Raw genomic sequence first — 72,089 nt, 5'->3', positions numbered from 1 at the left:
AATCCCAAGAACAAAGTTACAGTGAAGGGAAAAAGCAACGTAACAAAGTTTTATGTGTAAACTGCTTAAAGTAAATGAAAGATAGATAAAAAGATCCTAATAACCTAGTTAACATAGGTTTAAATAGGAAAAGTAATTAAGTTTGTGGAATAAAACAACACACGGACTGATTAAAGCCCATAAATAGCGAAACCACTCGATCGAGTGAAATAAAACCACTCGATCGAGCAAACCTTCAGCATAATCTACTCGATCGGGTAGATAGTTACTCGATCGAGTAACCTGTCTTTCAGCAGCTTAAGGATCGAGTAGAGAGTGCTCGATCGACCACCCATGGACGTAAAAACCACTCGATCGAGTGGTAAAACTGCTCGATCGAGTTCTTTGACTTCAAATCAGCTCAAGTCCGCGCCCGAATGCCTCGTAATCCGTGCTATGATGCTTCCAAACACAGTATCTCACTCTGGAAAATCCCGTCTCCTCTAAATGCATGCAAAAAGGGCGAAAAAGAGTACGATTCCACTACTTTCGCGTTCATTTCTACAAATTGACAAAACGAACCAAAGTAGCCAATTCGAGGCAAAATACCATAAAAACAGTATAAAAATGCATGGAAATACGTGCTGAAATAGGCTAAAAAGACTATATATTATGCACGTATCAAGTAGCTAAACCCTTCGTGCTAAGATGTAGGGGACCTGTATTGTAGGCGGCGTAGAATTCATAATCCTGAGTCGCGTCATGGTCGATCGACTGGCTTAGATGGTCGATCGACCGGCTCACGTAAGATCAGCTCCGTTTTAATTGATTAAATTGCTTAATTTGACGAATCGAGTGCACGCGACTAGTTGAAAACTTAGTAATTGACCGACCCATTAGATCGAAAGATAGGGGAGGGAATTAGACTACCAATTGAAACGGCTAAATTATACTGAGATCGAAAGATAGGTAGAATTTAGGCTTTTAAGAATCACTTTTCAGGGCGAGAGTCAGTACTAGTGATACTTAGGGACCCGTAGCTAGATCGAAAGATGCTACCTGTTAAGAATGGACCGAAAGGACTTCTCATTTTCCCGTCTTACGTGATTATTTCGGACTTACCTTGGATACCGCCGTCGAAACTACAGTGAACCGACCATCTTAGCATCCTTTTTATATTTGATTTCATCTATTTTCATCTACTGCTCATTTATTTGCTTTAGTTTAGTTTTGATTTTATTACCTTTAGTTACAGAGTCATTCAAATCAACCCCCCCCCCCCCTCTCCAAAACTGTTACTTTAGACTTAAATTAGACAACTTTAAATTGCTTGCCTCCTTGTGGTTCGACCCTAACTGCCACTATCTATAGTAGTAGTTTGGATTATAAATTTTATTTTTGATACTCTACGATGGTATCAAATTTTGGCGCCGTTGCCGGGGAGGCAATTGTTTAATTTTTAGTTGTTTTTATTTTAGTCTTTCTCTTAGTTTAAGGGACATCTCTTCCTTAACCTATTCTCATATTCTACTTGTAGTTTCCTCTTATGTGCAGGTCACAGGGTGGTGAATTACGACCGTTAGATCCTGAGATCGAGAGGACTTTGCGTGAGTTGAGACGATCATCTAGAGTATTGCCGACAGAGGAAGAGCTAAGTACTCTGTCCAGTTATTACGAGAACGAGTTATTTGAGGAGGATCCACCTTCGTCTCCTATTTCTACTTCTTCAGCTGAGACCGTTACATCTCCAGATATGGCTGAAGAAGCAAGTATAGCCAGTCATTCCGAGCCAAAAGCTGAGAATCTCTATAAGGGATTCGCGTTGCCGGCTGGGACGGATAGAAAATTCGAAGCGAAACCGTCCTACATTAACTTGGTTGAGAGACCAATTTGGGGGAGCTGCAAATGAAGATGCAGCTAAGCATATGGAGATATTCATTGACTACTATTGTTCCATACCCCCACCGGCAGGTGTGACCCAGGACCATATAAAATAGACAATGTTCATATTCTCGTTCCGTGATGCTGCTAGGGAGTGGTACCGAGATCTGGATCGAGCTGCTAATGGGATTACTGATTGGAATTCGCTGGCCCTAGCATTTTATAAAAAATATTTCTCTGCATCGAAGACCAATGCGATTAGAGCTCGGATCACTATCTTTAAACAGGGTTCTGATGAGGATTTTCATGAGGCATGGGTCCGTTTCAAGAGACTGGTGCGATCTATTCCGCACCATGGGTTCGAGCAATGGTTCCTGTGTAATCAATTCTATAATGGGCTTTATGATGATCAGAGGGCTATCCTAGATGCTGCAGCTAATGGCAGATTCCTGGAGAATAGTGGAGAGACTAAGGGGTGGAAGATCATTGAAGATATGGCCACCCATAAAGCTGAGCATGGGAATTCTAGAGGAAATCAGAGAAGAGCAGCTGAATCTCCTACTACAGCTGCAATATAAGCCCTTACTGCGAGATTTGACAAGCTAGATTTTGGGGGATCCCAAAAAGGTGGGATATATAAAGTTAATGCAGTTTCAGACGACCCCTTTACATGCAAAAGATGTGGAGGAGAGGGACATGTTTCGGAGTTTTGTACTAGTTTGAATGAAACATGTGCTGCCTTTCAACACTTAAGGCAGACTGGTACTTATCCCGATGCCTCTAATGTCCACCCCAATTTGAGGTGGACTAACCAGAATGTCCTTAATCCGGGTCTACAGCAGCAGCAACAGCAGCAAAACTATGTGCCCCCTCATAAGCAGCAGCAGCAGTATCAAAAGCCTCCCTATGTGCCTCAGCAGCAGCAATTTCAAAGTTCTGATATTTCCGAATTGAAAAACATGGTTCAAAATTTGTCGAGTTTGCTGCAAAAGGAGTCTCTAGCTAGAGAGACCTCTACAAAAATGTTGGAGAGCCAAATTGCCCAATTGGCAAGCAAAAGTGTAACTAGAGCTCCGGGGCATTTACCGTCGCAGCCGGATCAAAAGGAGACTCTGAATGCGATTACTTTGAGGAGTGGGTCTACCCTTGATGGGCCCACTATGGTCTAAGATGTTACTGAAAAAGATGAGGCAGAACCGAGTAAGAAAAAGGCTGGAATGAACAGTAGCAAGAAAAAGACGATCAACAGGTACATCAGTCGATCGACTGAAAAACTGGTCGATCGACCAGCTCGGGTAACAGTGAAGTTTCTAGTCCTGAGGAAGCCAGTCGATCGACTGACCTACAAGGTCGATCGACTGAAGATGCGTCTGATTGTGAACCTTTTCGCCTTCCAATGCCAGATAACTTGAGGGACTACTTATTTCGGGGTACGACGACGCCGAAATTGTCGAGGCAAGATCCAAATGCTGATGGGTCAGTTCCGGTTCCAAAGTATGACCCTACGACGGTTAATGGTTCATTCCTGAGACGGTCTGAAGAAGGTTCGAGCTACAACAAGGACAAAGTAGTGGATTTTCAGCCTAAGTCCACTGATGTCGGTATGAGAGACCTAGAGGAGAGGGCTAAGTTGCTTCTTACAGCACATTATCCAGAGAGATTGGTGCCGACAAAGGAACATGTATCGTTTAACAAGTTTGAAAATGTTATTCGTAGTTTAAATGTGCAAGTTCCTTTCTTAGAATTGGTTAATCAAGTGCCTGCCTATATGAAATTCATGAAGCAGCTGTTGTCTAAAAAGAAGTCACTTGATACTGTGCAATCTGTCGCACTAACTGAGGAGTCATCTTCCTATTTGACTCATACTGTACCTCATAAGCTAGAAGACCCAGGTAGTTTTTCAGTCCCATGTAATATTCGCACCTTTTCTATTGAGAAGGCATTGTGTGACCTAGGGGCCAGTATTAGTGTTATGCCTTTGAGTCTTGCTAAGAAACTGAAATTGAATAGGTTTGCAATTACAAACATGACAGTGCAGATGGCTGATCATTCTGCGGTCCAGCCTATAGGAGTCTTAGAGGACATTCCTGTGCAAATAGGAAAGTTCTTTTTCCCAGTTGACTTCATTGTACTAGATATACCCGAGGATGCTCACATTCCTATCATTTTGGGTAGACCATTTTCGCACACTGCTTTGGTGCGATTATAGATGTTGGCTCAGGGACATTGACCTTTAAGGTAGGAAAACAGTCCATTGTTTTTACCCAGACCTATAAGAAGAAGGATGCTATGTACCCAGTAACTTGCAATATAGTTAAATCTTATGTTGTTTTGCCTGATATGCCTGCCCCTATGCCTAATTCTGTTATAACATCTCCGCCCCAGATTGGGAGCAAATTGGAGGAAGATCCTTCTGTTTTGACTGTTGTAGGAGCTGGTTTGGGGAAGTTAGAGCCGCATGTTGCTCCAGTTGTGAGAGAGCCCATTGTGCAGAGAGGCGGTCTAGGGTGTCTGACCTATGCAACTGATGAGGAGCCTGATGAGGAGCCAGTCAAAGTGACGAAGTCCGATTTGGATTGTGATGAGCCAGACGAGGTCCGTGATTGGGAAGATGTTAGAGATGTTGATCCGTTGAGTTCTGCGGATATTGGAGTTGTTAGGAGTGCAGCTGAGAGGATGAGCTCTATAGAGGCTACTTCTTGTAGCCAGAAGCCGAGCAAGTGGGCCATTCTGTGGCCATTCTTGATCAACTATTAGTTGATCAAATCCGTTTAAAACAATTTATTTATTATTTTTTGTTAAACTATTTATTATTTTGGTGTGCGCGAAACTTCGCTTTAATTTGGTTTGCTTAGGATTTATTTAGGCTATAGACTTTACATTTGGGTTTAGCGCAATTTTGGGCGATGTATTATGTGCATTTGCAGGTTGTTAGACCATATTGACTCACGCTATTTGAGTTAATTCGAAGAAAGCACTGTCCTCGTCAGGTATATCGGTCGATCGACTGGCCTGTGTGGTCGATCGACTGACCACTGCAGCTACAGGAGCTTCTGTTTCAGATGCCCTGGTCGATCAACTGGCCTGTGTGGTCGATCGACCGCTTCCCGCTGCTGTACCTGTTTTCGATCATTCCCCTACTGTGTTTGGTCATTTTGTGGAGCACGAAAGGGAGTTTTAGGGAGTTTTCTCCTTATTTTCTTTCCTTTTCATTCATCTATCGCTTTCTTCAGCTTAATTCTTTGCACATAATTAACGCTTCAACTTTGTTTTTTCTCGGATAATGCACGGTATTTTCTGTCCTTTCAGGTACTTATGGTAGCACTGCTGGCTACTGAAACCTCCTAGCTCACGCTGGTTTGGGGAGGTTTCCTTTTGCGCGCTTAAAGTCTTGTGAGTTTTCGAGTTTAACTTCATGTCTTTTTAGTTAATATTATCGCAAATTCCCATTTGCCTTGATTATTTTCTTATATGATTTTACACAATGAGGGCATTGTGTGATTTGGTTTGGGGAAGGGTTTTACGTTGCATCCATTCTGTTTTGCATTCACGTTTACATTTTTGTCTTGCATTGTTGTTTATTTTCCTCTTATATACAGGAAATCCAAAAATTTTGAAAAACTTCAAAAAAAATTTCACGTTTATTTTAGCATTTAGTCAAGTCGGAACGGTAGTAGTTCAATGATGACATTGCATTTTCATCTGTTTATGCCTAAGCCGTGCTCAATTGACATGTTATTAGTAGAATCACATATGCATATCTACGAGTTTTCGTTAATTTATTCGCTGAATCTTGAGACTTCACTTAGATTTTTGGCAAACTACATTATATTCTGAGTTTTAGAGCCTTTTAACTGGTGTCATCCATGACCGGTTTATTTAGGAATGTGAGTAGTACTCCTTATGAGACATGTTATATCAATATGCATAAATATGAACTTAATCTGCTTAATACTTGTATGCATTCGGGTTTGTGGTCAGTTGACACATGTGGAAGAGGCCACCCCTTTTATTCATTTTTCCCATAAGCCTCACACTGCCAGAAATAGCCTTTTTGTCCTATTAACTACATCCTATATTTAGTATGCCCTTGTCAAGCTAGTAGTTTTAGTTTTTGGGATTGTTACTTCATTTTTGGTTGCATATGCTCTTATTGAGATGATGTTGGAAAAATGAGAAAGGAAAAGTTGAAAGAAAAATGAAGATGAAAAAAAAAAGAAAGGAAAAAAGAAAAAGAATGAGAAAAAAAAAATCACGTGATTGAATCTTCATTAGTTGGTAATTTTGTATTCCCATGTTGCGATTAATATCATTTAGGGAATTAAGTTTGTATGGAGAATGTGAGATTTGTGCTTACTATTACCACCGTTCTATCGTTTAATCTTGAGCAAGAAGTTGGAATGAATTATTAATTTGGTTCCCTTAGTTACTAGCTTGGCTCTCTTCTTACCCATAGCCTCACATATCCAAATTGTATCCTCGACATGTGTCAATGGTCTTTAATGGTTGGAATGCATATGTACGGTTGTAGAGATTATTTTCATATTAGATTGCAGGCATGTTCTTATAGGTCGTAGTTAGGTGAGAGTCATTACAAAATTACTTATTTCTATCTTTTACATATATTCACCTGTATTTATTGAGTGATTTGAGCGACCCGTGAGAGTCCAATATGATAAGTCTCTATAGTCTAAAGTTCGGCAATTTTTAACGACTACATAACTCGTTTGCATGATTCATATTACTAATTGATTGTTGATTTTTGGCATTAAACTGGTTTAGGCTTTGCAGTTTGCATTTAGCTCTGAGAATGACCGTGTTCCATTAGGCTAGGATCGAGTCTAGTTCTTGCTTGGGGACAAGCAAGGGTTTGGTTTGAGGAAGTTTGATGCGTGCCCTAAATACAATGTTTTACACCCTATTTCACACGCATTTCAGAGCTCAATTATGTAGTTTATGCTGCTATTTTCCCTATTTCCGTCTACTTTCGTGTTTTTGTGTAATATTGCAGAAATGTGAAGAATCCAGAGGAAATCGAGCCGAATCCGTCCCCGAGTACTAGGCATAGGACCTGACGTGAAGTAAAGACTCGGGAAGCGAACTTGGTGCGCGTATCAAGGCTTGAAAGATAGATTTGCGAGAGTTTCAGAAGCGGATTACCAGCTGACTTGGTCTATAGACTGACCTACATGGTCTATAGACTGCCAGAATGCTGAACAGTTGACTGCAGGAAGAGCAGTCAGTCGATAGACTGTGTCCCATGGTCGATCGACCACGTGAGCTGACGTGCAAGTTTTATTTTAAGTCAGAAGCTTCTGATATTCTCGGCCTTTGTTCGATCGACTGGTTGATATGGTCGATCGACCACTTATGCAACCTCAAGAGAATTAAAAGACTTTTACCTAAGCCCATTTGTAATTAGGTTTGGAGAAGGGTTTTACGTGACACTTCTATATAACGTAACTCCTTCCTACTGCTTTGGGGAGATCGAATTTTTAGGATTCAATATCAAGTTTTTATTAATAAATATTCAATACAATTAGTTCTATTTTTTTTCGTTAATAAAGTTCGTGCTTTCGGATTCTTCTTCCTGCTTTCATTCGGTAATTTACGTTCCTTGATTTCATTTTGCTTTTATTCATTCATAGATTAGGATTTCATAGAGTAGTTTCCAAAGCCTTATTTCGTTTATGCATCTTATTCGCTTAGTCTAATTAATCATGCATCCAATTTCGTTAATTGTTAATTTCGTTGTTGTCATAAATTCTATCATGAGTTGCTAAACCCTTCGTGCTAAGATGTAGGGGACCTGTAGTGTAGGCGGCGTTGAATTCGTAATCCTGAGTCGCGTCATGGTCGATCGACTGGCTTAGATGGTCGATCGACCGGCTCACGTAAGATCAGCTCCGTTTTAATAGATTAAATTGCTTAATTTGACGAATCGAGTGCACGCGACTAGTTGAAAACTTAGTAATTGACCGACCCATTAGATCGAAAGATAGGGGAGGGAATTAGACTACCAATTGAAACGACTAAATTATAATGAGATCGAAAGATAGGTAGAATTTAGGCTTTTAAGAATCACTTTTCAGGGCGAGAGTCAGTACTAGTGATACTTAGGGACCCGTAGCTAGATCGAAAGATGCTACCTGTTAAGAATGGACCGAAAGGACTTCTCATTTTCCCGTCTTACGTGATTATTTCGGACTTACCTAGGATACCGCCGTCGAAACTACAGTGAACCGACCATCTTAGCATCCTTTTTATATTTGATTTCATCTATTTTCATCTACTGCTCATTTATTTGCTTTAGTTTAGTTTTGATTTTATTACCTTTAGTTATAGAGTCATTCAAATCAAACCTCCCCCCCCCAAAACTGTTACTTTAGACTTAAATTAGACAACTTTAAATTGCTTGCCTCCTTGTGGTTCGACCCTGACTGCCACTATCTATAGTAGTAGTTTGGATTATAAATTTTATTTTTGATACTCTACGACGGTATCATACATCTATCTTTTTTAGAGATAGCTTTGTGAGTTACAAACATATATATGGTGGAGTATTAGGAGTTTGTCTAGATTAACATGTTAGCAAATAAAAGACCAACTTTATCATGGCAGCTTGACTCTTGTCATATGCCAGTCTAATCCATGTCATATGTTAAATAGACTCTCTATTTGAGGTATCTCATGGTTCACCATCCGTTTAGAATTACTTGTCCGTTTTGGATTGCAAATTCCCAAAATTGAGTTTAACAACTCAAACTGACTCATATTAGTTTGATCTTATAGGTAGTGACTCTAGGTCATAATCCATCTTTAATAAATCAAATTTATTACTTAGATCTTTGCTACTACGATCGGATCGTAATGCTTTAGTACTTTGTTCAATTGGTTCTCTACATCATTTAGAAATTTCTCAAATCTCTCAAATGCTTCACTTTATATTTGATTGAGTAAATATGCCCATATCTACTTAAATCATCGGTAAAAGTGACAAACTAGTCATAAATTACCCTTGCGGTGATGCTCATTAGAACACATACATCGGCATGTATTAGTCCCAACAAATCACTTGCTTGTGTCCCTTTACCTCTAAAGGAAGTACAAATCATATTGCAAAGGAGACAAGATTCGCATATTCCATATGATTGAAATCATATGGTTCATTAAATCTAGTCGACACTAGCCTTTAATGCGTTTCTTGTTTATGTAACCTAATTGAAAAAGTCAAATGTATAAATCATTTGGATTACAAGTTATGAGTCTTTTGGATGGTATTATGTAGATATCATTGCTTGAGTTGGAAGTGTCTAAAACATGTATATCATTAAGATAAATGACATGGCTCACAGCCATGTCTATTTTCAACAAAATACAACAATTGTCTTTGATGGCAAAATATAAATCCTTTCATGTCTCACATAGAAATGGAAATAATGTTTTAGACTAAGTGGGTACATACTAAAAATTATGTAAATTACAACTCAAAGCTATTAGCTAAAACAAGTACATAAGTCCCTCTTGAAGTGGCGGCTACCCTAGCTCCATTTCCTTGTCGGAGATTCATATTACTCTTGTTTAGCTTTTCCACATTTCCAAGTCCCACTTGGAGTAATAAGTCCAACTTTGATATCTCCCAAATACTTAGGGCAATTGCGTTTCCAATGGCCCATGACATTACAATAATGACATTCCTCATAGGATTTGGCACCCTTCTTGGTCTTGGTCTTGGTAGTCCCACTATCCATTTCTAATTCATAATCAGGTTTGGGTTTCTCGCCCATTTTTGCCTTCTCTTTATAAATACCAATACTCCTTTTATTTGCAAGGACACTCTTGCTAGAGCTCCCACTGAATTTAATATTTTTCTTTGTTTCTTCAAACAAGGATGTCGTGGGTTTTGTAAGATTTTCTTCACAAGACTTTCTTTCCAAGGTGGTGGGCAATAATATTGGAGTGGGTGGAGTGGAGGTGGTAAAGAAGAAAAAATTTCCATCCTGACCAATGCTAACGCGTAATTCTCTAATCGTATCATTGTCATACTCGGAGCATTTTTCATCAAATGATTGGAGCCATGTTTCAACGGTGATTGGTGTAGGAGTATTAGATGAATTCATTGCGTATTATTTAACTACAAAAACGGAAAATGAAGGAAATAATTAACATCTATCGTTTTAATAATACTCGTATATTTGTAAACAAGTATTGCATCTATGTAGTGACCTCCACCCAACTAACATAAATGATTCCGAGATCCAAAATCATATTAATACGGGTACGGTAAGCCGAGTCATCCCTTATTAATATAACTCGGTGGATTAACCCCTTAATCGATTCTATTTCTAGAACTCTCGGTCGATAAAAATTACTCTAATTTTCATCTTTAGCCCGGAACACATGCGACTACGGTCACGAATACTTCCGTTGAGCTCAATCCAAATTTGGATGTAATAACATTTTACTACCCCACTTCGCCAACGTAACAAGGTTTGTATTACGGTAAAGTCGGCTCAACTCCCTTATGAAATTGGTACTTCATGGATTTCTACTTTTTGGCAAGGCTAATTCTCAATTATTATATGTGAGAGATCTTGTTAATTTATTATCTATCACATTTTAAGTGAACTAAAGCAGTGAACTACGATAATTATAATTGACACGGTCGATGACTCGATATGATATGCATGTGTTGTTATGGTGATTTGGCAATGCATGCAACATATTAAAAGAAATGCAAAGCAATAAATAAAATTTCCTAGTATGGCCTTCCTAAATAGAAAATCTAATAATCTATTACATATTCAGAAACCAACTCCTTTGGTCCCTTGAATCTTCATATGGCACGCTTCTCAAGAACACCGTCTTCGTCGGAACACCTTTCCGAATGGCACCGTCTTTGAAGATGCTCCATAATTAAAAATAATAATAAAAATACAAAGTTATTCCTATTGTACATTTGTAAAATGGAAAAACTAATAAAATAAAATTAAATGTGATTCGAGATCACATTAAATTACAACCGAATCAATATTCCCTTTCATTACGGGTAATATCGATTAAAACTAAGGCCATACTAAGATAAAATTACATAATTAAAAATTATATAAATAAAAGACATTCAACAATTGAAATATACAGCATTATAATATGTACCTATCATACCAAATGATGTGCCAAATCGCCCTATTTAACTTATGTCGTATATATAACCCGGTTTTATGGAAATGCGTGATAATAACCTTTTAAAATCACTAATCAACACTTAAATCACATCTAAGCTCAAGTTAATTATCCTAACACTTTTTAGGACTCAAAAATTAGTCATCACATAATTTTTGACAATAATTCAACTTGATTTAATTTTATGCTCATTTTTGACCTTAAAACCATAATATTTATGAAATAAATCCAAATAAAATTATAAAAATTTCAAAATTTTAATTTTAAATTTTTGAACATTCTGGTATAATTACATGACACTCATAATGTCAAAAATCATGGTTAAAATTTTCGAATTAATTTTGAGAAAATATAGTTGCAATTTATAGATTTTATCTCATAAAACATCTAAAGTATCCAAAAATTACTCCCATTAATTTTAAAATTTTAGATCTGATAAGTGGTATATTTATGCAACCTAAAATAATTTTCTCATGCCATGCAAATCATTTTAGCTATTTATGCTAAAATAGTCACTATTTATGCCATTTTTACTCTAAAAATTCGTAAATCATGCTAAAAGAGATATTTTAATCCCGAAATTTACATACACTCTGTAAATTATGCATGTGACAACATATTAAAATTTCATGGCCTAATTCGAAATTTAACTATTTTTAACCATTTTACGTCTTTTAATCCATTTTTATCTCATAAAAATCATAAATCATGCAATATTAATCCAATTAATACGAGATTTTACACACAACTTGTAAAATATGCATGTGAGGTCATATAAAATTTCCAAGGTCAGAAAGTAAGTTTAACCAATTTTAGTCATTTTAACCTCTATTTATGCCATTTTTACACTAAAAATTCATAAATCATGAAATATTAATCACATTAATATGATATTTTACATGCAATATATAAAATATTCATGTGAGATCATACTAAAATACCACTATCAGTAGTAAAGGTTAACTTATTTTAGTGAATAAAAGTTCATTTTAATCATAAAAATGTAATAAAATACTAAAAATCATTAAAATGAACAATAAATTTCCATAAATTATAAAAATGACCTAAAAACATTTTAGGACCAGAATATATAACATTCATGGTGATTTCGTGGCTTATACTTATAAATCAAAAAATTTTAGTTTTATATGTTAACCTTTTAACTCGGAAAAACAATAACCGATTATGCATGCAACATCCTTATGCTCTGATACCACTTGTTAGGTTTACTTACCTATTATTAGACTCTTCTAATAGTGAACAAATTAACTTGTTAATTATTCTTTCTTTAGATCTAGTGCATGCATAACAAAATAAAAGATTTATAAGAAAACAATGTCCCTTACATTGTAAATTTCGGTTTATGGGCACAAGTAAGGTCTCCTACCTTCACTTGTTCTTGAGCTATGATGAGTAATAGGATGATCCTCCAAAGACTTCAAATATAGAAGTCACTCCTCTTGATTGCACCCAAGATTATCCCTTATCTCCACTAAATAATATTTGCTAGATATTTGTTTAGTAGTTTACCTTAAAATTGATTACTAATACTCATATATTACAATAATAAAATTAGTAATCTTTATGAACAATTTAGATTGAATCTTCTCATATTTTTAGAGAAAGATTAAAGAGTAGAGAGAATAATGCATAAACTTTTGCATGTGATGTGTAAGAATAAAAATAAGAGAACTAATTCTCTTAAATTGAAGGAGGGAACACAGTTGGAGCCTTTACCAAATGCCAAGGATGGCATCTTCCTTTATGCTTTTTCTCTTCACAAGGTAATAGGTTGTGTAAGAGATGTAAGAGTACGTGTGTAAGCTATATGGTGTAGGCATGAATATAATATTCTATCACATTAAATAATTCACCCATAATCCACCATAACTCCCTCTATTTCGGTCCATGTATGTAAAATGGACTACCATTTTATTTTGTCAATTTGTCACTTGTCACACAATATGTCACATGTAGTATGTTACATGTTATTAATTAATTTAATGCATATTTATCACATAAATATCATTTTATAAATTAATTAAATTACATACAATAATTTGACTAGTGATACTTGATCACATAAATAAAATGGGTCATTTAATTATAATTCACAACATCTTGTAATTACAATTAACCATTCATTCTTATCTCTATTGTTTCTCAAACAATAAACAATTTTAGTAATAAAGCATTTTTATTACTAAAATAAATCTTATTTAATCCCATTACAATAAGATAAATATATTCTCTCTTACAAATGAATTGTTCAATTTTAAGGAATTGATTAACTTGTATCGTCATACAATTAATCAACTTTACAGATAAGGGCATCATCCTTTAGGTGTGACCTTAAGGGATCAACTGACCACCACCGTCCCACGATAGTAACGTCAAACTCTAGCAAGCCAATTGTTACCGATTAATGTTGATCAGTTGACTATATAATTGAATCATCCCTTACATAATCTTTATATGAGATTTAATTATGATATTATATCATGTGATCGCACTATTGTTGAGGACACATTTTCCAACATTGTCCACCCACGTTGGGTAACTATATCTCAAGGCCACTCGAAGAGTTAATGACTACAAATGCGTGGCCACGCTCGGAAGTAATCTGTGAGAGATTTTTCCGGTCAGGTAGTCACACTCCCGATCGAGACAACCACTCGCGATATGTTCATGTGCAAGTGCGACCTGAAAGACATCTTGCATTGAGTGGGAGATTAAAACGGACAAGAGAATTGGTAGCGCACACCTTGTGTCGGACAAGTGGGAGATTGTTGGAGTTAGTGTCCTCCACAATAGTGCGTTTAAATAATAAATCTCATTAAAGGAATATCATCAGATATTTAATTATTTGATCCTCGTCAGTTGATTAACGTAAATCGATAACGGTTGGCTGACTAGAGTTTGACGTTATTGTCGTGAGATGGCGGTGATCAACTGACCCCTTTCGATCACAACTAAAGGAACGAACCCCAATTGACAACTAGTTAATTGTATGAGATACAATTTATTTAGTCCCTTGATTTATAGACTAAAAGGTTAGTCGATTATTTTTAGAGAGATTTCGAGTTGCGAACTCGAGGCACGACAGTTGTTATTTAATTATGCGATAATTGAATAATAAATTTTGGGAGACGGGTTTTAGTTAATTAATTGTTAATTCGCTAAAATTGTACTAATTGATTAATGTGATTAATGTTAGTATGTAAATAATATGTGTAGCGGTGCATGTATATTTACGGAGTGATTTGAACGAATTAATTATGGAAGTATTTAAACATGAAACGATGTTTAAAATAAAATTACACATATTTGTGCGACAAATATGAGAACCAATATGGACCCGTAAATGGGCAAGTGGACCGTGTAAAATAGAGTTGTGTGGATGATTAGGAACATAATCATTTCACCTTACTTTATATACTTCCATAAGTTATCTTATTATAATTTTTGCATGTGATGTAAGATTGACAAAAAATAAGAAAATCACTTCCTCACTCAACCTCTCACCTACCCGGCCCCCTTCCCTCCTTATAGACCAATTTTGTTCATTATTGTAGTATGCCTGCTCATTTCATTTTGCATGTGAACAACAATTGGTCTTCCTCTCTCTAAAATTATTATACATCTTTACTAAGAAGTTAGTAATCAAATATTATTACTAAGAGTGTTAGTAATATTACAAATATTATCAAGGGAATATTTTTAACAAGTTTCTAGTAAAATACTTGTTAGATTTTTGGGTTGAGTTCTTGGGTGCACATTGTAAGGAGATATTCTCTTTGAAGATTTGTTAGGAGGATCATCCTTTTATTATAAGCTCAACAACAATCAAGGTAGGAGATCTTGATTGTGCCCATTTTACCATAAAAATCTATGTAAGGAAATTATTTTTCCTTAACTTTCATTTTTATGCTTTTATATTTGCATGCATGTTACATAGATCAATAAAATGATAAATTATGAGAAAATTTAATTTTTATTAGAGAGTCTAATATGGATCTATGATCTTTCACATGGGCACACCTCAAGAACTACACTTGTGGCAAAAACCTCTTTACCTCCCGAATCCCCTGCTACCACAGCCCAAGCCAGATCAGATAAAAATACAATAAACTCAGGCCTCACCCCACCACCTAGTCCAACACAAATCTTGCTCGCTGGCATGGAGAACCTTTAGAGGGTCATGGAAAATGTACGAGAAGACCAGAGGAAAGCTGAAGCAAGGAAAAGAGACAGGGAACTCTGGGCGCAGATAGACATTCTGAAGCAGCAGTCTGTCACACCAGCAAGCAAGGAGGGAGAAGGTCGGGCTCCGGTAGTAAATCTAACACAGAGGGCATCAGGCAGTAGGAATCCGCTTCGACAAATACCAGTCGAGCTGGTGACAAGATTGGACCTGACAGCAGTATCATCAGAGGAAAGGATAACCCCACGAGGGTTGGGATACCTCGCACCAGATAGCTGGCAACCAGCTAGCCATGTGGAGGCACGGTCAGGTAACCTTCCCGTTGGTAACTTCATGGTTACCAATCAGATACTCGGCTCAGGGTCCGCAGGCAGCCCACAGATGAACTAGCATCAGGGAACACTCGTGACTTCAACCCCATTAGCTGCCACGGCACATCGGAACCTTCAAGAGTTTGGACCATGAAGCAACACACTGAATCAGCAGGTAGCAGACAGGCGAGCCCCAAATTCAGGAATCCTAACTAACCAGCAATACCTAGAGTTAAGGGAGATGCTAAGCAGGGTCCCAGGATTGCCACCCCCACTTGAGAAGGCGGCACCTGACAGTTATGCTGACTTACCATTTGTGGACGCCATATCCGTTATAGCCATGCCAAAGGGATTCACAAATCCAAACATGCCTCTCTTTGATGGCACGACAGATCCATTTGACCATATGAGCCAGTACAAGCAGAAAATGATGACAGTGACAGTTGTAGGGCAAGTAAAGGAAGCTTGCACGTGCAAAGGATTTGGATCTACATTATCAGAGCCAACGCTCCGATGGTTTGTGAGCTTGCCCAATAGGTCGATCTCAACATTTGCTGACCTAGTTCACCCAGCAGTTTGCAAGCAGCCGGAAGCCACAGAAGCATGCAGGAGACTTATATAGAATTGTCCAGGGAGCAGGAGAAACCATTGGGGAATAAAATACCAGATTCAACAATGGAAAGGTGGCGGTACGGGAGTGTGATATGTCGACAGTAGTAGAAGCTTTCAGGAGGGGCCTTCACCATGAGTCCGACCTGTATAAGGAGCTAACTATGCACCCTTGTCATAGCTTCGAAGCAGTGCAAGAAAAGGCAGCTGCGACAATCAGATTAAAAGAAGACATCCTAGCGGGAGCCAGCCTACCCAATACACCGAGCGTATCCAGTACCTCGGCCATGAAGAAGTCAGGAAGAAAGCAGTCTACTAATAAAAACGATGAAAGGTATAGGCCATATGGAAGGGGAGTTAACAGAGTCGAATAAAACCAGCAACTCCCTACTCTGGCAGAATACGGGTTCACCACTAGCATCAGAGGAATCCTGAAAGCACTCTGGGAGATGGGAGATGGAGTAAGATGGCCCAAGCCATCAGTAGAAGGACAGGCATGGAGAAAAGATAGCAAGAAAAAGTGTGAGTTCCATCGTGACATTAGGCATAACACTGAAGATTGCTACACACTACGAAGGGAGATCAAGCGTCTGTACGAGCAAGGAGAACTGAGCCACCTATTACCACGTGGGGGCAAGCAGCAGGATAAGGTAGGCACCGCGAAACCTGCAACTCCACCTACATGCACCAAGATAATCAACGTGATAACAGGCGGCTCAGATCTGAGTGGGTTGACATATTCAGCAGCCAAAAGGCATGCCACTGAGACTAAGGAAGATAGGCCAGCAACTTCCTGCAGAATTTCTCACAGTGATCTACCTGCTGTTGCTTTTGATGAAGGAGATATACGTGACGAACGAGAACATCATGATGCACTCATTATCACCATGTCAATGGCTAACTGCACAGTCAGAAAGGTCCTGGTAGATACGGGCAGCTCGGTCAACTTGATCATGTTAAAAACCATAGAAAACATGGGGTTTAGTGAGAAAGATTTGCAGAAGAAAACCATCCCGTTGGTAGGATTCAGTGAGGGGACAGCCAACTCATTGGGCGAGATAGTCATCCCAACCTATGTGGGAGGGGTCAACAAACAGGTCAGGTACCTAGTCATAAATGGACCCTCTACCTACAACGTCATCCTGGGAAGACCATGGCTGCACCCGATGAAGGCAGTCCCCTCAACACATCAATGCATAAAATTCCCCACACCATGGGGGGTGGAGACAATACGAGGAGATCAGGAGGAAGCTAGAGGCTGCTACAAGAAAGCACTAAAGTGCACTGCCAGCCCTCCATCATATCAATTACAGAACCAGCATGCCCAGGACGAATACATTGAGCCCCTAGCCGAGGAGCTAGATCAGATCAACCTGGACAAGCTGCGCCCAGAGAAGACCGTACTAATTGGAGCTGGATGCACAGGAAATCTGAGGCAGCACCTAATCGAATTTTTGCATGCTAACATGGATTGCTTTGCATGGTCACATGACGACATAATAGGGATAGACCCGTCCATCATAACACATAAGCTCAGCGTGGACCCACAATGTAAACCCATCCAGCAGAGACGAAGAAATTTCGCAGCTGAGATAAATAAGGTGATCAATCAGAAAGTAGACAGCCTTCTGGCAGCAAACAAGATAAGAGAGGTAAAATATCCAGAGTGGCTATCCAACGTAGTAGTGGTACCTAAGAAGAATGGAAAATGGATAGTATGCGTGGACTTCACTGACCTTAACAAGGCATGTCCTAAAGACCCCTTCCCGCTACCTCACATTGATGCAATGGTGGATGCGACAGCTGGACATGAAATATTGACATTCTTGGACGCCTGGAGTGGCTACAATCAAATCAAGATGGATCCTGCAGATCAGGAGAAGACATCGTTCATGTCTGAGAGAGGAATATACTGTTACAATGTCATGCCATTCGGCCTAAAGAATGCAGGCTCCAAATATCAAAGGCTGGTCAACCGCATGTTCAAAGAACAGATAGGAAGAACCATGGAGGTGTATATTGACGACATGGTGGTAAAATAAAAAAAAGCTACAGATCACATGCAACATCTGGCAGAAACATTCAAAACCCTCAGTGAATACAAAATGAAGCTAAACCCATCCAAATGCACTTTTGGAGTATCCTCTGGCAAATTCTTAGGCTACATCGTAACCCAGAGGGGGATAAAAGCCAACATCGAGCAGATCAAAACTGTGTTACAGCTGGAGTCACTTGAAAAACCAAAGTACGTTCAGAGACTAGCTGGCAAGGTAGCAGCTTTGAGCAGATTCATCTCAAGGTCCTCAGACAAGTGCAGACTATTCTACGATATACTAAGAAAGAGACAGAAGTTTGAGTGGACTGCAGACCACGAGCAAGCATTCAGAGAGCTGAATCACTACCTTAGTAACCCACCGCTGCTATCAAAGCCGGAACCAGGAGAACCGCTGTTCCTCTACCTAGCTGTCACAGAGGTAGCAGTAAGCGCCGTTCTAGTCTGAGAGTAGGAAAAGGCGCAAAAGCCAGTCTATTATGTAATCAAGTCTCTGCTGCCAACAGAGACTCGGTACGCATCTCTTGAAAAGTTAGTACTAGTTCTGGTAGTGGCATCTTATAAGCTGTGCCTCTATTTTGAGTCCCACACCATATATGTTATGACCAACTATCCGCTGAAATCCGTAATGAGGAAACATGAGCTGTCAGGCAGAATGTCAAAAAGGTCTGTGCACCTTAGTGGGTATGACATCCAATATAACCCCAGGACAGCAATCAAGTCACAAGCATTGACAGACTTTATTTCGGACTTCAGCCCAGCTATCCAAAATCTGGCAGACGAAGAAATCCTGGCCCTAGAGGGGAGCAGGGAGGCAGAGATCTGGCAAATGCACATCGACGGAGCCTCCAACCAGAGGGAGGAAGGTGTAGGATTAATCCTACGATCGCCACAGGGGGATCTGATAACACAGGCAGTAAGGTGTGAATTCAAGGTAACTAATAATGAAACAGAATACGAGGCTTTGATACCAGGAATGCAGCTAGCTCTGGAGTTGGGAGTCGGGAACCTGCAAATATCTAGTGACTCTTTGCTGATAGTTAACCATGTGAATGACGAGTTTATAGCTAGAGACTCAAAAATGATCGCATACTTGAATATAGCAAAGGAGCTGACACAGAAATTCAAAACTTGCAAGCTCAAGCAGATCCCCAGAGATCGGAATGTGGAGGTAGACGCCTTAACAACCCCGGGGGCGACATTCAAACCAACAGAACTGTCCAACATCCCCATCACACACATGCTGGAACCCTCTATCCAGAAAGCAGAAGAAATAGACATAGGAGAATTGGAGGGTCATCAGGATGAGTTGGAGGTTCAGGCAACTACGGAAGCCAGGACAGCTGCCCAGTCAGCTGACCAGACAGCTGACCAAACACCTGATCAGCCAGCCACACAAGCAGGTGACTAGGATTGGCGGGCACCTTACTTAGCCTGGCTGCGACATAACAAACTGCCAGACGACAAGAAGGAGATAAGATGCTTCAAAATGAAAGCCTCCAGATTCATACTAATTGATGATGTACTTTTCAGGAAATCATTGGCAGGTCCCTACTTACGGTGCCTGGATAAGCAGGAAGCACAGACTGTGCTGCATGCCCTCCACAGTGGCGAATGTGGAAACCATGCAGGGGGCAGGAGTCTGTCAAACAAAGCCCTCGGCCAAGGTTGCTTTTGGCCCATGATGAGGGCGGATTCAGTAGAATACGCCCGTAAGTGTGACGCCTGCCAGCGTTCAGCACCGATGATCTACCTGCCAGCAGAGCCCTTACACCCCATTATTTCTCCCTAGCCATTCATGACATGGGGAATGGACATAGCGGGCCCTCTGCCTAGAGCCACAGGAAACAGAATATGGATGTTGGCAATGACTGATTACTTCTCCAAGTCGATAGAAGCAGAAGCATTCACAGAAGTGAAGGACAAACAGGTCATCTCTTTTATAAAACGAAATATCATCTGCAGGTTTGGTATCCCATCAGAAATCATATGTGACAATGGCTCACAATTCATCTCCAACGATGCCGAGGGATACTGTGCCAGATGGAACATTACTCTAAAAAAATTAGCACCCAGGACTTCAAAGTCTAACGGGCAAGCTGAGTCCAGCAACAAAATTATCATGGATAATCTGAGAAGGAGGTTGCAGGAGTTAGGAGGAAAGTGGACAGATGAATTGCCACTAGTGTTATGGTCAGACAGGACGACGCCAAAGATAGGAACATGTCAAACACCCTTCAGCCTGATGTTTGGCGCGAAGCAGTCATTCCATCAGAAGTTCTAGTCCCCACCCACAGGTACGGATGTATGACAGAGGAACTGAACAATGTAGAAATGATCAGGAGTCTGGACACAATAGACGAGCTACGAGTAAGTGCAAAGATACGTCTAGCTGCCTACAAGCAGTCAGTTGCTAGAAGCTACAACAAGAATGTAAAAGTCAGGCTCCTGGAGGTAGGAGACCTGGTTCTCCGTGAAGCAAAACACCAAAAATCGAAAGGCAGGCAAATTCGCCTACAAATGGGAAGGACCATATCAGGTAGAAGGAGTTGTTGGCCATGGCGCATACATATTAATGACTATGGACGGTCAAATCATACAAAGGCCATGGAACATACTTCACCTGAAGAGATATTACTTTTAATAATAAGTAGATTTTAGTATACAGAGTAATGTATTAGGAAAAGCCAAACAAAAAAAAGTCCGGTAGTAGGCATACTACCGATTTCGTGTCATTTTCTTTTTGCTTTTACTTTTTTTCAAACTTTCAAAGCTGCCATTGGAGTTGTGTGGTCTGAAAGCTTCCTGGGACCACAATTGCTCTAGCACTCCATGTGATGGCATCAGGTACTTCACATCGCTCTAACGGAACTTTCTATTTTCAGGCTTCTCTAGGTGCATCACTCTGAACTCAAAACTCTATTGTACGTTGAAAGTATATCAGGCAGGACTGTCAACTGCCAACGCGGGGTGACAAGGCATATGGCACTCCAACATGCCTCACCTACTTTCTCCACTAAGAGCACCATCACCAGGCGGACTTTTGAACATACGAAAGGGAGCCTGGTTCACAGCTGAACGCTTACCCAGCTACCCCTGATATCACCCCCGGGACGTAGCCCGCACTCATCGCAATTAATCAGGGCCCCAGCATGCATGCACACATATATGGAACGCAGGGATCTCTGAGCTACCAGAATCCTGCAATGTCCCATTGGTCCTAGAATGACGATAAACTTGCCTAAGGTACGCCCCTGTTGGCTTAAAACATGATGAACACACCTTGCGTCATGAACAAGGTTAAGTAGTCAAATTGCGGCATACGCCTAAATTAGTCATTGGGCTGACACGGCAGCTAGCTGAGTCTAAATCAGCCTTCTCAGGCTCACACGGCTGGTCTAAATCTGCCTCTAAGGTTAACACGACCACCTTCCCTCCTTCCAACGCGGCATATGCCTATATCAGTCAGCAGACTGACACGGCAGCTAGCTGGGTCTAAATCAGCCTTCTCAGGCTGACACGACTCGCCTAAATCAGCCAGCAGGCTGACACGGCAGCTTCCTATGCTAAGAAATTAAACATAACATACAAGACTTGATGAAAATTAAAACTTGCCATGCAGGGGGAAGGGGCATTTCAAAATTTGGCCAAAACACGGCCCCAAGTTCAAATCGCCACCACGGCGAACTACCAGAAACGCAAATTGTTTAAAAAATTTTACAAGTCTGCCAGCGAAAGGTCAGACTACCACCCAAAAGTTCAAAAAACAAACAAAGAAAACCTTTTAACTTTCGGTCACATGGATGACCTCCACTTCTGGCACCTCCTCTGCCTCCCCTCGCTGAGCACTTGTTTCAGGTACCGGACCAGCTTGTATGCCCTCAGCCACAGCGGCCTCTTGAGCTATGTCAGCTGCAGCGGCCTCCTGAGACAACCCAGCATCCTCAGCAGCAGCCTGCTCAGCCAGCGATGGAGAATTCACTTCGCCAACTTCATGCATCAAAATGCTCAGATCAGGCTGAACCGGGAACAGGGTCTTCAGCTGCCTCCCTTCCTCTTCGATAGCTTGCAGAGTTGGAGGCTCCTCTAGGGCAACACGCATCCCGCTTATCTTTCCCCGCCAGGTAGCATAGGCAACAATGTTGGTGGCCAGGGTGATCAACTCACTGATCCTGTCCTCAGAACGCTTTAAGGAGTCAAAGAATGTGGTGCAGACCTCTTGGGTGCAAGCAAGCTGATCAGCTCCTTCCTTCAGCTTATTCTTGGTACCAGCGAGATCAGCCTTCAGCTCAGCCACCCGTCCTCTTAAGTCAGCACGTTGCCGTTCCAGATCAGCAACAGTCCCAGTCAGCTCTCTGTTCTTGGTACTGGTAGCACGACTGGTGGTCTGCATTATATTGATCATCTTCCTGTTGTAGAGAGCAGACTGGAAGGCCTGGGGGCAGAGAAAGTCGAAATTAGCAAAGGATGAAGATAAGTAATTTGGGACAGGCGAGAAGAGGGGGATACTTACCATGAAAGCATTGTGCACGTCATTCTCGGCCATGTCCTCTGGGGCGAACCCTGAGAAAATATCCACCAAGGAAGGAAAAAGCAGCTGGTTAATCTCATGCTAGTATGGCACCTTGTCAATATTTCCAAAGCCCTCTGGAAAGTGGGCGATGATGCCACCACTGGCAGAGGCACGAGGGCTGGTAGGCGGAGTATGGGGATGTCGAGACAGCGGGCTGACCTCTAAAGGTTCAGTACGAGTAGAGTTGGAATTAGTGGGAGGTGACTGGAAGGAGGCAGCAGGGACAATCCTTTTGGAAGCAGATGCCACGTCAGGACTCGCAGCAGATCTTTTTCTTTTGGCACTCTGGAGGATGGCCTCCAAAGGGTCAACCTTTGAACCTGGAAGCAGCCATAGTTTCAGGTGATAGACGGACATCAAGATTACATGCAATCAAAGATGGCTCTTAGCAGCTTACCATAAGACATGCTGTAAGCTGATTGTAGGGGGTTGGAGGAAGAAGCAGGTGAGTAGCCGGGAAGCAGGTCAGGAAAATTTCTCTCAGACAGAGGAATGTAGAACAGTTTGTTGCGAGCGGAAACTGAGGCACCCAAGCGAGTAAGGTAGCAGGGACCTACACGAAAGCAACAAAGTAAGCCAGTAAGCATTGAGATGAAAAATTCAGGTGTCAGGAAAGCCACTTACTCGAAGTAATAACTCATTTCTCGAAGATGTAGTCGAGAGGCGGATGGATAGAAGCCTTCCTCACATAGTACGGACACGGGCCACGGGGGCGCTTGGGACAAGCGTTTGAATTTGTGGAGTCGCCACCAATTTATTGTGGAAAATTGGAAACCGTTCGAATACTTCGTGTCATGTCAAGACACAGAGTAATGACATGAACACCAAGAACTCGTTACCCTTAGAATTCTATGTCTAGAATGACTCTCGTGGATGCCAATGAACATGGATGTTCACAGAGATCTGGAGTAAGGGGTGAGGGTACGTATTAGGAAGCTCTTTTGATCGAACACCTAATCCCGCCCACCTCGATAGCGGCCTCTACTAATGATTAGGGAAAATCATCTATAGTTGATATGTTGTCGATTATTGTAGATACCTCATTTCTGCACCTCTCGCAAGCCACCCGATGATGATTGGGCCGCTTGTTTGGTACACGGAACGATTATGACAGTTCGTAAGTTTATCGTCAAGTGATAGCTCAAATACTTGTGTCTACCCCTTGGTCCCCATCTACGCACTGTTACGGTTGTTTTGAGAGTAATTAGAGTACATTTGGAGTCTGGGTCAAAAACCGTCTTCATTTTCTAATCACCGTTTAAAATACCGAGTCAGAATATTCTGGAATGTTTGGGATATTTCTATTCCATATTTTAATCTTTTGGTAAAGTATTTTCCGGCATTATACTTTAAATAATAAGGAAATTGAGATCAACCGCAATTCCATAATAGAAACGTGGAAAATCTTTCTTCCGTAGGAGGAAACCCTTGGGGAAAGGACGCAGCACCTGCTGCGCCTCTTCCAAGAGCCGCAGTGGTTGCTGCGCCTCTTCCCCAGCTCCTTTCTGCGTATTTTGAAATCTTTTTGAGATCTTCCTGAGGCTGCCGCAGTTCCTGCTTTCCTTCTTCTTCCTTCGTCTTCTGTCAATTCGTCTATTTACTTCGTCTTTTCTTATTTGCTTTCTTATTTCATTCGTATACTAATTTTAACACATAGGTCATTAATAATTCATCACTTTTAATTCCCGACTTAAATCCCAATAATCAATATTTGCGGGTTTTCGTCATTAAATCAAATCCGGATTTTAGAGATTCGTTTCATCCATATCAAGTCTCTGAAATTCGATCTTTGGTACATGAACATCTGTTTATCGTCATCATCAAAAGTTTGACATTAATAAACCTAGTTAATTTAATAAACTTAATTTGTAATTAGTTTCGTAATTAGTCTTTAATTCATTCTAATTAATTTGAGTCCTTTTTATCGCTTTTATGACCCATTCACATGTAAATAATCTGTTAAATGACTTTCACTCGAGTCAAATATCAATAATCGATCATTAATTCACCAACGAACATTAACAATATGCAGTTTCGGCTTCACAGCCAGAACTCACCTCAGGAACAGACGCATTGATCACTGCGCCTCTTCCGAGGGGACGCAGCATTGTTGCGCCTGTTCCGGGTTGAATTCTGCCTCTGAACTTTCGTTGTTGCTTTGACCTAGTTTATTAGTTTACATATTAATCTACTATTAATCATATTATCACCGCTAATCTGTTCTTTAATTTATTTTCCTTTTCTTTTCTCAAACCATCCGTTTTAAATATATTTTCGACGTAAATCATCAAATCAATGTAATTATTGTAATTTTTATTATTGTATTTTATTGTATTCTTTTTTGTATGTTCTCACATGTAATCAACCTTAAATCCTTACTTCGACCTAATTTCATGAAAAACTATGTGTTTCACCGGCATAGTCTAATTCTCACATGCTAGGATTAGAACGATAGATGTTGCATTGCATGCATATAATCGACAACATATCAAGTGTAGATGATTTTCCCTAATCATTAGTAGAGGCCGATATCGAGGCGGGCGGGATTAGGTGTTTGATGTGACCATAATTAGCGCATATTTAGCCCCCGAATTAGCCTTGTTCCCATGCTTTTTAGTGCATATTTGGGTCATTTCTTATCTTTAGTTCTTTGTTTTGCATATTCTTTGAGATTTTGATCCCTTGGTAGGAAAAGAGTAAGAATCTTGCATTTTCATGGCAAAACGAGACTAAATTGATCGAATTCAATGACCAAGCATCAAGGAGAGACAAGATTAGAAGGCCTTTGTACATATTATAATAGAAGAGAAATGTTGAGAAAGGATCCTTGAGTCCCCAAGGAAAACCCCAAGGAATTTATGAAGAAAAGGGAAGAAAAGAAGAAGATATGTTGCTGAGTGACAATCCGAGCGGATTGTCACCAATCCGTCCGTCCCGCAGCTGCACAATCCGTGCGGCTTTGTTTGAATCCGCTCGGATTCCACCTCCACAATCCGACCGGATTCCCTTGAATCCGCTCGGATTCCAACGCCAGATTCTGCCCGTCCCGACCTTATTCCGCTCGGATTCCAGCACAGCACGATTTCCTCTTCTCCAAGCTACAAAGAAAGAAGCCCTTCTCTCGAAAAATACCGGCTCCTCCTTGCTCAATCTAAAAAGTGTAATTACTAGTTTAGCCCTTAGTTAACCCTAATGCATCCTCCCTAATTTCCACTATAAATACCCTATTAGTCTAATTAGAGGAGCATGTTCTTCTTATCAATAATTAGTGTAGTTAATATCAATCAAATCTCTCTTTAATATTGTAATCAAGTATTAATCAAGTTTTAATCCAAGTTTTAGTTCTTTAATCTCTCTTTTGTTCATCCTTTATTTTGGGTAATTGAAGATTATTTGGGTTATTGTTGAGAGATTGACAACCTCTCAATCAAGCATTCAAGTACTTCTTTTATCTTTGCTTTATTATTGGAATCATTAGTAGGTATAATCTCTTAATCCCTTTTTAATTATTGTTAATTACTTTCATTTATTCATCATGTTTCATATTGTTGGTATGATTGACAACCTTGCTAGCATGATCAACATGATAATGAGTGAGTAGTCTCTTAGCTAGGGTTAATGGGTGATTAGGGGAAACCAACATGGGGAATGATTCATGCTTAAATTAATATGCTTTCATGTTTTATTTGCTTGCTTGTTTTGATCTCAACTCATGCACATGTTATATTTGATGAAATGCTAAGCCTATGAATCCTTGCATTTACTATCATCTTCTATCTTTTCAATGAGACTTGTAAGACATAACCCAACTCGAGTCTCATTAGACCATGCATGTTGTTGAGTAGGGAAGATTAAGTCGACTTGTAGGTGTTGTACAATCTAATCGATTCGGCTCCGGGACCCAAACTTTCCTTGGATTGTAAGATATAACCCAACTCAATCCATCACAACAATAATTGCATGCTTATAATTTGAGAACATGTTTGTATGATCAATTCCCATGATTCCCCTATGATCTCATGACACCCTAGTGCCTTTAATCAATTGTTTACACCCCTTTAATTCATCTTGCTTGTTTATTTTCATTGCTATTTTAGTTTAGTGACCTTCTACATCAACCCAATTTGTGACACCCCTTAGACACCACTAGTTGCAATAGAAATCTCATTTCAATACCCGTCCCTTGGGATCCGACCTTTACTTGCCTCTTTACTAATTGTAGAGTTGTTTGTGAAGCTATAAATTGTGTTTTGATTCGACCGTGACCCAACGACCACATCTTAATTTGTGAACACGAAACGGACTCGCATCAAAAATGGCGCCGTTGCCGGGGACGGTGTTTACTTGATTTAGATTTCTTTTTATTGCTATTAGTTGTGTCTTTCTTCGCCTTGGGGAAGTAAAACTCCTCAAGGTTTGTTCTAATTGTTTTCGAGTTGTTTGATATTTTGCATGTCTAGAAGGTTACAAGGTGATTTGTTACCTTTTTACCGTGAAATCGAAAGAACCATGACGAACAATAGGAGACTTGTTAGGAGGAATTTAAGAGGTATTAGTGAAGTTGTTCAACCCACTAGTGAGTTTGTCAATCCTTTCGCAATAGAAGGAGAAGAGAACCCTTTACACAATACCCCACAAAATCCACCTACAATGCCTAAATTCTCGTCACACTTCATACCCACCGAGGAGAATCTACCAAATGGTACTCCTACACCGCAACATCTAACCGGAAATTTTATTGCCAAGTCCGCCTTCATCCAATTAGTTGAGAGGAGCCAATTTGGGGGGATGCCTAGTGAGGACCCTCATTCTCATATGGAAACCTTTTGCGACTATTGTGATGCAATCTCTCAAACGGGCGTGACTCAAGACCAAATTAGATGGGTCTTATTTCCTTTTTCCTTAATCGGCACCGCGAAGCAATGGTTGAAGGTCCTTGATAAGGCCACCCTCGGAATAGATTCTTGGAAGAAGTTGGCTCTAACTTTCTACAAAAAATTCTACCCACCGGAAAAGACTAACATGCTAAGAGCTCAAATTACGGGTTTTAAGCAAAGGGATGAAGAGTCTTTGTATGAAGCTTGGGAGCGGTTCAAGGGAATTTGTCGCTCATGTCCTCACCATGGACTTAGCGAATGGTTTTTGGTACAACAATTTTGGAATGGTTTATATGAAGATTCTAGGAAAATTCTCAATATGGGATCAAATGGAATGTTCACCGAAGTTGATGACAATCAAACATGGAACAAGATTGAGGAAATGGCGGTCCATAACTCACAATATAGTAGACCTCGCAAGGCTACTAGAGGAGGAAAGCATGAAGTGGACTCCGTTACTCAATTGGGTGCTCAACTTAGTGCTCACATTGACACAATCAACTTGAAGTTTGAACAAGCTATGGCTAGACTTGAGGAAAACTCAAAATCATCAAAGCATCATGTTGATGCCATGACGGCATCCTCATCAATCCCAAGTGGGATATGTGAGAATTGTGGAACTTTGGGACATGACCAAGGTGAATGTAGGGGAACAAATGAACAAGTGAATGCTTTCCAAGCATACAAGAGTGGTACCCCTTATTCCAACTTTTACAATGAAAACACCAAATTCCATCCAAATCTCTCATACAAAAGTCAAAATGTTCAAAACCCTCAAACAACATACACTCCACCACCCATGAGAAACCAAAATCAAAGACCCTTTTACAATCAAAACCAAGGTTACCAAAATCAAAATCCATACAATCACCAAAATGACCAAGGTTTTGATGTCCAAAAAGCGGTCCTCCAAATGCAAAAGAATCAACAAGAATTTTTCACTCAAATGCAAAAAGATAGCCAAGCAAAGGAAACCACCATCAACAACATTCTAGCTCACACCAAGATGTTGGAAACACAATTGACTCAACTAGCATCTTCAAGCTCACAAAGACAAAAGGGGCAATTACCACCTCAAAGTAATCCCCCTAGACATGAAACGGTTAGTGCCATTCACTTGAGAAGTGGTACAAGGTATGAAGCACCGAAGAAGCAAGTTGAGGATGAAGTTGTGGAAGCTAGTGAAAAGGAAGAAATTGTGCAAAACTCCAAAGATAGAGAAACATCAAAAAAATAAAGTTCAAAGAAAAATGAAGACAAGGCCAAGGAGAAGGAGCCCATTGTGATTAGACTTCCTTTTCCAAGTCGTCAAGCCAAGCCCAAATTTGATGATCAACTTGGAAAGTTCATGGAAATTGTGAAGAATTTGGAAGTCTCAATTCCTTTCACGGAATTAATCAATCACGTGCCGGCCTATGCGAAATACATGAAAGATATCCTCACAAAGAAGAAGTCGATCCAGAAGCTTGAGACTATCGCCTTCACTAAGGTGAGTAGTGCAATACTTCAAGGGAGTTCACCTCCAAAGTTAAAGGATCCGGGAAGCTTCTCAATACCGTGTACCATTGGCGACACAACGATCAACAAAGCCTTATGTGATCTAGGGGCTAGTGTGAGTGTCATGCCGTACTCGGTGAGTAAAAGGTTGGGGATGGGAGAGCTTAAATGCACCAACATCACACTCCAAATGGCCGATAGATCGACGAAGACACCATTAGGGATATGGGAAGATGTCCCCGTGCGAATTGGGAAGTTTTTCATCCCGGTGGACTTTGTCATTGTTGATATGGAGGAAGATTCCAACATTCCAATCATCCTAGGAAGACCTTTCCTACACACCGCGGGTGCGGTGATTGATGTGAAACATGGTGAGCTCACTCTAGAAGTGGGAGATGAAAGCATAACTTTTAATCTTGACAAGACTATGAGAGCTCCTCGTTTGCATGAACCATGTTTCATGATTGATCATTATAGCCAAAAGGATGAAAGGAAGAAATCGGAACTCCAATGGAAGAAGAAAATTGAAGATGCTCCATTCAAAGAGCAAGTGAATTGTGACAAGGAGAGCTTGCAAAGCTCATCAAAATCAATCAAGGAAGAAGAGGATGGCCTCATTGGCCAAGAGAAGAAATTGGGAGAGTTGTCTCCATCTAAGCAAGAGATTTTCAATGATCAACTTAATGAAGTTTGTGGTCTTTGGGACGACGAATTTGAAGGGATTTTTAATCCCTACATTGGTAATGCCATCGATCAAGACCAACAACAAAGGCCAAGGTCTATTGAAGACCTCTACCATGATAATGAACAAGCCTTTGATTACTTCTTCAAGGTGTTGAGCAACATCAACAACACCTTGGACATGCCCCCTTGACATCTCATCAAGAATGAGAGTTTGATGGAGTCCTCTCTAAACCACCACTTGTAAATATTTCTAACTCCCTAACTTACATTTCAATTCTTGTATTGCATTTTTGTCATCTTTGGATTTTTATTTACTTTGATCAAAATAATTGTCATGTTTGAGAGAAGTGAGGAAGGGACTAACAATTTCAATTGATGTGTAGTGCTTTTAGCTTAGTGTGGGGATGACAATTGCCTAGGCTATCCATGCCTAGTAGTGCCCCCACAATGAAGAACACAAGACTTGAAGAAAGAATGGAAGAATGGTAAGGGAAATGCATTGTGCACGGATGGAACTGAATCCGTGTACACAGGGGAAGAATCCGAGCGGATTCCAAAGAATCCGCCCGTCTTCAGTAATCCGAGCGTACTGCAGAAAATCCGCCCGTCCTGAACTGAGCTGAATTTTGAAAATTTCTTGACTGTGACTGAATCCGGGCATCCTGAGCAAGAATCCGCCCGTCTTGAAAGGAAGACGTCCGTCTTTGCAGCTGAGGAAAACAAGCAAAATTTTCTGGACTGAAATCCGTCCGTTTTCAAGAAAATCCGCCCGTCCCGTGTCAAGCAAATCCGAGCGTCTTCATCAGAATCCGCCCGTCTTTAGGCGAGTTTTGTAAAGCCCAGAAAGAGCAGAATCCGCACGGATTGGGCAGAATCCGCACATATTGCCCCTGCAGATTCGAAAATTTCGGTCTCTTTAAAACCCCTCCCACCTTCATTCATTCATTCATTCATTCATAAACACTACCCACAACATCAAAACCCTCATCCTCTCCATCACAAAAACAAAAACCCTCAACAACATTCACCAAAATCAAATCAAACCATCCTTCTAACAACAAATCAATCACTCCTTCTTCAATAAAAATCAAAACCAAGCACAAAATCTTCAACCTTTGAGTCGATTTTTTATTTCATAAAGGCAAAGCCTTTCACCTTCAAATCGATTTGGGTATACTACAAATTGAAGATTTTTCATTCTTTTCTTGGTTAGTTCATCAATGGCAAGGACTAAGGGAGCAACAAAGGCAACAAAGGAACCAAAGGCTAAGGCACTCTCACAAAGGCAAAAGGCTCTTCAAACAAAGAAATCATTGGCTATGGTGGTAGCAACACCAAACTTGGAAGTGCAACAACAACAACAACCTTCTATGGGAGCAACAACACCTTCTACTCCGGAAATTGATCAACTTTTGCATAATCCGGAGGTAACTTTTATTTCCGATATCCATAGAAATACCTTTGTCAAGTTTGCTATGAAGTCATTACAATCCACCAAATTTATATGTGAAGATACCTTAGAAAAATTGGGTGTTCTTGAGCAAACTAGAGCCTTTTTCAATGCCATGGGGTTGAAGAAATTGTTTGAAACAAAGGAATTGACATACCCCTCCCTTACCTTGGAATTTTTGAGTTCCTTGAAAGTCACCAAAGTTGAGAATAGGGAGAATCTCGAGTTTCGTCTAGTTAATGTTAGTAGACGCATTACCTTTAGGGAATTGAGTGAAATTTTGGGTCTTAGTGATGAACCGCGTTATTTTAAGAATTATGGAAAGTATGACCCCGAACCTCTTTGGGAGGCGATCTCCGGGAAGAAATTTGAGGACTTTCATGCGAGTCGTGCTCTTTTGGTCCACCATCCGGGCATAAGAGTATGGCACAAGGTCGTGGGAAACACCATAATTGCAAGGAAAGATACCAACCATTTCACCAAACTTGATTTTATTCTCCTTGAATCGGCTTTGAACATTGGAAGAGTACACACCAAGCCTTACAATTCTTTGAGGCTCTTGGTAGATAGATGGCTCAACATTGATTATGGGAAGAAGGGCACAACCGTTATTGTCAATGGCGGCCTAGTCACTATCCTAGCTAAGCACTTTGATCCTAACTTCAATAAGGATAACAAGTACAAAGCAAAGGAGGGTGGCCATCTTGTTGATATGCATACTATGATACACAAGTTCAAGTGGGTTGCCCATAACCCCCTTGACACTAAGTATGGATGGCTCACTAGTGAAGCTAGATCGTTCACCTTGCCTTCGAAGATTTGTCGTCTAAGCGTCCACCGGACCAATTATCTACTTCCCCTTTCTAAAGAGGCCGAGTATATTATTCAACAACAAAAGGGTGATCTTGAAATGCCCTCCTCTTCCATTGTCATACCACCTTACCCATTTGAGTATGAAGAGTTCAAGCCGGAAGGAGTTGAAGCTAGAAAAGATTATGTGACTCTTCTCATGCAAGCAATGCACAAGCAACCCTTTGAAGATCGGAAAAATGCTTACTTGGCTCAATATCCACCCCTCCTACACTTAGCTAGGCAAGGACTACTTGATCCATCTTGTCCTTTGCCTAGTTGGGCGGATAGAGAAGTCCTATTTCCGGGTGCATCTAGGGTCGTTTTGGGTGACAATGAGGTTGTTGGTAATGATGAAGAAGTTGATGATAACATTGAGGAAGAAGCAAGTGAAGGAGAAAAGGATGGTGAAGATGATGATGAGCAAGATGAGGAAGAAAGTGAAGAAGCAAATGACAAAGGAAGTGGCAATGTGGCCACTTCTAATGAGGAAAGTGATGGTGATAGCATGATGGAAGATTAGCAAGCCTTGGAGACTCCTACCCTCTCATGGTTTGTCTATTTCTCTCTTTGTATTTTCATTAATTTTGAGCATTATTGGAGTAGTCCTAACACCATTAGAGGACTCACACCTCGGTACCATTGAGGTGTTCCCATTTTATTGTTCCCATTTTCAAAATCCAAAATGACAAATTAGTTTCATGCATAGTATAGTGTGTGCATGAACTACACCCATCCTTGGACATTAGCAATAGTGTCTCACTCGGTTTGGGGAAGTTAATGCATACACAACGGAAGGTAATCTAAATTATCCTCTCCGTCATAACAAAAACCATGCATCATGTAGTGTAGCTTAGTATAGATTGCATTTAGTATAGAAATCATGCATCATCTTTGCATAATTTCCATCATTTTGGCCATTGAGGACAATGCCCATATTAGTGTGGGGATGGGAATTCTAACATTTAACTCTTATTCAAAAATCCAAAAAAATTGAAAAATTTCAAAAATCATAAAAATTTGAAAATTGAAAACCCAAAAACATGCTTATTTCCTTTTATAATCTTGTATATATTGTCTTGTATATATTGTGTTTGTTCTATCCTTGTTCACATTGATTGACTACGCCACATCCGAGACATGAGGATATGGAAGACCGCATGGTATGATCTTTCCAATCTCCTTTTTCCTCTTTATGTTAATGACTATGTGGCTTTATTTTGATTGATGCGGTATAACAATGTGAACTTAGGACTTGCATTTAGTTTATATGTCATATTAGTTGATAGAATCACTTGCATTAGGATGTTTATATTAGTTGCATCATGGCATGTAGTTGCATGTTAGAAATGTTTTGAAAAATGCCTATTTAGGAACTTTGACAAGAGCAACTAAGCCATTACAAATACTTGTTCAACTTAAGACTTTGCCTACTAGAATGGTTGTAAAACACCCTAGATAGTATCATACTAGTGTCTTTTGACCCATGACCCAAAGCCTAGTCAAGGGTTTGCATGTGAGTCACCTATCCAACCCCGTGATGCGATGTGGACTTGGTTAACTTGTCTAGGTGACCTTGTTTGACCTTGTGGTAAGGCAACCCAAAAATATTTTCTATCAATAAGCTTGAAGTGCTCATTCTAAAGAAATTTTGTCATGTGGAAGTAATGTAATGCCACGGAAACCTCAAATGTTATGAATTGTTGAAAGTTGAGAAATTTAAGTTGTTTTGATGGAGGCGTACCACTTCGATGTGCTTTGGTGCGGGATCCATTGAATTGGGCCCCCATATGGTTGTGAATTCGGCCGCCCAGAGACAGAGTGACTATCACCCCGAAAAGCTATTGTCTAGAGGTTAACCGGTTGCCTAATAAGCGATTGGCGAAAGCAAAGGACACTAGCCCGGAAGGGACAAACCCCATCTTAAATTTTTGAAATGTGAAAGTGAAATGAGGACAATTTTGAATACTAGTCATATCCACCCGTTGTGAATAAAGATTTGAGCATTTCATTCCCAAAAATCCTTTTGTCAAGCCACTTGGTCGAGTTTGGGACGATCCATGACCTTTACTTTTGTAGAGAATTCGAGACTTGTCATGTCATATGCTACTAGCATCATAGGGATCATCATTCCACCACCATCCGATCGCTCTTGACGAAAGCATTTGGAAATTGAGGACAAAAGTAGTCTAGTTTAACACCATTTGGAGGTGATTTAGTGCCATCCTCTTAGACTTAGTAATTTGTTGAACTAGTATTTGTGAAGGATTACATGCTCTTAAATTTGTTCCTCTTTAGTGCTTCCGCCACTTGATGAGGAAGTGGCTATTCTTTTTGTAGATGCATCCATTATGTGATTTTATGTGCTTAATGTTTGGATGTGTCGCCATTTTGGCAAGACCCACCTTGCCTTGCAAGAAGGCATCCTACCTCATGGTTGTCTTGTTGTGAGTTGAAGGGGCGGAGTGAGACCCGCTAATTGTCTCATATCGGCTATATTATTAGGATAGGTTAGTATTGGTCCTAGTCTTTGTCACCTCTTTACTCGGGACGAGCAAAGGTTCGGTTTGGGGATATTTGATGTGACCATAATTAGCGCATATTTAGCCCCCGAATTAGCCTTGTTCCCATGCTTTTTAGTGCATATTTGGGTCATTTCTTATCTTTAGTTCTTTGTTTTGCATATTCTTTGAGATTTTGATCCCTTGGTAGGAAAGGAGTAAGAATCTTGCATTTTCATGGCAAAACGAGACTAAATTGATCGAATTCAATGACCAAGCATCAAGGAGAGACAAGATTAGAAGGCCTTTGTACATATTATAATAGAAGAGCAATGTTGAGAAAGGATCCTTGAGTCCCCAAGGAATTTATGAAGAAAAGGGAAGAAAAGAAGAAGATATGTTGCTGAGTGACAATCCGAGCGGATTGTCACCAATCCGTCCGTCCCTTGTTTTGCACAATCCGTGCGGCTTTGTTTGAATCCGCTCGGATTCCACCTCCACAATCCGACCGGATTCCCTTGAATCCGCTCGGATTCCAACGCCGATTCCGCCCGTCCCGACCTTATTCCGCCCGGATTCCAAAGACAAAGACGATTTCCTCTTCTCCAAGCTACAAAGAAAGAAGCCCTTCTCTCGAAAAATACCGGCTCCTCCTTGCTCAATCTAAAAAGTGTAATTACTAGTTTAGCCCTTAGTTAACCCTAATGCATCCTCCCTAATTTCCACTATAAATACCCCATTAGTCTAATTAGAGGAGCATGTTCTTCTTATCAATAATTAGTGTAGTTAATATCAATCAAATCTCACTTTAATATTGTAATCAAGTATTAATCAAGTTTTAATCCAAGTTTTAGTTCTTTAATCTCTCTTTTGTTCATCCTTTATTTTGGGTAATTGAAGATTATTTGGGTTATTGTTGGGAGATTGACAACCTCTCAATCAAGCATTCAAGTACGTACTTCTTTTATCTTTGCTTTGTTATTGGAATCATTAGTAGGTATAATTTCTTAATCCCTTTTTAATTATTGTTAATTACTTTCATTTATTCATCATGTTTCATATTGTTGGTATGATTGACAACCTTGCTAGCATGATCAACATGATAATGAGTGAGTAGTCTCTTAGCTAGGGTTAATGGGTGATTAGGGGAAACCAACATGGGGAATGATTCATGCTTAAATTAATATGCTTTCATGTTTTATTTGCTTGCTTGTTTTGATCTCAACTCATGCACATGTTATATTTGATGAAATGCTAAGCCTATGAATCCTTGCATTTACTATCATCTTCTATCTTTTCAATGAGACTTGTAAGACATAACCCAACTCGAGTCTCATTAGACCATGCATGTTGTTGAGTAGGGAAGATTAAGTCGACTTGTAGGTGTTGTACAATCGAATCGATTCGGCTCCGGGACCCAAACTTTCCTAGGATTGTAAGATATAACCCAACTCAATCCATCACAACAATAATTGCTTGCTTATAATTTGAGAACATGTTTGTATGATTGTAGATACCCGTATCCGTCGATATTGGAATTTATAGAGAACCCGACAAACACCCGATGATGATAGGACACATGTATTCTTTAGTTGTCATTGTCATTGTTGGGAGCTCGTTTACGAGGTAGAATGGGCGTCGTCGATGAAGTATTCTATTAATTTAAATGATATTTAAATTAATGTTTTTTTAAGTGAATTCATTTTTATTATTTTAAATGATATTTAAATTAATGTTTTTTTAAGTGAGTTCATTTTGTTAATTTAAATGATATTTAAATTATGGTTTTTTAGGTAAATTCAATTTATTTTATTTTATTTTGAATTTATTTTCCCAAGTTTATTTTATTGAAAATAAAATAAATAATTGATTTGAAAAATCATTTTATGAGTATATTTGATTTGAAAAGTCATTTAATTTAATGGGTTAATTGATTTGAAAATCGAAGAAAACTCGTTTTTAAGCACTTGTTTTTGAGCTCGATTTTAGCTCGGTTTTTGAGCCCGTTTCCTTTACGAATTGGCACGAATCTCGAGTACACTAGCCCACCTAAGTCTCTACCCATCCACCCTTGTTCGAACCCCCCAACCATGGCCCAAATTCCATCCCCAAACACCTCCCCAAACAGCCCGCAACAAACGAGCAGCCCCCCTGTTTTGGCAGCTCAATCTCGAGCCCAAAACCCGCTCCAAACACTACCAAGACCCGTACCCATTAACCCTAACCCATACCCTAGTATCCTACCCATATTATCCTAGCTTAATCACCAAGAAAACCCCAAAAACGAACCCTAGAAACCCCCCCAAAAGCTGCTGGACAGCAGCTATGTTCAGCTAGCCCGATTCGCCCTCCCTCTCTTTTAACCTATTTTAACTCCCTATAAATACGACCCCTCCACCATACAATCATTCCTCTAAGTTCTCCATACATCCAAGCATCACATACAAGCTTTAAACCTCAGAAACAAACCCTAAACATCCTCCAAAAACCCTAAACAAAACCGACACACAAACTGAAACTGTTTGTGTGTCCTCTTCGAAAACCCATTCGTTCCTCCATCAAAACTCCATAAAAATTCGAGTTTCTTGTTCCTAATTAACCACATAACATCCATCTACACATTAGACAAAGATTTACGAGCCAAATTGCCCTTGAGAGTACACGAAATCCCTCGAAAAACAGAGTGAAATAACACTCTGTTTTCGCGGTTTCTTCTTGTCTGTCCAGTTCTGTTTGTGCTCGTTTTTCGTGCCCATTAACCCAAAACGAGCAGGGGTTGCTTTAAGATCCTTGTTCTCCTCTCTTTCTAGTTTCCAAAACATCTTTCGGATCGAATTTTCGTCGTGAAACGAGGGAGATATCACTGTTTTAAAATCGCTGTCCAGAAACTTTCCAAAACGCGTGTTTGCTTTATTCTTCGTCGACGACGGCCTCTCGAGATAAAATCTACCATCGATTACGACCCAAGACGGTGTAAACGATACATGTAGGTTGAGGGTGCATCAAATACCCTTCTCTCTCCTTTTTTTATTTCGTTTTTTTTATGCCTTTTTAATAGTTTGTTTTTTGTTTGTTTTCGTTTTGTTTATCGTTTGTTTTAAATTAACTATAAAACTAGTTAGTCCGAGTATGAGTTAAAGTACCACCATGAACACCCGCGTTGACTTGAGATGGGAAAAGAAACCGCTACTTCTGTCGGTCGTACACCCCCGTCTCATTTACATATCCTCGTGTTCAAGGTAGGGCATAAATAAAACGAGTTGTCTAACTTTCATCGCTTTCGACCCTTTATTGTTTCGGCCAAATCGACATACCCTAGGACCCGTTGTATGTTAGTTTAACCTCTGATTGTTAACCTATGACGTATTTAGATGACATTAATTTAATTTAATAATCTAATTAGACACGATAGGTGGCTTCGACGTAAGTTATAAAATCAATCGACGATTCTGTAAATAATTGAATGCATCTCTCTCTTTCACCTAATTTCTCGCTAGTATAAGAGTGCGTGATTAGCACCTTCTTATTGACACTCGATGAGTTAAATTAATTAGCGAATTTGACCTAATTAGACCCTTTAGGCCGTGTAGAATGCACCCTCGCGCGACAATCAATCAACATCGTTTTTTAACTCGTTTTCTAACTTGTTTCCTATCCCTTTTCGCAATCATTCGATCTAACCAATGAATCTAACTTAGGAACTAGGTTGGCCTCGTCTTGGCCGTGAGGGTGGCCGTTGGTTTGGGCCGTGAGGTGGCCGTTTTCTTTACCTTTCTCGTTTTGTTTTTATACCGTTTGTTTTCTCGTTATCTCATTGTTTGTAATTTATCGTTTGTTTATCGAGTTGTAACCTTTCAAGTTGGTTTTCTTTTATTGAGTCAAAACCTTTTCAAAAAACCTTAGTCTTGTTTGGTTAGACGGTTGTTCCCCAATGCTTGTAGGAGCGTAGTAAACCGCATGTTGTCTAAAGCAACATGGCCCGGTTTATGCTAATGCATGCTTTGGTGCGTAGCCTTATGTCTAATTCGATGAGATTAAGCGCGAGCACGCATTACGAGGAGTGACCCAAGGACCGTGGGTCATGTGAGCCGTGGGCCACCCTCTTGTGCACGGTTTTCAAGGCCCAATGGCCGTGTGTTTTGTGTCGTGTTTTGAGTTGTATGTAGCAATTGTAATTAGATCGAGTTGTAATTTATTTATCGTTGTGTCGGCATGAAATGCCTGGTTTGTAATAGGTAGATCCCAACGGCTCCCCCATTCCCCATCAAGCCTTGTGTGTTTCGTTTGAATGTTGCTAGATTAATCAACCCACATGCTAAATTACAACTTGGACAAAGTTAGTTTAGTTGCATCTAAAACGACATAGAAATTGTTGTCACATGTTAGGGTTAAAACAACGTTTGCATATCATACATCGTACGTAGCTATGACCTTGTTTGAAATCCGACACTTGACTTAGTAGAGGCCGTTATTGACGGGCGGGGTTGGGTGTCCTTATGGGCTTCCCAACACGTACCCTCACCCCTTACTCAAGATCTATGGTTTGTGGATCCGTCTAAATACCATTGGATTACGAGAGTCATTCAAATCGAGTGATATAGGGTACAAGTCTTTATCTTTAATCACTCGTAGTCGATGGGCTTTATGCTTTTCGTTGAAAGGTGTAAAGTTGACTTGAACGGTTCCAAGTTCCCAAAAAACTTGGTGGCGACTCTAATATGTCTTAATTCGATTCGAAAGAACCTCGAGTCGATTATGCCGGGTGTGGATCCCTCGGACGCAGTTCCCGAGGGCCTTGTCCACAGTTTGGCGACTCTGCTGGGGAAAAGAGGACTAGTTACACTGTGTTTCTAGGGTCTTTTCCTCCGAGGTGAAACTTGAAAAGAAAGTGTTGGAAAGTAAAACATTACTCATAGTGCTACGATTCATGCATAAACCCTTAAGGACTTTCCCGGGCCGTCCCAGCGTTTCTTCGTGATGCGTGGGGGGCGACGTCCCACTATGCCAGGAAGCTGCATATTGCTCGCTTCCACTCCGCCTCGCGTGGTTCTTGAGGGTGGGGACGATCTTCTAGGTACTTTACCTTAAGACACCTTGCTCTATAAGACCGCAAAAGGATGGAGGGCATAGACCTTCTTATAGAAGACTTGCCGAGACTTAGAGATGTCTAGGAGCATACATCCTTATAACATGAGAATGACAATGTGCAATGTGTTTTCCCGAGTCCTTTTTTTTTCGAAAATTCCAAGTCCTTTTCAAAACCGAACTTTTGAACAACTTACTTTCAAACTAGCATGGTTTTCAAAACGCGGAATGCTGCCCAAATAGGACTAGAATTTTCGGCCAAAATGAGCTTTTATAGCCGGCATGCTGCCCATTTCAAATCTCATTTTCAAATCAATCCTTCGTTTTTTCCAAATTCAATCCAAAATGTTTCTCGAACCTCAACCAAGCATGAAATGCGTCGAGTCGTGTCCGGGTCATGGCCGTGTTAGGCCGGGTTTGTTTCAAGAGTCTAGAACACGACCTTGTTGGGTCACCCAAACTCACCTCTTGGGCTTTGAGTCATGTTGGTCGACCTTTTGGTCTAGAATAGTCCACAAAAAACGTCCAAGCTAGGCCTTATGGACGTTTCACTCGAACCCTGGGCTATGTTAGCCCAATCACGGGTTTAGTCACACCGAGTCCAGTTTAGAATCGAGTTATGACAGTTTGAGTCATGTCGTTTTGTCGAGTCTAAAATGAACCGATGTCTAAATCAAACCGTGAGTCGAACCTTTGGTTAATCAATCTCAAGTCGAGTCTTTGTTTGAGTCAAGTTAGGGTCGTGTCCTTAAGTGTGCAGGGGCTCTTACTTTAAATATTGACTCAGTACGGGGTTTTCTTGTAGAAAGGCCGCCCAAAACCCGACGTCAAGCAATGGAAGATGCTATCAACAAGCTCACGGAGGCCGTGAACCTCATGATGACCCGAATGGATGTGATCGAGTCTAAGTTGGTTGAAGATTCCTCTTCATCTACTCCACCTCGACGATTTGGAGAAACGGTTCAAGTTCATCGAGGACCGTTTGAAGCTCTCCCAAGGGAAGAACATCCACTATGAGAATGCTAGGGCCTATGCCCCGATTCAGACAAGTTGCCCACGAACATGGTACTCACCGACATCCCAAAGTTCAAGGGCATGAAGATCCGATCCACCATGTTAAGGCCTATAAAGGGTACTTGGCACCGAAGGGAGTACCTGCTGATATGCTCTCTCGAAATTTTCGCCCAATCTCTCGGGAGAACACCCAAAGGCTTGGTTATACAATCTTGACCTTAAGAACTTCCCCACTTTCGAAGATATTACGGTGGAGTTCTGTAAGCACTATGCTGACAATGTCGAGATTCAAACCAACATAAGAACTTTGGAGGTTATGACGCAAAAGGAGAAAGAGGGCTTTACTGAATTCCTCGCAAGATGGCGCGCTGAAAGCGTGAAGTTAGCTAAAAAGCCCGATGAAGTTGAAATGGTAGATAAGTTCGTGAAGAATTTACTACCTGTTTACCGTAATGCTCTGAAATACCAGAATTTTGGTTCTTTCAAAGAATTGATAAGGATCGGGATAAAGGTAGAGGACGATGTCCGAATTGCTGAAGCTGAGAAGCCAAAGGGATACCAAGGGGCTTCGTCATCTAAAGCAAAAGCACCCGCGGCGGCCCACTTTGTTGAAACTGTCAATCTCTTAGATGGACAGTCAAAAAGGCCTCCGCGCCAAGCTCCGAGGGTATTCACCGATATCGGGTGCACTTACGCCTATGCCCTCCAAAGGATCATGGCCCAAGGAAAGTTGAAGCCCATTGGTCCAACTCCGGATCCACCTGCTGAACAACAAGGCAAATGGTACAAACCGAATGCCTACTGTGCCTTTCATCAAGGGAAGGGACACGATACTGAAAGGTGCTTTAGACTAAAGCACGAAATTCAAGGTATGATTGAGAACGGAACACTCCCAATCCCAACTGTTAAACCCAATAACATCACCAATCCATTTGCCGATCACGCCAACTTTGTTTCTGTCGAAGACAATGTCGATTATTCTCATCTTATCCGCCCATGTCACTTGAAAGGGGTGTTTATCGGGAAAATATTTGTGGATTGCTTTGAATTCTTGCCAAACCCGAAGAATGAAATTCAAATCGGGAGTCTCGCTCTAGAATGTACTCCTCTTATTAACGAAGTTAATAAAAGACATTTCGATTCACCAACCTTCATCACTGGTGTAGATCCTCAGAGGACTACTTCGGGATAGAGGCAGACCATCAAAGGGATCAAGGATCAGAGCCGAGCATCTAAGCTGACAGCTGAACAAGGGAAAGCTCATGACCAGATTTGAAATTATGAGTCGGGATCTGTTTTCTTATTTTAGTCGAGTCGAGTCTAGGACTTTCTTTTCCTGAAGTTGAGTCGTTTGTTCCGCGATGACCTAGGGTGTGTCCTAGGAATCGTTCCTTCGAGTCTGTTAAGCATTTGTCTTTCCAATAAAAAGTTCCAGTTTCGTTTCCAAATTTGCCTCGTTCCCAATCCTCAATCATTCCGAAACATGATAAAATGCACAACACACTCAAAGGCATCCCTGGGGTAGAAATATGTCTCGTTTCAAAATGTAAGGTACATTAGGATACCGTGTTTGATTCCTTTACCTATTCCATGTCTGGTGGTAGAAAACCTCCATCTGAACCAATGTTTGTGACAAGCTTTTAGATGATTCTATGACAAACCCGGACTAGCTCCTTGTTTCCCCTATCGATGATGGAAGACAAGCCTTTTCCCCATAAAATCATCCCCTCTCGAAGAGAGAAGAGACCAACCCATTCTAACAAGGAATTGTTAGTTCTAACCCAATTTAGTTGGCGAAGCCCAGTTTTCAAGGTGTATCCATTTATGACTAAGAGAATGAATAGAAGATCATTTTCAAAGAGATAAAAAAGATGAAAAAGAATGAAAAGATAAAAAGATGAAAAAAAATGAAAAAATGAAAAAAAAAATGAAAAAATGAAAAAAAGATGAAAGAAAAAGAAAAAAAGAAAAAAAAATGTTGAAGTTATTGCAGAGTGCTTTTGGTTGGATGTCGAAGTTACGGAAGCCAGAAGTCAAGTCAAGTACCCATAGTTGAAGTTCAATGGGCGAAGCCCAAAAGCTTAAGTAGTAACCTCTTTACCCTCTAAGTCCTTCCTGAGACAGTTACAAAGGGATAGTCGGGAATTTTGAGAATTATTCCGCTTGTGTTGTTACACTGACCTTTAGGGTCCGGACATGGAAATTTGAACCCACATCATTTTTCAACCCATTTGCACTCGTGGTTCATCAAACCCGAGACACCCATTCCAACCACATCAGCAGCCATAGCCCTTGGCCTTAGCACCACAAAACAAACCTTCAGAATGATGGTTAACCATTCAAACTTGTTATTACCAAGCTCCACATCCCGAAAGATCCAAGCCTTTTACACCTAACCCCAGACACGGGATTTAACGGTACCTTACAGGCTAGAATGGGATACGACATGATACCTTAGGTGAAACCTTCGAGTGTGTACACACAATCAAAATGCCATGTTTATGCACCATGATCGAACTACGTCGGATTTGATTTCGCTCCACGCGAATACGTAGGCAGTCCTTCAGAATAAGGGATTCAATCCACTCATCAACCAAGTTGTCATCTTGTCGGTTTCTTACGGGTCTTAACCAAGTCCAAATGAAGCCACCTTTGTTTGAGACGGTCTTAGTACTCGATGTAGGCTAGGATAAGGATATAGGTTCAGATGAATAGTATCAAGTCTTAGAATGAGCTTTATCGAACGGTTTAGGCAAAGATGCCGAGTCACATAGATGTGGGTTTTTGTTGGGAACAGAAAATATGAAAAACCCGCTGAAAAGAAAGAAGGCGTGGAAGAAAAAATAGTAAAAGCCCGCTGAAAAGAAAGAAGGCGGTGGCAAGAAATGATGAAACTCGCTGAAAAGAAAAGAGGCGAGGAGAAGAGTGACAGAATGTTCCCAACAAAAGTCATGTGTGATGTCCAACTGTTCTCATAAAATCAGTCTGTGTTTAGTGTCTGGGCGAAGCCAACGTTGTTGCTCCATGAGTTTAATCCACCTTGTCAATGCCAAGTGATCTTGATTCCCATGTGCCCTCGGGAGCACGCCCATGCCATACGAAATCTTCGTCTCAAGTCCGATGGCCTTGTGATTCCCGTTTGTCATCTTTTGGCGTCAGAATGGCCAATTTACATTTCTACCCCCAACAAGTCAATAATTGAATTAAAACTCGTGCACACTTACGGTTTTATTTTCCTTTTTTGTTTTACGGTAGCGGGCTACGCCCACGTTTGTTTACCGGTCGTATAGAATGTCTGAGTCGCATTTCATGCTCACCCATCAAGGTTCGATTTCAAAATTTCAAAATTTCAAAAACTTTTTGGGTCGACGACCCAGCATCCAAGTGATTCATTTCAAATTCAAAATTTGGGTCGATAGCCCAATTATTCAAAATTTTCAACATGTTCAAATTTCGGGTCGATGACCCAGTCTTTCAAACTCAAATTTCGGGTCGATGACCAACATTCCAAGTGATGTCAAATTTAAAATTCGGGTCGATGACCCAATTACTCAAAATTTTCAAATTCTATTTTCGGGTCGATGACCCAATCTTTCAAATGATCTAATTTTAGGAACGATGATCCAAATGTGCTTATGTGATGATTATTGCTAGTACGTTTTTGTGTTTCAAATGCAGCAGGATATGCTTCAACTGGGGGCTCTAAAGTCTTCGACTTTAGAGCCATTGCAAACTGGGGGCTCTGAAGCCGTTGGCTTCAGAGACCATTATCAAGATATAAAGGATGACATCCACCAAGAATTCAATTCAATACAAGAGTATGAAATGGAAGAATTCCGTAGCTGAAAGCAAATGATGAAAGCGGCGGCAACCTCCTCGGAAAGTCCCGTCCCATTCGGACAAGCACCAGCAGATGATAAATTTTGGGCAAACGTCAACAGATGATGAATTTTGGACAAATGCCAGCAGATGATAAACTTTGGGCATGTGTCAGCAGTTGCCGAACTACGACGCGGGTTTGATTCCGTCAGAAACGGATACGTAGGCGCCTAAGGATAAGGCTCAACCCACCATATATGCAATTTTATGGGTCGACGACCAACGATGATAATTTGACACAACAGAAGCAAGAGTCAATCCCCAACGAAGTTTCAGGTATGATCTCTTCTTATGGCTGGCGAGCTTATATACGCAAGTCTAATGGACTATAAACGACCATGAGTAATCCTCGGTCGAGAGGGACCTGGGGTATACTTTGACTTTCGCCTTGTCCAAGCCTCAGTCAAAGTGGGGGCTCTGTAGATACCCGTATCCGTCGATATTGGAATTTATAGAGAACCCGACAAACACCCGATGATGATAGGACACATGTATTCTTTAGTTGTCATTGTCATTGTTGGGAGCTCGTTTACGAGGTAGAATGGGCGTCGTCGATGAAGTATTCTATTAATTTAAATGATATTTAAATTAATGTTTTTTTAAGTGAATTCATTTTTATTATTTTAAATGATATTTAAATTAATGTTTTTTTAAGTGAGTTCATTTTGTTAATTTAAATGATATTTAAATTATGGTTTTTTAGGTAAATTCAATTTATTTTATTTTATTTTGAATTTATTTTCCCAAGTTTATTTTATTGAAAATAAAATAAATAATTGATTTGAAAAATCATTTTATGAGTATATTTGATTTGAAAAGTCATTTAATTTAATGGGTTAATTGATTTGAAAATCGAAGAAAACTCGTTTTTAAGCACTTGTTTTTGAGCTCGATTTTAGCTCGGTTTTTGAGCCCGTTTCCTTTACGAATTGGCACGAATCTCGAGTACACTAGCCCACCTAAGTCTCTACCCATCCACCCTTGTTCGAACCCCCCAACCATGGCCCAAATTCCATCCCCAAACACCTCCCCAAACAGCCCGCAACAAACGAGCAGCCCCCCTGTTTTGGCAGCTCAATCTCGAGCCCAAAACCCGCTCCAAACACTACCAAGACCCGTACCCATTAACCCTAACCCATACCCTAGTATCCTACCCATATTATCCTAGCTTAATCACCAAGAAAACCCCAAAAACGAACCCTAGAAACCCCCCCAAAAGCTGCTGGACAGCAGCTATGTTCAGCTAGCCCGATTCGCCCTCCCTCTCTTTTAACCTATTTTAACTCCCTATAAATACGACCCCTCCACCATACAATCATTCCTCTAAGTTCTCCATACATCCAAGCATCACATACAAGCTTTGAACCTCAGAAACAAACCCTAAACATCCTCCAAAAACCCTAAACAAAACCGACACACAAACTGAAACTGTTTGTGTGTCCTCTTCGAAAACCCATTCGTTCCTCCATCAAAACTCCATAAAAATTCGAGTTTCTTGTTCCTAATTAACCACATAACATCCATCTACACATTAGACAAAGATTTACGAGCCAAATTGCCCTTGAGAGTACACGAAATCCCTCGAAAAACAGAGTGAAATAACACTCTGTTTTCGCGGTTTCTTCTTGTCTGTCCAGTTCTGTTTGTGCTCGTTTTTCGTGCCCATTAACCCAAAACGAGCAGGGGTTGCTTTAAGATCCTTGTTCTCCTCTCTTTCTAGTTTCCAAAACATCTTTCGGATCGAATTTTCGTCGTGAAACGAGGGAGATATCACTGTTTTAAAATCGCTGTCCAGAAACTTTCCAAAACGCGTGTTTGCTTTATTCTTCGTCGACGACGGCCTCTCGAGATAAAATCTACCATCGATTACGACCCAAGACGGTGTAAACGATACATGTAGGTTGAGGGTGCATCAAATACCCTTCTCTCTCCTTTTTTTATTTCGTTTTTTTTATGCCTTTTTAATAGTTTGTTTTTTGTTTGTTTTCGTTTTGTTTATCGTTTGTTTTAAATTAACTATAAAACTAGTTAGTCCGAGTATGAGTTAAAGTACCACCATGAACACCCGCGTTGACTTGAGATGGGAAAAGAAACCGCTACTTCTGTCGGTCGTACACCCCCGTCTCATTTACATATCCTCGTGTTCAAGGTAGGGCATAAATAAAACGAGTTGTCTAACTTTCATCGCTTTCGACCCCTTTACTGTTTCGGCCAAATCGACATACCCTAGGACCCGTTGTATGTTAGTTTAACCTCTGATTGTTAACCTATGACGTATTTAGATGACATTAATTTAATTTAATAATCTAATTAGACACGATAGGTGGCTTCGACGTAAGTTATAAAATCAATCGACGATTCTGTAAATAATTGAATGCATCTCTCTCTTTCACCTAATTTCTCGCTAGTATAAGAGTGCGTGATTAGCACCTTCTTATTGACACTCGATGAGTTAAATTAATTAGCGAATTTGACCTAATTAGACCCTTTAGGCCGTGTAGAATGCACCCTCAGGCGACAATCAATCAACACCGTTTTTTAACTCGTTTTCTAACTTGTTTCCTATCCCTTTTCGCAATCATTCGATCTAACCAATGAATCTAACTTAGGAACTAGGTTGGCCTCGTCTTGGCCGTGAGGGTGGCCGTTGGTTTGGGCCGTGAGGTGGCCGTTTTCTTTACCTTTCTCGTTTTGTTTTTATACCGTTTGTTTTCTCGTTATCTCATTGTTTGTAATTTATCGTTTGTTTATCGAGTTGTAACCTTTCAAGTTGGTTTTCTTTTATTGAGTCAAAACCTTTTCAAAAAACCTTAGTCTTGTTTGGTTAGACGGTTGTTCCCCAATGCTTGTAGGAGCGTAGTAAACCGCATGTTGTCTAAAGCAACATGGCCCGGTTTATGCTAATGCATGCTTTGGTGCGTAGCCTTATGTCTAATTCGATGAGATTAAGCGCGAGCACGCATTACGAGGAGTGACCCAAGGACCGTGGGTCATGTGAGCCGTGGGCCACCCTCTTGTGCACGGTTTTCAAGGCCCAATGGCCGTGTGTTTTGTGTCGTGTTTTGAGTTGTATGTAGCAATTGTAATTAGATCGAGTTGTAATTTATTTATCGTTGTGTCGGCATGAAATGCCTGGTTTGTAATAGGTAGATCCCAACGGCTCCCCCATTCCCCCTAAGCCTTGTGTGTTTCGTTTGAATGTTGCTAGATTAATCAACCCACATGCTAAATTACAACTTGGACAAAGTTAGTTTAGTTGCATCTAAAACGACATAGAAATTGTTGTCACATGTTAGGGTTAAAACAACGTTTGCATATCATACATCGTACGTAGCTATGACCTTGTTTGAAATCCGACACTTGACTTAGTAGAGGCCGTTATTGACGGGCGGGGTTGGGTGTCCTTATGGGCTTCCCAACACGTACCCTCACCCCTTACTCAAGATCTATGGTTTGTGGATCCGTCTAAATACCATTGGATTACGAGAGTCATTCAAATCGAGTGATATAGGGTACAAGTCTTTATCTTTAATCACTCGTAGTCGATGGGCTTTATGCTTTTCGTTGAAAGGTGTAAAGTTGACTTGAACGGTTCCAAGTTCCCAAAAAACTTGGTGGCGACTCTAATATGTCTTAATTCGATTCGAAAGAACCTCGAGTCGATTATGCCTGGTGTGGATCCCGCGGACGCAGTTCCCGAGGGCCTTGTCCACAATGATCAATTCCCATGATTCCCCTATGATCCCATGACACCCTAGTGCCTTTAATCAATTGTTTACACCCCTTTAATTCATCTTGCTTGTTTATTTTCATTGCTATTTTAGTTTAGTGACCTTCTACATCAACCCAATTTGTGACACCCCTTAGACACCACTAGTTGCAATAGAAATCTCATTTCAATACCCGTCCCTTGGGATCCGACCTTTACTTGCCTCTTTACTAATTGTAGAGTTGTTTGTGAAGCTATAAATTGTGTTTTGATTCGACGTGACCCAACGACCACATCTTAATTTGTGAACACGAAACGGACTCGCATCAGTGTTCGATCAAAAGAGCTTCCTAATACGTACCCTCGCCCCTTACTCCAAATCTCTGTGAACATCCGTGTTCATTGGCATCCACGTGAGTCATTCTAGACATAGAATGCTAAGGGTAACGAGTTATTGATGTTCATGTCACTACTTTGTGTCTTGACATGGCACGAGGTATTCGAACGGTTTCCAATTTTCCATAATAAATTGGTGGCGACTCCACAAATGCAAACGCTTGTTTTTCCAAGCAACCCCGTGGGCCCGCGTCCACAGTTTGGCGACTCCGCTGGGGAGTAATATACTTACGTGTTGCCAAGGGTGAAACTTGAATAAGGTTAGGGAATATTTTATATGAGACAATTGTCGGTTTTCATGACTCGGTCTTATTAGATCGTTTTATTCGGCCTTCCTAGGCCCAACCCAACCCATTCGACTAATCGTCCCGTCTGGACGGTCCAAATTCTTATCTGGGCCTAAGGATGGATAAGGATTGACGTCAACCATACCATGATGCTTAATCTTGTTTGTATCAAGGGCTTTCACTACTCGAGGGAATGGACTAGGAATTGGCCTTACTCCTGTTTGGTACGAGCCTCTCCATAGACCTCGGGTTTGATTGCTCGGCATGGCAACCCACCCTTTAAACCAAAACCCTTCTAAATGCACTCAACATACCGTTATAATGCCTGTATGAATACTTGTATCATATGTGATCACCATTTTCTAAACGAAACCCTGACGAATTTTGTAAAGTTCAAAATCTCTTTTAAAATGTAAATATTTTCAAAAGTGGCCTAAACTAGCGCAAAACAAGTCGAAACTCTATCCTAAAATCGAGTCAAAATTCGGGCCTCAAAGCCCATTTCAAAACCTCACTTTGAGTCAACACTCTTACAACTACACTATAGTTGACTAGGACCAACATTTCAAACTTTGCCTTTTTTCAAACCTCACTTGACACAAGTGGCACACTCCCACTTCACGAGTCGAGTCTTTTCTTTGAGTAAGTGTGCTAGAATGGTCAACCATGTTTTGATTCGTTGTCGATCTCTTGTCCAGTTTCCAAGATGTCTGACACTAGCACCACAAGCAACAGTCAACCCCAGAATGGTATTGATCAAATCCTAGCTGCGCTCGTTCGTCGCCAAGCTAGCCAAGACCAAGCGTATAATCGCCTCAACGCAATCGAGGGCCGAATGGTTGCTGTAGAAACTAGGCTACCTCCTGCAGAAATGAAGTGCCTCATGAATTTATGAATGAATTTGTGAATGACAACCCTCCACCTTATGTGGGACAACAAGAAGCCAACCCTCCCGTAGGTCTTACTGAAGCTGAAAAGCGACTCCAATACTTGGAGGAGCAACTAATGTACCTCAAGCGGGATGATATCTATAGGGAAAACAATCGCATGTATGAGGCTGTAAGTGCCAAATTGCCAACCAACTTCAACATGATAGATATCCCAAAATTCAAGGGACATGAAAATCCTTTGAACCATATCCGTGCTTTCAAAGACTTCATGTCTATCAAAGGCATCAAACCCGAGATGTTCTTAGGGATATTTCCTTTATCTCTCGACACCATCCCCAAGCAATAGTTCTATTCCCTAGAGCACAAGAAGATTACCACATGGGATAACGCCGCAATCGAGTTCGCTAAACAATATGCGGATAATGCCGAGATCCAAGTCAATGTGCGCACTCTAGAGGTTCTCACCAAAACTGAGAAAGAAGGATTCACCGACTTCCTAAGTATGTGGATAAAGACTAGTACTCAACTCGTCGAGCGTCCAGATGAAGCTACCCTTGTGGAAAAATTCGTGGACAACTTAAGGCCCATTTATGCACATCACTTGATGTACCAAAACATTAAGACCTTCAAGGATTTAACTGTACTAGGGACAAGAATTGAAGATGACATCCGTAAAGGACTCTTATCCAAAACGGTAGGTCGTGGATATCAAGGCTCAACAAGTCATTCCTACAGCTCTACTAGCAAGACTGATGAGGTTAACCTTCTCGAATCATCAAAGAAGAATAACCCACAAAGAAAATTCACGAACATTGGCGATACCTACTTCAATGCATTGAAGAGGTTGTTGAAACAGGGTAAGATCCAACCCATAGGGCCTACACCTAATCCAGAAAAGAAGTCCAAGTTCTGGGACGAGAATTCATATTGTAAATATCATAGAGGTAAGGGACGTGACACAGAGAAATGTTACAAGTTAAAACATGTACTTCAAGACATGATTGAAGACGGTCGCCTACCAATACCGCCTGGAGGTAAGCCTAACAATACTAAGAATCCACTTGGAGTTCTGATGATCACTAGTGAAGAATCTACCTTAGATTGTTCACACCTGATTTCCCCAGTCGTGCAATAGAAGGTGAGGGGAGTTACTCCACCATTTCCCCTACCATCACCGACTTTATCGCATGGGCAAGAAGTGTGAATAGACAAGTCTCAAAGCTACAAAGTGTAGTCGCATCTCTACGTAATCCAAGAACCATGCCTAAGGAACGTGCGCCACTAAATCTCTCTCAAAATTCTACAATGCAAGAAGTAGTAGCTGATACGTGCATTTTATATAGTCTATTTAGTCTGTTTTTGCACGTATTTCTATTTACTTTTGTACTGTTTTATATTGCATTATACCCCGAAATGGCTACTTTGGTTTGTTCTGTCTATTTTGTAGGAATGAACCTGAAAGTGGTGAAATCGTACCCTATTCGTCCCGTTTTGCCCTAATTTCATTTATGCAATTTAATTACTGTTTCATTATGTTTACTATTAGTTACTTCATCATTATTAATATTGGCAACATTAACGATATGAGTAGCTAAATTCATTCATGTTGGGATTAGGGGATCTATGGTAGAATTGTGACGATGTAGCGAATAGGCTAGATGACTTATTTGTGAGATTCTGTACCCATGGCAATTTAATTATAATATCGACTTAGTTGAGTGCACGCTTCTAAGTTACTCTTTAATCTGGTTAAATTTATTCCTGGATCGGAAGATTGGACTAAATAGACCTGCTATGAACAGTAGACTGCCCTAATGAGGATGGAAGTTAAGTTAGTGGAAGTCTAGGATAGAAAGTGGACCGGAAGGACCTTTCCAGTATCCGTCTCACAGTAAATTATCTAGGTTATATACAGTTGAGTCACTAGACTACCATAGTGAACCGAAATCCTGACATGCTCTCTCTTTATTGATCACTTTTATTACATTTTCTACCTTTAATTGCTCTGTCCTTGATACTCTTTCCTTTAAGCTTATTAGTTTAGAAAACCAAATCAAAACCCCCATTAGTGACTTAAATAGACGGACCTTTAACAGATATCTTGCCTCCCTGTGGAGATCGACCCGACTTCCCTAGCTATATTAGTTAGTGCCAGTTGGTTATTTTTGGTAGGTATACGACTAGCCTGTCAAATTTTGGCGCCGTTGCCGAGGAGGCAATAGCCCTATCTGTACTAGTTTTCGTTTATTTTTATCCGTCTCAGGGAATTTTCATTCCTTGAGACAGTTCTCATTATTCTCTTTCAGTGTTATGTATGCCCAGGTCAATCAGGTCGGAGTTAGTTGCAGCTAATCCTGAGCCAAAGACTCTCATTTTTGTTTGCAGAAGATCAGTCTTTAGAAGAAGCAGTCTCATTTCTGCTAACCAACCAGTAAAGATGCCGAATATCGCAAGTCACTCGGAGCCTAAAGCATCTTCTATTCCTAAGGGTTTCAACCTCCAAACTGAAGACGGCAACACTTTTGATATCCGTCCGTCCTACATTAATCTAGTGGAGAGAAACTTGTATAAGGGTGTGGCAGGTGAAGACCCAATGAACCATATGGAGGTCTTTACTGATTATTGTTTTACTATTCCTGCTATAAAGGGAGTAACTCAAGACAAGATAAAAGAGGTGCTCTTTCCTTTTTCTTTGACTGACTCAGCCTGTGAGTGGCTGACTGATCTTGACCGGGAAGCTGCTGGTATTACCAATTGGGAGACTCCCGCACTTGCCTTCTACAAAAGGTATTTCCCTCCACAACGCACTAATCAGCTGAGGGGAAAGATATCCAGTTTTAAGCAGGCACCTGATGAGACATTCTATGAAGCTTGGTGTCGGTTCAAGAAATTGGTGAGGTCCCTTCCTCATCACGGTTTTGATCAGTGGTTCTTATGCAACCAATTTTATAATAGGTTGTATGATGACCATAGAGCTATTCTGGACGCCTCATCCAATGGAAGATTTCAGAAAAATATTGATGACGATAAGGGATGGGGCATTATTGAGGAGATGGCGACCCATTGTGTTGAATATGGGAACCCACGGGACGGTATTCAAACAGTTCATGCGGTTGATAAGGCAGGTGTGGCTCAGTTGGAAGCCATGAATGCTAGGTTTGATCGATTGGAGCTACAAAATGCTGGAGAACAACAGACAGTTCATCTGTTGACTAGACAGGAAACTGTCACATGTGAGAGATGTAGAAGCAATGACGGTCATACTGCTATTGACTGTCTCACAGAGGAGGAACAAGTCCTTGCTTTCCAACGATACAGGCAAGGAAGAGGTTCTTACTATAATAACCAAGGGGCAGTCTATCCCAACTTGAGGTGGACTAATCAAAATGTTCTTAATCGCACTCCTCCACCAAAGCAGCACCAGCTGTATGTCCCGCCTCACAAAGCTCAACAAGGCTTCCAAAAGCCTCCTTCCTTTCCTCCACCGAATCAAGGCGCATCATCTTCACGTGGGGTAAGTGAGTTAGATGAGTTAAAGACTATGTTGCAGTCGTTAACAAAGCAATGGCAGTTAAGTGACCAAGAGAAAGACGCATCCATCAAGTCACTTGAAACACAAGTTGCTCAGTTAGCCGCGAACCAATCCACGAGGAAACAGGGTCATTTGTCATCTCAATCTGAGAAAAATCCACACGAGACGGTGAATTTAATCAATCTAAGGAGCGGTCGTTCATATGAGGGACCTAAGCTGTCGATTTCAGAACCGAGGAAGGAAGTGAATAACTATGAATAGTCAGCCGTTGCTGAAAAGGAGTTAACCACGAATAAAATACTCGATCGACTGATTTCAGGGGGTCGATCGAGTAGAACTGAGGAAGAAAATTCTCGACCGAAAGGAATTCTTACTCGATCGAGTGAACTGGGAAATCAAGAGTTCGATCGAGTGGTGCAAATCACTCGATCGAGTGAAAAATCTGAAGAAAACGTTCGATCGAGTGGAAATTTTGCTCGATCGAACACTATTGTTAATAAAGACCTCGATCGAGAGCCTGCTAGTGCTCGATCGAGTGATATTTCACTTGGAAGAACTCGATCGAGAGGGAAAAAGTCTCGATCGAGTGATAAGGAGCTTGAACCAGCCGGGACGTTGGAAGAGAGAAAAAAAGGGCTCGAGATACCTATTACCGTGCCCTTCCCGAGACGATTACAGAACACGAAGGCCAATCAACAGTTCGGTAAATTTGCCGAGCTCCTGAAAAGTTTACAGGTTACTGTTCCATTCGCCGAGCTGCTGACACAGGTACCCTCTCATTTAAAGTTTATGAAAGAAATTTTATCACGTAAGAGGCACATTAATGATCATGAGACGGTAGCTTTGACCGAGATAGGGACTGCCTTAGTTCGAAATAAGCTGCCACCCAAACATTCGGACCCGGGTAGTTTCTCGATTCCATGTCACATAGGTACCCATTTAATTGATAAAGCGCTATGCGATCTTGGTGCTAGCGTGAGCGTTTTACCTTTGTCTCTTGCTAAGAGACTTGGTTTGACTAAATTTAATTGCACAAACATGACTTTACAGATGGCCGCCCGTAGTATATCACGGCCGTTAGGTGTCATAGAAGACATACCTGTGAAAATCGGGAGATTCTTTATTCCCGTTAATTTTGTAGTGCTTGATATTCCCGAGGACACTCACACCCCTATTATTTTAGGGAGACCATTTTTATTCACTGCCCGTGCAGTGATAGATGTCGGGGGCAAGACACTAACATTTCAGGTAGGAGACGAGGAATTAATTTTCCATCAGTCTAAGTCTCGAAGGGCTCCCATGCAAGCTAAACCTTGCAATGCCCTTTCTTCTACTGACCCTCATATTGACACTCCAGATGAAAATTTGGAATTTTGTGCTGCTATTGTGACCCCTCCGCCTCAGATTGAGAGCAAAAAGGAGGAGAATTCGTCTGTTTTCCTTGCTGCAGGTACAGATGAATAAGATACAGGAGCTGTCAAAGGTCAATGTGCAATTAAAATCAATCAGATTGGGGATGATAATGTCAAAGCTGGTGAGAAAAAAAAAGGGACGAGAAAAGTTCGTGCATACGTGGATGTCAACTATTCTCCTCCTACTAGTTCAAATTCAAGCTCATGGAGAATGAAGAGGACGGTCAAGGACGCTAAAGGGACCTCCTCCAGTCAGAAGCCCTCCGTTGGGCTACTTAATTGTCTTGGGAATTGAGCGGGGAATGCCCCGTGTAACAATTTGTAAAAACTAATTTCAAGTTTCCATTGAACTTTCTTTATTGCATTTTTAGGACAATTAGAATTTAGACAATTTTTAGCGTAGTTAGAAAGACTATAGACTGTTATTTTTGTGATTTGGTATGTCGGGATATGCTTGCGAGTGTTTTTATGCAGGTTTGGGGAAATTATGACGCAATTGGATGACTTACATGAAGAAAAGCACTCGATCGAGTACTTTTTGTACTCGATCGAGAGGATTTTGCTGGAATTTGTTCGATCGAAGGGTTTGAATGAGCTCGATCGAAACAGCCAAAAGCAGGAGTTCTCGATCGAGTAAAGTTTTACTCGATCGAGAGGATTGAAGAACAGAATCCTCGATCGAGGGGTTTAAAATCACTCGATCAAGTGAAATTGAAAATCCCGCGCAGGAAGTAACTCTTAAACGTCCTATTTTCATTCCTTTATTCACATTTCTTTATTTGTTCATCATTTTGCACGAAAAAACCCCCAAATCCCCTCTAATTTCTTGCCCATTACCAAATCAAACACCTACAATCTTTTCCCTGCTAGTTAATCGTCATTTCCCCCTTATTTCCCCTTTGATTTTTGTTGGTTCTTGCGTTCAATTGCGGGTATTAGGGTTTTGCGGTTTCTTGCTCGAAAATCGCCAAATTTGCATTGTTTTGTCGTTTAATTGCTTCTTTTGTAGGTTTCAATCATCAAGTAAGTATCTCTTCTCCTTTCTTGTTGTTTAATTGCTTTAATTTTATCATTTGAGGCAATTTTGGGAATTAGGGTTTATTAAGTCGAAATTCTCGACTGTTTTGGGGAATTTTTGCTGTTTAATTGTTAATTGATTATCATTTCCACTTCCTTACTTGATTAGGATGGATACTAGCTCAATGCCCTCTTCCAATTCGACTGTTGCTCCATCCGTGACTGAGACGGTGGTCCCTGCTGCCACCACCGTCTCCACACCCGTTAGTACCACAGCTGCTACTCTCTTATTCCTTATTACTGCTGCTGGTACGGTCGTTACTGCTGCTAGCACTGCTGCTAGCTCCGTCTCAGCTTCCACCTCTGTCACAGCATCCGTCTTAGCCAGCACTGCTGTTAGTATTTCTTCTTCTGTTGTGTCGGTTTCTGTTGCTTCTTCTGTTGCTTCTTCTGTTGCAACCACAGCTAGTACCTCAGGTACGGTGACCACCCCTGCTGCGTGGTCACCCGCAGTCACAGCTGCTTACCGGGCGGGTCTAGTACCTCGTTCCGTCGGAGGACGGACTTCTACCTCAGGTACTAGAGGCCGGGGTCGTGCACGAGCTACGCCTGCTGTTGGTCGTTCTGCTGGCCGTGTCACCATCTACGAGGACACTTCTCTTGACTCGCACCCCAAATACCCCCATGTAACCTTTGTTAACGGTATTCATTGCACTAGATTTTATTCTTTTCTTGACTGTGACTTTCTTCCTACTCGTTTTTTGAGCCGTCAGTCACTTGAGAGGCTTGGTATTTACGAGCCGGTTTGTGAGATTTTACGGGGTACGGGGATGTCTGGACTTGTGACCATGAGTGCCTACACCTACACGGAGCTGACCCTTGAGTTTTTCAGCTCCTTTACCTTCTCCTCTGGGGCACACGACGCTGACCCTACTTGTGCTTCCATGTCTTTCCGGTTGTTAAACCGGACTTTTTCGTTGACTTTACAGGAGTTTGGGACTCGACTTGGACTTTCCTTTACGGGCGCCACTGCCGCCCCTAGGAAGGTCATCCGTCAGTTGTGGCGGACTTTGGCACAGACTACCTACGAGGAGCGAAAGCTCGCTCAGGTCCACCTTCCCCCTGCCCGTTACTTCTTCCGTCTGATGGGAAGTTCTATTTTCGGCCGTAAGGAACCAAACAATGTGAACAACATTGAGCTATCTATTCTGGGCGGTTACCTGAACATTGACAGCGAGGGCCCCTTTGTCCTCAACATTGCTTACCTGACCGCCCAGTACTTTCAGTCTGTAGGGGAGAAGACCACAGGCACCATTGTCTGCGGTGGCATAGCCACCTTTCTTGCCCGTTCTCTCTTTCCTGTCTTCCCTCGTGACCTATAGCACATAGTTGGCGATAGGTACCTGGACCTAGCTTCTATGTTATCCATGACTTGGCTCACTTCTAACTCCCAGACTTGGAAGATTTCTGGCTCCTTGTCTGTGGACCTTCCTTGCACTACCTTACCTCGCCTTGTCCCCCTGGCCACTGTTGCACGGGGCACATTACCACCACCGTTACCCACGTTCCACCTATCGCTCCGACCACCTACTACCATCTCCGCTTCTAGGAAGCGGAGGAGACCTGAGACCGGAGACGGATCCATACCTTCTACGAGTGGCCAGACTTCCACGGCCATTCCTACACCGATCCCTACTCCTACTCCTGCGTCCGACCAGACACAGACACAGCCGGTTTTTCCGGCTAATTTTGTACCTCCTCCACCCTTTGAGGCATCTGCGGTCATGGACTAAGGGCGCCGTGACAGTTTGTTGCTTGAGCTTGTAGAGAGACAGGCTCGTATCGAGAGGGACATAGCTCTTGCTATGTTTCCTCTATACGAGTACCACATGAGGCGACGACGTCCCATTCCAGAAGGTTGGCCACACCCGTCCTTCTACCAGTACCCAGCTGAGGGGTACCCTGAGTCAGCTAGTGAGGAAGAGGAGGAGGAGGACCCATCAACGGCGGCAGCGAGAGCTCAGGCTGAGCAGAGGAGGAGGAGAGAGCAGGAGGTGGACCCGGACTTCACAGTGACGGTGGAGGACGTGACAGAAGAGGCTGACGAGTAGCTACTGGTCTACTCACTAACCCAGTTTTCAGGCTGGTTTGGGGAAGTTCGTGTTTTGTATGTCCCGTCTCGATCTTTTATTCTTTTTTTGTCTCCTTTTATTTTTATTTTTATTTTATTGTTTTTCTTTTATCGGTTGTAGTTTCCCGTTTCCTTGTATATATCTGCTGGTGTATGCTGGAGGACAACGTGGGCGTTGTCCGTTTTGGTTTGGGGAGGGTAATGCATCCTTTGAGTCTGTATTTGCATTTGTTTTGCATTCACGTTTCTATTTTCAGCTTGCATTGCTTTTTATTTTATTTCATAAAAATTCACAAAAAAATTAGAAATTTTCAAAAATTCAAAAAAAAAAATTCACGTTTATTTTTGCATATAGGTTGAGTCGGAACGGTTGATTTCCGTGATGATACTGCACTTTAACTTGTCATTTTACTTGAGCCTTGCACTTTAATTGACGGTTACTAGCTAAGTCTTACGCATAATCTACGAGTTTTTGTCCAAATTTAGCTGACCATGTAAACTTGACCTGATAAATTGGCAACCTACTCCATAAATTCTGAGTTTTAGAGCCCAACAACTGGTGACATTCATGACCGGTTTACATAGGAATAGAGAGTAGTACTCCTTTCATAGCATGTTTATCAGTTTTGCACATTTATGACATTCGATTTCTTGCTAAATGCATACATTCGGGTTTGTGGTCGGTGTTACATGCAGGGAGGTGCTTGCATTTTTTCCCTTTTCTTACATTTTTTTCACCCATTTAGCTCCACTTAAGCCAAATTTAGCCTTTTTTGACCCATTAGCTACATCCAAAACTAAGCCTGCCTACTCAAGCTAGTTTAGTATGTCTTTTGTGGTATGTCTTTCCATCTGCGAGTTTGGCCCGTATATATTGATTGGAGTTGGTGGAAATTGAAGAAAGGGAGGAACAAAAAAAGAAAAAAAAAAAGAAAAAAGAAATTGAAAAGAAAAAGGAAATACGTGAAGAAAGAAAAAAAAAAGAAAAAAGTGGTGATTCACATAAGTCAGAGGAAGGAAAAAAAGAAAGAAAAAGTTATTTGATTTGTGTTAGTTGTTCAGATAAGACCGTTTGTGTTCACTTCTATCTTGTGACGGTCTCACTCCTCCGTCCTATTCTTACATTTTTTGAGAAGATAGTGGATTTTGGATAGTGAGTTGTGTGCTAAATGAAGGGCACTTGTGTTTCTTTTTCAGTCAGTTGAGATTCGGACGGTTTTATATGGTCCTGTTTAGGAACTAGCTTGACGCTTTTACCTCCACATTTCCATAATTTATATTGCGTTTTCTCACCTGAACCTCACTTTCCTATACTATTTGTAAGCCCTCGGCTGTGACGGACATTGTTGGTTGGAATGTGTGCATTGTACTTGAATTGTCTTTCATTTTTGTCGCATGCATACTATGTAGGTCGCAGTTTTGGTGAGTGACTGTTTCTCTTTCTCTCTTTTACATATAATTCCCCCTTTGCTTTATGAGAGAAGAGTGACCACGTGAGAGTCCGATTTTGTTGGTCTTGCAAGGTCGATAGGTCATCTTTATTTCTGGACAGCTTATAATTCGTTTGCGTATTGACTGCTGTAGCTGTAACTGTTGATATATGTTGCATTAAATTGGTTCAAGTAGACAAGTTATAGCTAGCTCTGAGTTTTCATTTCCGTTCCATTAGTTTGCATTTAGTTTACTCGAGGACGAGTAAAGGTTCGGTTTGGGGAGATTTGATACGTGCATTTTATATAGTCTTTTTAGTCTGTTTTTGCACGTATTTCTATGTACTTTTGTACTGTTTTATATTGAATTATGCCCCGAAATGGCTACTTTGGTTTGTTCTGTCTGTTTTGTAGGAATGAACCTGAAAGTGGTGAAATCGTACCCTTTTCGTCCCGTTTTGCATGCCTTTTGAGGAGTCGGGAATTTTGGAGCGAGACACTGCATTGGGATGCGTGAAGGAATGGTCAACGAAGTAGGCGGCAATGAGTTTGAAGCTGTGATACGTGCATTTTATATAGTCTTTTTAGGCCTATTTATGCACGTATTTTCATGCTTTTATCGTAGTTTATGCTACGAAATGCCCCCAATATGCTACTTTGGGTTATTTTGTCTTATTTGCAGGAATGAACCAGAAAGTAGTGAAATCGAGCCATTTATCGTCCGTTTTGCATGCATTTGGAGGAAGAGTGAATTTGGAGCGGAATTATAGCTGTCTTGGGATGGGAGAAGTCGTTTCGGGAGCTAAAAGGACAAGTCAAAGTCGAACTAACGAGATTTTGTAGCTACTGATGTCAAGATTCACTCGATCGAGTACTTAACTGGTCGATCGAGTGGTTTTAGGTCAAATAATCAGTCGATCGAGTACTTTAGTTGGTCGATCGACCAGTTTCATATATGGGTTTAGTCGATCGAGCACTTATTTTGGTCGATCGAATGGTCTGAGCTCTGATCTGCTCGATCGAGTGGTTCTAAATCACTCGATCGAGTGGTTTATCCTACGGGCTTGGGCTTTTTAGTTTATTTCCGTCATTAGGTTAAATAATTCATATTTTCTTATAAATAGGAAGGTAATTCGACATTTTAAAGGGGGGCTTCTCCTCTCGGATTATTTCGAATACACTGTCCCTGTTACTTTTGTTCTTCCTTATTTTCCGGATCATTAATTCAGTAATTCATTCCTTCCCATTACTCTTGTTTAATGCTTATTTCTTCTTTATTTCTTGTTCTTGCTTATTTAATTATGTCTAGCTAATTCCTTTAATATGTTAGGACTAGGGAAGCCGTGGTAGCAATATGTTAGGATCGACATGATTAGATTAGTTTTGCGACAAGAATTGTATTAAGCAATATAATTGTGATTGGGTTGAATGAATGCATGCAGGAGACCGATTTATTTAGTTACCCCCGACTTGGATCGAAATATTGGAAGGGAAGGTTTGCTTAATTTCAATAGGTGATACCTAATTAGGGCGAAAGCTAAGTTAGGGAGACCCTAGGGTGATTAGAGACCGAAAGGGTATAATCGTAGGTTTAAGGACCGAAAGGTGACAACCTCGCTCTTCTTATCAATAATTTAATCGACTCAGTTGACCCGATAGTGTAGCTGCCACGGTAGACCGATTCCTAGCATATTTCTCTCTTTTATCTGATTTATCCTTGTTTTTCTTCATTATTTTCTCTTATTCATTTCCCTCTTGCTTTAATCTCTTTAGTCTAGTCAAAACATTTCAAACCCCTAGTAGTGACATTAGACAGATAGAATAGACAAGTAGATAGTAAACCGCCTCCCTGTGGAGATCGACCCTACTTACCGCTGACTTCTGTTAGTAGTAGTTAGGTATTTATTTTTGGTACATAACGACCGTATCAAATTTTGGTGCCGTTGCCGGGGAGGCAACTATTTATTTATTTGTTTAATTCTGTCTGTTTTTAGCCTCAAGGGATTTTTCCCTTGAGGCCGTTCTAATCTTTTTCTTTAGTGCTGTTATGATAGGCCTTACAGGTTCTACCTAGACAGTTCTAGGTGAAAGATCGTCAAAGGGAAGGCTTGCGTACCTTTGACCCATCACCTATGTCCCATTATATGGCACAACAGGTGATTTACTGCGGGAGATGTGGTGCTGCTGAGCACAATGCAGCCCTTTGCATGGCAGAAAATGACGCGCTCCTCGAGTTCAGGCTTTGGGGACGAGCTAGCCATTCCTCTGTAGTTGTGCCGCCACATCCACCCTATCAATGGCCACCGCAACAAGACCCCTCCTGATATACAGAAAGAAGAGATTGCGGAGCTAAAGTCTTTGTTGGAAACACTTGCATTCCAAATGCAAGATGATGATAGACGCACTTGTGCGCGATTTGATAAGCTCGAGTCTGACATAGCTCAGCTAGCTGCTGAGACGGATAGTTGGCAACCAGAAGAGGTATACTTTACTGAGAGCGGTTTCTCCCATGAAGAAACCGTGTTGCCCAATGCTGAGGATGATTTTTATGACTCGGACGACGAATTTCTATCATATTTCAATAGTTTACACGAAGATTTCAGCGCTGTACAGGAAGAATCACTCGATCGAGTGACTTATATTAGTCGATCGAGTGAATTTCCAGAAGAAAGTTCTCGATCGAGTTATATTTCTACTCGATCGAGTGAAATGCAGGAGGAAAGTACTCGATCGAGTAATAATTCTGCTCGATCGAGTGAGTTGGCCAGTGAGAGCGTTGATTCGTCACTTGGGTTCATTCTAGATGACGATTTTGATGATGATAATGGTTACGGTGAATCACCCCTTTTCAAGGCCGAGTTGGATGCACTTGAGGCTGAGATTTACGGGATGAAATCCACTGAGGAGATTGACGAAGAAGCAGCTGAGTCGGTAATTGCTCCTAGCACGGAAGAGGTAATAAATTCTTTTATCTATGATTCCATCGTTGAGAGCAACCAACCGGAGGTAGTTAACGATAATTCCATTATTGTTTGTTTGAATAATATAATGCCTCATACTACTCATGCTTCGTATTTCAATAATATACCCTCTCCCAGATGGTTAATTAATTTAACTTCCTTTCACCGTACTTGTCATGTCAAAATTGCTAATCTGAATCAGGACCTTAATTTATCGTCTATTGCTCCCGCGCTCCTATATTTTGTGGATAAATTTAGGAGCTCACACAGGAAATTTGTTAGGCTTAAACAGTTGAACATTTTATTTTCCTATTTTGCTATTCCACTGTGGTGCTACTTACATTTTTGTGTAGCACATGCGCAGATATACGATCTCATGCTGCGCGCTTTGAGCTGTTTTGATTATGACTAATTAGAGAGGCTCGAAGAAAAGAAGGTCGAGCTGGGACCTGTCTGAAGCTAGCGCTACCCGGAAGGCAATCCGGAGATTTAATTTTAATTATTTTGCAATTTATTTCAGTTTTAGTTATAATAAATGGTCCTCGTACCATAGACTATCTCAGTTGAGCTTGTTTGGTTAGTTTACGGGCTGTTTTCATTTCATCTTTGCAGGAACATTTTCAGGATCACTCGATCGAGTACTTTTTGTACTCGATCGAGAGCTTTTGCCGCTGAAATCATTCGATCGAGCATCTGCTTTGCTCGATCGAGCACTTGCAAAGAGAGAACTACTCAATCGACCAAATTTCCTTTCGATCGAGCAGTTTTAGACGCCCAGTTCACTCGATCGACTACTGTTCGACTGTTATCGAGTGTTATTGACTTGGATTTGCTCCCTGTGACGGTATTCCGGGCCTTTAGCGACCTCCCACGTTGCTGGCTGGTTTGGGGAGGTCCCTTATTCGCGCAATCTTGTGAGTTTCCCGTATTTACTCTCTTTCTCTTTTAGTTTGCGTTTCCTTTCCATGTTTTGGTACAATGGGGGCATTGTACGGTTTGGTTTGGGGAGGTTATGCATCCATATCTGTGTCTGCATATTGTTTTTATTGCATTTCTGTTATCACGTTTAATTTCCGTATGCATTGTTGTTTATTCTTATTAAAATCAAAAATCTCAAAAAAATTGAAAATTTCAAAAATTCAAAAAAATTTCACGTTTATTTTTGCATATAGGTTGAGTCGGAACGGTGGATTTCAGTGATGAAATTGCACTATTATTTGTCTTTTTGCTTAAGCCTTGCAATAAACTGTTATCTTTTATCTTTGTCTTATTGCATATCTACGAGTTAATGTTAAAATTTAGCTGAACGAATAGACTTGACCTGAAATTTTGGCAACCTACTTATAAATTCTAAGGATTTAGAGCCGTAAAAACTGGTGTCATTTGTGACAAGTTTCATGTAGGATTGTGAGTAGTATACTCCTTGCATAACATGTATCATCAATTTGCACGTATATGAAATTCAATTGCTTTTTGCCTACATACATTCGGGTTAGTGGTTGGTGTCACATGCAGGGAGGTGCTTACAATTTCCCTTTCTTTCATTTTTACCCATTTAACTCCACATTAGCCAAATTTGCCTGTTGACCCTTAACTACATTCCAAATTTAGCCTGCCTTGTCAAGCTAGTTTAGTAGATGTTTTGCGGTATATATTTCATTGTGACGAGTTTGGTTTGTATTCTGTTGATTCGGAGTTGGTAATTTATGAAGAAAAGGAGGATGATGAAAAAAAAAGGAATTGGAAAATGAAAAAAAAACGTGAAAAAAAAAAAGAATTCGAAAAAAAAAGAAAAAAAAAATGTGAAGAAGAAACCGAAAAAAAATAGAAAGAAAGAAAAAAAAGATGTTGTTTGATGAGACGGTTTCACTCCTATGCTTTATTTACATTTATTGAGGAGTAGTTTCAGTTCGGTTTGGTGAGTTTTATGCCAAATGAAGGGCGCATGTGCTTAATTCATAATTGAGTTGGAAATGGATGTTGTCACATGGTTTTGTTTAGGTACTAGCTTGATCACCTATACCTCCACATTCCCATAAATGTTTTGCCTTTTCTTACCCATTGCCTCACTTTACCATATTTTTGTAAGCCCTCGTGATGACGGGACCTTGTTTGGTTGGAATGTGTGTACGGTAGTTAGAATTGTCTATCATATTAGTTGCATGCATGTTTATGTGGGTCGTAGTCTAGGTGAGCGACAATTTTTCTTTCTCTCTTACATATATATGTTCACCCTTTGCTTCATGAGAGAAGAGTGACTCGTGAGAGTCCATTATTAAAGGTCTTGCAAGGTCGACGGTTCAGCTTTATTATAAACATCTTATAACTCGTTGCATTTGACTGTTTGCTATAAGTGTTAGTTTGCTTGCATTAAATTGGTTTAAGTGGGCATTTGTAGCTAGCTCTGAGTTATCTTTTCCGTTCCATTAGTTTGCATTTAGTTTACTCGAGGACGAGTAAAGGTTTGGTTTGGGGAGATTTGATACGTGCATTTTATATAGTCTTTTTAGGCCTATTTATGCACGTATTGCCATGCTTTTATCGTAGTTTATGCTACGAAATGCCCCGAATATGCTACTTTGGGTTATTTTGTCTTATTTGCATGAATGAACCAGAAAGTAGTGAAATCGAGCCATTTATCGTCCGTTTTGCATGCATTTGGAGGAAGAGTGAATTTGGAGCGGAATTATAGCTGTCTTGGGATGCGTGAAGTCGTTTCAGGAGCTAAAAGGACAAGTCAAAGTCAAACTAACGAGATTTTGTAGCTGATGAAGTCAAGATTCACTCGATCGAGTACTTAACTGGTCGATCGAGTGGTTTTAGGTCAAATAATCAGTCGATCGAGTACTTTAGTTGGTCGATCGACCAGTTTCATATATGGGTTTAGTCGATCGAGCACTTCTTTTGGTCGATCGAATGGTCTGAGCTCTGATTTGCTCGATCGAGTGGTTCTAAATCACTCGATCGAGTGGTTTATCCTACGGGCTTGGGCTTTTTAGTTTATTTCCGTCATTAGGTTAAATAATTCCTATTTTCTTATAAATAGGAAGGTAATTCGACAGTTTAAAGGGGGGCTTCTCCTCTCGGATTATTTCGAATACACTGTCCCTGTTACTTTTGTTCTTCCTTATTTTCCGGATCATTAATTCAGTAATTCATTCCTTCCCTTTACTCTTGTTTAATGCTTATTTCTTCTTTATTTCTTGTTCTTGCTTATTTAATTATGTCTAGCTAATTCCTTTAATATGTTAGGACTAGGGAAGCCGTGGTAGCAATATGTTAGGATCGACATGATTAGATTAGTTTTGCGACAAGAATTGTATTAAGCAATATAATTGTGATTGGGTTGAATGAATGCATGCAGGAGACCGATTTATTTAGTTACCCCTGACCTGGATCGAAAGATTGGAAAGGAAGGCTTGCTTAATTTCAATAGGTGATACCTAATTAGGGCGAAAGCTAAGTTAGGGAGACCCTAGGGTGATTAGAGACCGAAAGGGTATAACGTAGGTTTAAGGACCGAAAGGTGACGACCTCGCTCTTCTTATCAATAATTTAATCGACTCAGTTGACCCGATAGTGTAGCTGCCACGGTAGACCGATTCCTAGCATATTTCTCTCTTTTATCTGATTTATCCTTGTTTTTCTTCATTATTTTTTCTTATTCATTTCCCTCTTGCTTTAATCTCTTTAGTCTAGTCAAAACATTTCAAACCCCCAGTAGTGACATTAGACAGATAGAATAGACAAGTAGATAGTAAACCGCCTCCCTGTGGAGATCGACTCTACTTACCGCTGACTTCTGTTAGTAGTAGTTAGGTATTTATTTTTGGTACATAACGACCGTATCAAGCTGATTTGGAGGAAGAACACTCGATCGAATGGTTTTCTTGGTCGATCGACTAATTTTACGTGCTGAAGAGGTCGATCGAGTATATTTTTGGGTTTCCTCGATCGAGTAGAAATATTGCTCGATCGAGAGGTTTTTATGCTGAAGTCCTCAATCGAGCTGTTTCAAACTGCTCGATCGAGAGGTTTTGAGATCTCACGAGCTTAATTAACCCGTGTTGCCATATTTTAGTTAATGGACCTTAGTTTTTCTATTTAAAGCTTCGTTAATTAGGTCATTAGAGACTTTTATCATACTTTACACTACTTCTTACTCTTAACTGCTGAATCTTTCCCTAAAACTCTTTACTGTACTTTACTCTCGGGTTTATTTTGCTTGGATCACGTTTGTTCTTTACGCCGGAATTCTAGTGATTGTAATCCTTCTCTCCTTTTAATCTTAATCTCATCATTATTTACTTTATTTTCTTGTTTCTCTTGCCATTAATTTTCTGCCCTAATCTTATTTATGCAATTTAATTACTGTTTCATTATGTTTACTATTAGTTACTTCATCATTATTAATATTGACAACATTAACAATATGAGTAGCTAAATTCATTCATGTTGGGATTAGGGGATCTATGGTAGAATTGTGACGATGTAGCAAATAGGCTAGATGACTTATTTGTGAGATTCTGTACCCATGGCAATTTAATTATAATATCGACTTAGTTGAGTGCACACTTTTAAGTTACCTTTTAATCTGGTCAAATTTATTTCTGGATCGGAAGATTGGACTTAATAGACCTGCTATGAATAGTAGACTTCCCTAATGAGGACGGAAGTTAAGTTAGTGGAAGTCTAGGATAGAAAGTGGACCGGAAGGACCTTTCCAGTATCCGTCTCACAGTAAATTATCTACGCTATTTGCAGTTGAGTCACTAGACTACCATAGTGAGCCGAAATCCTAACATGCTCTCTCTTTATTGATCACTTTTATTACATTTTCTGCCTTTAATTGCTTTGTCCTTGCTACTCTTTCCTTTAAGCTTATTAGTTTAGAAAACCAAATCAAAACCCCCATTAGTGACCTAAATAGACGGACCTTTAACAGATATCTTGTCTCCCTGTGGAGATCGACCCGACTTTCTTAGCTATATTAGCTAGTTAGTGCCAGTTGGTTATTTTTTGTAGGTATACGACTAGCCTGTCAGTTGATGTGGTTGATGAGCTAATCAACCAAAACATCCACTTGGAAGCCAAAATCATAAGGTTGAGAGAACTTGTTACTATCAATGGAGTATGGGCCGATGACGACGTAGACGAATACCTCACCGAACACTACCTAGTCAAGATCAGTGAGGAGATAGTCAAGAATAGTGAAGACCAAGATATAGACCACCTTACTCATTCAGGGCATCCATATCAAAATGTCTCTCAAAATGGTCCCATAGCTAATGGTCCACTTGCTAACACCAACACCGTCACACCAAATGACGGTGAGGATATATCTACCGACCATTTACTAAAGCAACTACAGAAGACAAAGGCTGATCTTTCAGTCTGGCAACTAGTTGCAAGCTCATTCCCTCATCGCCAAGCATTGCTACAAGCCTTGGCTAAATTAAATATGGCACATGACTCTACACCTAATGATGTAGTCAACTTGGTCTTCCAAGATTCCACTAAGCTAAGTAACCCAGTTACTTTCTCGGATGAGGACTTGCCACCTTTCGGTGCTAGTCACAACTTGGCTCTATACATTACTGTCATTTGCTTGAAGAAGAATGTGCCAATGACTTTGGTAGATGATGGCTCGGCAGTCAATGTCATACCATTGAAAACGGCATACAAGTTAGGCATGAAAGAATCAAACTGGACCCCTACCAACCAAGGTGTTCGCGCATATGATGGTACACGATGAAAAGTGGTAGGACTAGTCAACCTCACCATAGCCACAGTGTCAATTGAGCGAATGGTTAACTTTCAAATAGTGGACATTGAAGCATCCTTCAACATACTTCTGGGGAGACCTTGGATTTACTTTTCCAAAGCGGTAACATCCACCCTCCACCAGAAAATCAAGATCTCACTAGATGGCAAAGTGGTGACGATCACTTCGTCACCTATCAAGGCAGTGATAGAGAAGATGTCAAGTAACCAAGTGATTGTGGATCCAGTATATGAACTTGGGGGCTTTCATAGCATAAACCTTATAGAGAGTGAGTTGGCACCTTTGTACTTCAATCCCCACTCTAATTTAGTGGTCAACCACATACTCAAATCTCAGAGATACTTCCCGGGAATGCCATTGAATCTTGTCCGAAGAAATACCTTTGCACCTTACAAAGACGGAAACTCTCAAAGGATACCTCTGGGATTAGGATAAAAACCCACCAAAGAAGAAGCTCTAGAAATGATCACACAGTTCCAAAACCGCAAGTACGTAGGAATCCAAAGGCGACCCTACCTCCCTACCCTAAATGGATACTTCGTTAGAGAGGGGAGTCAAGAACGCTTTCACGGGTTTCCTGAACCTTGGCACTACATAGAAAGGCGACTAGCTGGAATCGAGATCTTTCACGATTGCTACTTCATTCCTTCGGAAATGGTTCCTACCGTCAAGACTCGTCAAGCACCTTGCTTAGACGAACAAGCTGTTAGCTTATTGTTTGGAGAGGATCGATTTGTTAGAGCCGCACAGGACGACATCATTACCATGATACTTCAAGATGACCACTTCAACCCTACCGCGTTGATCACAGAAACCAATTCAAATCAGCAAAAAGGATGGAGAAAGTCGGTCAAATGGACCAACAACCAAGGAAGACTCTTCAAGCTCACCACTGGAGAAGGAGAGATGTTCAAAAGAGAACCAAAAGACAACGAATTCGAGTCAGAGTCGGAGTCGGAGTCAGAGTCGGAGTCTAGAGAAGTCCTTAGAGAGTCTCCTCCTGTCGTCACTCCCAATCCCCTTATTTCTCCTAGCATAGCATCGAGTAGTAATAGTAGTCCAGGAAATGTCCCGAGAGCTATCCCTTTACCGCCACTGACTACTGAACAGATGGCTTCTTTGTTTCAACTCTTTTCAAAATTTAATATGAATAAATCAGATTCTGCTTACTCTTTGTGTTATTCTGAATGCAATTCTGTTTACTATGATAATGAGGATGACCCAAACCCACACTCAATCGAACTACCTCCCTACATAGCTAAAGAAACACTATAAGAGGGTGAAGGGGCACCAGTTATAGAGAACACTGAACCCATCAACATAGGAACCGAACTAGAACCCCAAGAACTTAGGATAGGGACAACCTTGAGCCCCACTGAAAGGGCCAGTTTTATAGACCTCTTACACGAGTTCAAAGACGTTTTCGCTTGGTCCTACAAAGACATGCCAGGGATCGACAGGGATATTGCCGAACACAGAATTCCGATCAAACCAGGTTTCAAACCTGTAAAGCAGAAGCTTCGTCGAATGAGGACAGAATGGGCTCTTAAAATCAAAGAAGAAGTCGATAAGCAATTCAAAGACGGGTTCATCAAAGTTTCCGAGTATTCTGACTGGGTAGCCAACATAGTACCCGTACCCAAAAAGGATGGGAGAATCCGTGTTTGTGTTGAGTTTAGAGACTTGAACAAAGCGAGTCCAAAAGACGACTTTCCTCTACCACATATCGACATATTGGTAGACAATACAGCAGATCACGTGTTGCTATCCTTCATGGACGGATATCCAGGATATAATCAGATCAAGATGGCCATAGAGGACATGCATAAGACTGTCTTTGTTACCCAATAGGGCACCTATTGCTACACAGTTATGTCATTTGGGTTAATCAATGCTGGAGCTACATATCAACGCACCGCAACTATACTCCTGCATGACATGATGCATAAAGAAGTCGAAGTGTATGTAGACGACATGATTGTCAAGTCCAAAGATATAGAGGGGCACATTACTAACCTTCGCAAGTTCTTCTCAAGACTACGAAAATAAAACATGAGACTCAACCCGCAGAAATGTGCATTTGGGGTGACGTCAGGCAAGCTTCTGGGATATGTCATCAGTCAACGAGGCATAAAAATTGACCCTTCCAAAATCAAAGCTCTAATGGAAATGCTGCAACCTCGGACAGAGAAGGAGGTTAGAGGAGTTTTAGGCAAGGTGCAATACATAAGTCGATTCATATCAAAGCTCACCATGATCTGTGAACCCATTTTCAAAAAGCTAAAGAAAATAGATCACACCATGTGGGATGACGACTGTCAAAAGGCGTTCGACAAAATCAAGGAGATACTAGCCAAACCACCAGTGCTCATGCCTCCCCAACGAGATCAACCTCTTGGTTTATATCTCACAGTGACCGAAACAGCCATGGGGGCTATGCTAGTGCAAACCGTTGGGAAAGAAGAAAGAGTTATCTACTACCTTAGTAAGAAGTGCTTGGAGTACGAATGTAAATACACACCACTCGAAAAGACATGCCTCGCTCTTGTGTGGGCAACGAAGAAGCTACGCCATTACATGCTTAGTTATTCCGTCAAGGTGTACTCAAAAATGGATCTTGTCAAATACCTCTTCCAAAAACCCATTCTCAATGGATGTCTAGCAAGGTGGGCCTTGATGCTCTCAGAGTTCGATCTCAAATATGTACCTCTAAAAGTTATAAAAGGACGTGCCGTCGCCGAGTTTTTCGCAGAAAATCTCATCAATGATGCACAAGCAATAGATAAATGGTCATTTCCAGACGAGGATATACTCCAAACCGATGTAGAATCCTAGGACCTTTATTTTGATGGAGCATCAAACCTAAGAGGATTTGGAATAGGAGTGTTTCTCATTTCTCCTGAAGGTGAGCATACACCAATCTCTGTCAAACCCGACTTCGAGGTGACAAATAACGCAGCAGAATACGAAGCTTGCCTCATTGGGCTACAAGCGGCGGTAGGCTTAGGAATCAAGAATCTTCGGGTACATGTAGATTCATCCTTGATCATTAACCAAGTTATAGGGTCTTGTAAAATTCGAAGTGAAAGTCTAGCACCCTATCAGGCCAGAATAGACCAAGTTGCCCAATTCTTCGATCATGTGACTTATTTACACCTACCTCGAGAAGAGAATCAATTTGCAGATGCTCTTGCAAAACTTGCATCTTTGATTAATATGCCAGATAATATGGTAGAAATGTCTTTATGCATCGAACGACGGTTAGAACCGGCTTATGTGCACCAAATCACAAATGAAGAGGAAAACCCAGGGGAGCCTTGGTTCCAAGCAATTCTGAACTTCAAGCTCAATGGCACCTATCCACCAGATATGAATAAGAGAGGACAACGGGATATACGCTTACTAGCCTCCCAGTATGTCCTCATGCAAGGAGAATTGTATAAAAGAACACCTCTTGGTGTAGTCTTGCGTTGTCTTGATCATTCACAGGCACAAAAAGTGATGGAAGAAGTCCATGATGGAGAATGTGGCCCTCACATGAGTGGACCAATGATGGCAAAGAAAATCACGCATTTGGGATATTACTGGACCACGATGGAACCCGATTGCATCAAATATGTCAGACATTGCCACAACTGCCAAATGTTCGAGAATGTACAACATGTCCCTCCTTAGCTACTCTACACCATGACATCTCTTTAGCCATTCGTTGCTTGGGGAATCGTCATCATTGGGAAGATCACCCCAGCCGGAACAGGAGGTCACTGTTTCATTTTGGTGGCAATCGATTATTTCACCAAATGGGTAGAAACGGCTTCTTACACTAGTCTCACGGCCAAGAATGTGGCAAGGTTCATACAAACCAATATCATCTGTCGATATGGTTGCCCACACGAGATCATCAGTGATAA

The 72,089-nt window shown here is 40.8% G+C and overlaps 2 non-coding genes across 2 annotated transcripts; both read right to left on the bottom strand.

The window, feature by feature from the left end:
- Positions 1-27,815: 27,815 nt before the first annotated feature.
- Positions 27,816-27,922, bottom strand: LOC141610078 (small nucleolar RNA R71). The gene has a single exon (XR_012527972.1). It is a non-coding gene; the product is annotated as a small nucleolar RNA R71 (small nucleolar RNA).
- Positions 27,923-52,724: 24,802 nt separating this feature from the next.
- Positions 52,725-52,830, bottom strand: LOC141609608 (small nucleolar RNA R71). The gene has a single exon (XR_012527533.1). It is a non-coding gene; the product is annotated as a small nucleolar RNA R71 (small nucleolar RNA).
- Positions 52,831-72,089: the final 19,259 nt, after the last annotated feature.

Source organism: Silene latifolia, chromosome 10, assembly GCF_048544455.1.
Source record: "Silene latifolia isolate original U9 population chromosome 10, ASM4854445v1, whole genome shotgun sequence".
In the NCBI taxonomy this organism is placed as follows: domain Eukaryota; kingdom Viridiplantae; phylum Streptophyta; class Magnoliopsida; order Caryophyllales; family Caryophyllaceae; genus Silene; species Silene latifolia.
Note: the sequence above shows the minus strand (reverse complement) of the source record. Positions and strands in the feature narration are given on the sequence as shown.